This window comes from Solanum pennellii, chromosome 4 (assembly GCF_001406875.1).
Source record: "Solanum pennellii chromosome 4, SPENNV200".
Lineage (NCBI taxonomy): Eukaryota > Viridiplantae > Streptophyta > Magnoliopsida > Solanales > Solanaceae > Solanum > Solanum pennellii.
The window spans coordinates 6643311-6696151 of record NC_028640.1 but is presented as its reverse complement, the minus strand read 5'-3'; the positions used below and the strand labels follow the sequence as shown (position 1 = coordinate 6696151).

Here is a 52841-nt window from a genome sequence, read left to right as displayed (position 1 = left end):
TTCAGCACGTCAGATTTCAGGGTGAGCTATTATTCCTAGCTCGGGCTGGAGTCTCTTCTTCACGTCTTGATGTCTTTGAAGTTCGGACATGGACCATCTTTCTACTTGTTTTAGTTTTTGAATACTCTTAGACTTAGTAATTTGAGGATAGATGTTCTTGATGTGATGACTTCCAGATTTTGGGGATAATGAGTATTATACTTTAGAAGTTATTTAATTTATCTGTTAATGAGTTTGGATCTTCCGCATTTTATTTATTATTCAAAATTTATATACTGGTAAACGTTGGGGTTTAGATTTGTTGATTCGCTAATCTAGTAGGATAAGTGTGGGTGCCACTCGCGGCCCGTTTTGGGTCGTGACATGGAGCCAAGATTTAATTTTTTAAATATAAATATAGGGTCTAGGAAAAAACTATTGGATTAACTAAATTCAAGAATCCGTAGTTAGCTCAGCCCTAATTGGAATCTCATAAAATCTTGAAATATTCATAATTAAAGATATCAAGATATTAAATACTGTTTTTGCTAAAATCAACGTGTAACATGCCTAGCAATTAAATATATTACAAGGATATTCATGAATCGTACATTCAAAAAATACTTTATTAACAACCTTCAAATCACGTTGAAAATTGAAGGGGAAAAAAACAATAGAGGAACATAATTATACTTACAAATATACATTCATCAATAACAATTTTTTTTTCATATTTTATTTGTGATTTAGTTTATTTTTATTTTGTTGAAAGAAATTACTCGGTCCAAGCTACTAATGCACTTGCTCTTTAAAAGATAATCATTTTAAAAAGGAAAAATTACGCTGATAAGCAATATACTAGTAAATTAATTTGCATTACTACAATTTGCGTTAATTACAATTCACGACCTACCTTTAGCTATAACCACGCTGCTCAATTTTTTAGTTTTGTATAATTTGTACGTTTTGTATAATATAATATTATAACTTTTGTGTAATGTAATTTTGATAATATAATTTGTATAAAATGTTTAAAGTTCAGATGTTTATATTTGTATGAATTAGTTATTTCGAGTTGATAAAAAAATAACAATATTATCCAAATCTTGAATTATATAAACGAGGCAGCTTAAACTATACTACAACCCGTAAATATAAAAATAATAATTTAAGACATAATTAAATTTAGTATAATGACTATTTTCGAAATTCTTTTTTAAAAATATTTATTTCTCCATTGTATATAGAGATTAGCAAATTATATGAGCATATAATGAAACCTTCCAAAAGTTGTTGACATAATTAATTAGAGTGTCAATAGTTGGAGGTCATGATATTCTACTATTAAAATAATTTAAACTGTAAAATTAAATTGTTTACCTAACAAAAATTAAAGATTTCTTGTGCACTTTACCTAATTAATTAAATATTTTCGAATAATTAATATACTATCATATTAAAAATTCATTCCAACACAAGTATCACGTTATTGTGTATAATCAAAGTGATGGGACAAAGAGGATCCTTTAACAATAGATTTTCGTACAAGAATGTAGTGTAGTGAATTATGAGGCTGTTTTTCTTTAATTAGAATTTTAAATTTAAGTTTTGGGTATAATTGTTTTAGAAAAAGAAAGAGCGCCATCTCTAATGGAGTCTATTCGATGTAAATCAGAGTTCTGTATAAATATCATACATATGATGATTATTTTTTTTAATGTCTAGCCAAACTGATATATACTTATATTATTTCACAACCTATTTCTCAAATAAAAACTCATATAGTGTCTAACTTTTGAATCTATCATTCAATCAAATAATCTTTTTGATATATTGGTTAAAATAAATTTAACTGATATAACTATTCGAAATATGAAATTCACTAGTCCACTAATCCAAAGAGGGTCGTTTAACAATAGATTTACCTATATCAAAGGATGTGGTGAAGTGGATGCGTCTGTCTTCTCTTAATTAGAATCTCAAATTCAAGTTTTGGGTATAAAAATTTTTCTTAAAAAGGACCTCCCCGATATGAATCTAAATTAGTCGAACTCCAATGCATATATTTTTTTTGCATGGCTAGTCAAATTGATATACACTTATATTATTTCACAGCCTATTTTTCAAATTAAAAGTCATATACAATGTCTAACTTTTGAATATATCATTAAATAAAATAATATTTTTGATATATTAGTTAAATAAATTTATTTTATATAACTATTCGAAATATGAAATTTACAAGTCTACTAATCCAATCCATAGGGGTCATTAAAAAGAAAATCACTCCTTACTCAAGATTCCAATTCAAAAACTCGAGTAAAGAGGGTAATTAAGGATCGTGTTTATTCTTATAATAATATATATAACCACATACCCTTAATGTATCATCCAAAAAAATACCATTAATGTATTCATCCAAAAAAATACCCTTAAACACACTTCAATGTTTTGTTTGTAAACATACAAATAAAAAATATAATAGACATAATAAGACTTTATAGTTATAATTTTGATTATTGCGTTCTATACCTTTTTTCAGTTGCGATGGAGATTGTAATTTGTATATTTTTATTCTTTTGTATGTTTCGCTTGCGAATATACAAATAAAGTAAGTATATATAAATTTATGTATTTATACATTTAGAAATTTTTCAGTTGTCCGTTAATTTGTATATTTCACTTGCCTATGTACAAATAAGATAATTTATAGTATGATTTTTTCATAAATCGTATCCAAATAGCTAGAGTAAGCTAGCATATACAAAATTTTGAATTCATAAAATCAAGAATCGAATTATATAGATTCTGGATTATATAAAGTAGACGAATAACAAAAATTTAAAGAATTATTACCGCAAATTATAATTTTCTTAAACTTTACCTATAGTATGTATTACCTAGTATATGTTAAATGTTTTTCATTAAGCATATTTTCCCTTCTAAATAAGAAACTACCGTCCAAATAAAAACTCATAATTTTGAATTCATCATTAAAGACAAATGACCTTTTTTTTATAATACATCATCATTCAATATTTAAAATTTATTGATTCAATTAATACAAATATACATGATGCGTCTTATATAAGATTAATTAAAAAATAGTATCATTTTCAAGATTCAAATTGGAATCATTTATTAAGAATAGAATAACCTTGTCTCCACTAAATATATTCATATTCAGATAGGAATATATACAAAGTCCAATAGATTAAATTCCTCTTTCACACCTTACCTTGAAAGAAGGCATTTCATTCAAGTGTGAAAAGAGAAAATATATTATATTGTGGTTGGTGAAATAAAGAAAAAGCTACTTTTAGACAAAGAAATTAAATAACAAACATGTAGATAAATACAATATTACTAATATAGAAAAACAAATTAGTCTAGAACTAAATAAAGTGATGGGGTAGTGTGGTGGGGATGGGGGGTCAAGAAAATTCAGCTACCAAACCAAACTTTAGAAACTTTGAATACGCCCAAGTGCAATGAATCAACTTTTCAACCGTATAATATTCATTAATAAAAAATCGCTAATTTTCAACGGACGTTTTTATCAAAATATAGAAGAAATATAAAATTTTTGATAGAATATTCATTGGTATACTGATGAATGTAGAGTGTAACCACTAACCTATGGGTTGATTGAAAATTAATAGCTTTCTGTCGATATTTATAAATATTTGTCTTTCGATAGTTATTATGATATATAAATTAAACTTGAAGTCGTTATAAGGATTCATAAACTGTAGCCAATTGTCGATAGACCAAGTAAGAGATTTTGGTTGGAAATTAGTGTGTTTTAGTTATGTTTAAAATGTACTCTCTTTGTCTCATTTTATATGTCATTTTTCTTAATTGCACTTGCATTAAAAAAAGATGTAATTTTATTCTTTTATCCTTATTTAATATTTTCTTAAGTCAACTTTATAATAAAATTACATTGTCAAAATTAACTAACTACTCTATCATGAGTATAATAGACAAAATATAATAATTTATGCACAAATTTTATAAAATGACAAATATTATGATTTAACTATCTATAAAAAGAATGATATATAAAATGGGACCGAGAGAGTATATATTAATTAATCTAACTAAGGACATTGATAAATCATGATAACTATTCTTTTAGAGCAATATACGTATTAATATGTTTCTTTAATTTTATAGACATGCAAAATCTTTTAGTAGTTTTCCTTTTTATCTCATGTTTGTTGATTTAAACGTTATGTCATTTAGGTAGTTTAGAACTACTATTCTATCATATACTTGTTATTTCCACTCATATATATATAATAAAAAAAAAAATTGTCTCTTTTTGAAATTTTAAATATTTATTAATCGATCACTTCTAACTTCATTTCACCTTCATTGATGACTTATGACACGTGTTTATAAATATTTGACTTTTTTTTTTATAAAATGATTAGTTTATATTTAAAGAAATTTACATGGAGCATCTTTTTTTAAGGGAAAGTTTACATATAGCCACTTAAAAATAATTAATTACTCTTTATAGCTATATTTTGATAATTACAATTTGTAGTTACATGTTATTTGGAGGAGAGAGGCGAGCGAGACTGGGAGAGAGAGGAGATAGGTGAGAGAGAGGGGGAAAAGAGTGGGAGAAAGGTGAATTGTATATGTATATTGGTTAGATAATTATATATTACACATATGTAATTGTTTATATGGCAAGAGAGATTGGGAGAGGGAGGAGAGAGGCGAGCGAGACTGGAAGAGAGAGGAGAGAGGAGAGAGGCGAGCGAGAGAGGGCAGATAGTGGGAGAGAGGTGAATTGTATATGTATATAAGCTAAAAAATTATATATTATACATATTTATTTGTTTATCCTGACGAATTATACATATACAAACATGCCTAATTATACAAACTCGAAGTCAGCTCACGTAATTAATGTATAATGTTAGTCGTGAATGATAATTATAACAAACTATAGCTATGATGAATAATTAAATAATATAAATTTATTTATCCGCGTAATTTCCCTTTTTTTAACTACTCTACTGTAGATATTACGCCTTATAAAATCCATATAAATTGTTTATTAGATAGGAAAAACACAAAAGTCAATAAAGTATTTTTGTTTCTAACCAAAAATCCAAAAGAAAATGCAATTTGGACATTAGATACTTATTTTAATTAAATGTTATTGTTAAAATAAGGAATAAAGTAGTATATAATTTCAAGTTCCTCTAAGTTGAATGGAAATACAAGACAAACTTTGCAATAATATATTTTTTTGGAAGAAGACAAATATTATGACTTTGTCTTTATCCACATGGACACAAACAATTATATCATCTTAATTACTATTAAATTGCTTCCTAATACAATTGTGTGGTCAATATTGTTGCCAATATACTAAGGGTTAATATAGAGATTAGTAATGCAGGGATTAATATTATCAATTGTTTAATTTATTGTTTTTTAATTGGTTATGTGTGTGGTTTAAAATTCTACCAAAAAATTCTTTTCAACTATATTATTTTTTATAGCATTTTTAACTAGCTAAGAGAATAAAAACTTTATTGTCATGTTCACTATTTTCTCACTTAAATTATTTGAGAGTAAATAATTGTCATCTTAATAAATTAGAGTTGATATCTCAAAAGGTTACACAACTATAATAATTTATAGAGAAAATTTATTGAACTTTGTTTTGTATCGATAAATTAAAAAAAAATCTTTATCATAAAATAAAAATAAACAATAAATATATCAAAATTAATTAAACTACTTTTTATACTCGAGATGTTTTATATATATATATATATATATATATATATATATATATATATATATGCTCTTGTTTTAGACCACTTGTGTAATGTTTAAGGGACTTCTGTTAAGAGACAATATTTAACTTATGAATTGTTCTTAAATTCATACGTCAACATTAGCATATTAGTCGGATTATCATATTCTATATTAATAATAAGTAGATTAAATAACTCATGTTTTAGAAATAAAAAGTTATATCTAAATAATAAAATTTGCAAACTAATTTATTTAAATAAATTTATTAGTATAAATATAAAATATAAAATTAAGAAAATAAATAAAATGATTAAAAGGATTTGAGGGGATATTTTTGTCTTTACCTAGATTAGTCCCATATCATTAAACTAATACCATCAGATGGAAGGCATTAGTTATATACCCTCTAATACCATGTAGGGTTTATAACTAATCCATGGATTGATCCAAAATTCCTACCAAACATAGTATTAAATAATATCACACTTAATACTTAAACTATTTTCCCTAATACCCCCTACCAAATGACCCCTAACTTCATAAATTCAGTGGGGGTATTGTGGGTACATGATCCAGTTGGTTCAAAATTTTTAAATATCGAATTAAAATACTAATGTTAAACTTTTAAATGTTTAAGTCAAACAAAATTAAGAAACCTCGATTTTTTTTTGGATTTGTCTGGTAAAATATTCATACATATATATAATTAACTTGTACTCCTAATATTTCTTTGGTCCATCTAAAATATAATCATAAATATGTTTCTTAAGAAAATTATACAAAATATGAAATGAACGATGACACTAAAATATCCAACAAAAAATAGTAATAAAATCGCATAAAATGAATATTGCAAATTAATAAGTCATAGTAAAAATGGTCATAATTTTAAAATACTAAATCATACTAAAATAAGTCTAATAAGTATGGAGGTATTACATGATTAAACATTAAAGAAAAATTAAAATTTGATTATGGATTTTAAATATCTAAATCAATATAAAACTAAAAAATAAATATCAACATTATTATCATTCTTAGTTATTATTCTTTTTTATAATTAGTACTAATTTGATTTTGAATTGAGTTTTTTTAGAAACTAATATCTAGGACTATTCAAAATTTCAAGTCTAAGAAAACTTGAAAAAATATGTTAAAAAGATAAAAAAAATTATGAAAAAAGTATAACTAAAATTAAACAATTATATCAAAATAAATATTATTATGTATAAAATAGATTTTAAAAATTATATATATAAAGTCAAGTTGATTTGACTCGGGTTGATTCTTTTTTTTTTAATAGTTAAAATCAAACCAACCTAATATTGTCGAATTCTTTTTCAATACCAAATCAAAGTAAACCAAACCATTAATTAATTTTTTTTAATTTAACTCAATTTACAATTTGATTCTATTTTGTACACTCTTATTCATGACTATTTTTTTATTGTTCAAAAGCTAAAGCCGCTCATGTCTAATAGCTTAGGAAGTTCGATACAACAAACTCAATGAAAAATATATTAACTTTAATTTGAGAAAATCAATCATATACTTCTATTTAATATCATTTACTGCTCCAACTTAATAATCGTTACCTACTATCCATACAAACAAAAATTCTTTAGTCAATACTTTTGATCAGAAAAAAAGACGGTGTCCCTACAAACAATTACTACTAAATTATCGATATATATATTGATTGCCACTTGTACTGCTTATTTTCTCCTAACAAATCTAGAGTGATAGTTACTCAAATGGACTTTTTCTTTTAATTTGGTTTTGGTTTAATAACAATAGATTTCTTTCATCATCACAAAAATATTTAGTAAATAATTAAATTAGTGTCATTATATTTAGAGTCACTCAAATTACTAACAATATTTATATAAAGTACAACAACTACTATTATATATAAACAGTAAAATTTTATAAGTACAATCTTATCACTACTTTTCATAGAAATAAAGAAAATATTTTTCAAAAAATACTTATAAAAATTCTTGATTATTAATTATTGCTCTGCTAAATATTTATAGCAATAATTATATTACTGTTAAATAATTATTACAAAATTCTTTATTTATTATATACATTATTTATATATATATATATATATAAATATATATTAATTGATTAATTAATTAATTAATTACTATCAATCAACACATGTATCAGATAATTGAACAGTACATGAATGAAACATAATAAAACATAATATATTTTATTTCTACTACAGCACCAAATTTGAAACATTCTATTCCTAACTTTTTGAGAATTTTTTTGAGTTCTTAAAAATAATAATCTCAACCCAAGTGGGACCAAATTTTGAATAATTTTGTAAGTAACTACTTGTAGTTGTTTCCACATTAAATATATATTGAATAAGTAACATTTTTATGCTCACACGTTTGTATAGTCAAAAAAATACACGTAGCAATGAGGTATTTTACACAGAGAATGCAATATAATGATATAGTATCCAAATTATATTCAAACAAAGAGTTCAAGTCAAACAACTAAATAATTACATAATAATTTAGATCATATACAATGATATATTTATAATGCCTAAATAACTAACTTTACTCTATCAATAATGAAATTACTTTATTTTAGAGGCTACCTTAAATTTTAACTTGTTATTAAAAGTTTATTGTTATATATTAACTTTTAACATGATTGATTTTGGAGATAAAATTAACTATAATTAAAGGAAGGGATTTATTTGAATTCGTATGAAAATTATGCCATATAATAAATAAGGTAGAAGTAGTACTTTTCATTTGTTCGTATTAAAAACTTAGCAACAACATATATAATAATATATTCCGTGCAATAAATAGAATACAAATTTAATAATATAACTCTTACATCGTAAAAATAGAGATAATACTATCAATTTTTTTGAAGACTCTCTGCAGTCAAGTGCTTCAAATCGAAATATTTATAAAAAAGTGAAACAATAAAAAGAATATGTCAATTAATAAAAAAAGTAGTACATAGATTCAAAAGGACAATAACAAGAAATAATGTAGTAATTAAAATACAATAGACAATAAATAATTAAAAAATATTAAAAGTAAGAAACTACATATATAAAACTAATATATACTAGCTACAACATACACAATTAACTTTTTTTTGATAATTATCCAATAAATGAAGAAAATATTATAGAAAACAATTCCCCCTTATGGAATCTACGCGACACAATTCATATTTAAAAAATAATATATTCACATCTTATAGATTTTTTTATAAAATCAACTAGTTCAATTAGAGAATTTATCTGTTTCACCACGATCACAAATTTTATATATATATAATATATATATATATAAGACTTTCTCATTCTACTACTACTATATAAGAAGATGTAAGCACAATACAAAAGTTTCATTCTTTTGACACAAAAAAAAAATTCAAAAGAAAGAAAAAAAAAGTTATCTTTGCATTTCTCATGAACTTCGGTGTCGTGTTAGGTTTCTATTGTTGGGGTTGGGAGTTCTTAACTGCCCTTCTTCTTTTCTCCACTCTTTCTTCTATCTAACTAAATAATTTCAATAATTTTTACAAAAAAGAAATTCAAAAATCCCAAAAAGGGGTTGATCATTTTGTGTTTCTCTACTCATTTCACCAATTTTCTTGAAAAAAAAATTACAAAAAAAAGTTCATTTTTTGTGTGTTTAATTTCTTGTTTTTAACAATTTTCTAGGTTTTCAAAAACTCCAACAACAAAACAAACCAAAAGGGGTTGCTTATTTTGTGTTTCTCTACTCATTTTACCAATTTTCTTGGAAAAAAAATCTTTCTTTTTTTGTTATGGGGGTATTAGAAGAAGGTCAAGTAAGTGATGAAAAGAGTTTGTTAGAGTATGTTGTGATGAAGAAGTCATCACCATCACCATTTTTATTGAAAACCTACATGTTGGTGGAAGATCCGGCGACGGACGACGTCGTTTCTTGGAATTCCGATGGATCGGCGTTTGTTGTATGGCAGCCGGCGGAATTTGCAAGGGATTTGTTACCTACACTCTTCAAACATAGCAACTTTTCAAGCTTTGTTCGACAACTTAATACCTATGTAAGTTTTTAATATATTCGTCTTCAATATTTATATTAGATCAATGAATATAACATTAAGTGTTTCATATATTAATTTTGAATATTTACATCAAATCAATAAATATAATATAAATTTTTAATATATTTATCTTAAATATTTATATCAAATTAATAAATATAACAAAACATATAATATTAAGAAAGCCAGATTTTTTTTGATATTATTTACATTTTATATTTATATCAAATCAATAAATATAACATGATTTTCTCCAATGAAAGTTTCGTGATTTTCTCCGATGAAAGTTTCTTGGAAATGTGCTTATCGGAAACTTTTTCGATATAATATATATATATATAGTTGCCGACAAAAATATCCATTGAAAAAACGTGTTGCTAATAAAACAAACACGTGTTGAATTAATTTTTTATGTTTGTCCAAAAATTATTCCCTACTGAAAAGAGAAATCCTTTAAGAAAATAAATCGTTTTCTCATTTTAATTTGTGATTTATTAAAAATTAATTTTATTTTATTAAATTTTTTTTCAAAAAAATTGAATTTATTTTCCCACTGTCAACAAAATAAGTTATTTTTTTATTAAATACACAGAAAATAAATTAGTAATCTATATATATGTAATATTGAAAAAGTATTTAACTAGCTAGTGAATGTAATGATAATCACATGTAGTTTGAGGAGTTGATTCTTTTGATTATATATTAAAGTTAATTGTTGGTATCTTAGAGTGTGTTTGGTACGAAGGAAAATATTTTCTGGTTCTTTTGATTATATAATTAAAGTTAAATGTTGGTATCTTAGAGTGTGTTTAGTACGAAGGAAAACATTTTCTGGAAAATGTTTTTCAATTTTCTCATGTTTGGTTGGGACAAAAGTTTTGAAAAATGTTTTTTAAATCAATTTATTTTTCTTAAAATTAAGGAAAATGTAAAAAATTAAGGAAAACATTTTTCAAAACTCTCCTCTAATGTCAAGTTACATTTTTTTTTGGGAAAAACATCAATTTTAAAAAATATTTTCAATTTCAAAATTTTATTTTTTCACCCGATCCTTAACCCCCCCTCCATCCACCCACCACCAGCCAACCCCTCTTCCAAAAAGATTAATTTTGTTTTTTAAAAATATTTTCAATTTTCAATTTTTATTTTTAAACTCCTACCGCCAGCCCCTTACCCACCCCACCCACCCCCCAAAAAATTGTTTTTTTAAAAATATTATCAAGTTCAATTTTTTATTTTTTCACTCCTATCCCCCTGCCCCCCACCCCAAAAAAATAATAATTTTGTTTTTAAAAAATATTTTAAATTTCAGAAATTATTTTCTACTCTAGTAAAAATAAAAGATGTTTCTCTAAAAATATTTTTAATTCATAAATCAAACACTAAAAATCAATTCCGAAAAATATTTTCCACTCATCAACCAAACATAAGAAAATAAGTCCAAAATCTACTTGCTTTTCAGGAAAACATTTTTACATGGAAAACATTTTCCTTCGTACCAAACGCACCCTTAAAGTAAAAAGGATTTAAAGAACACAACTTAATTCTTGTTACTCCCTCTGTCTCAATTATATGAGATCTTTTATGCTTTGAAAGTCAATCAGTTTAAGCTTGATCGGAAATTTGAGCATATAATTTTTAATTTTTTTGAAATAAAATTTATATATTTGTAAACTACGTTAAAAGTATTACACGAGTCACAATAATTGATAATTCAAATTGTTTAAAGAATCTATGAAAATTTACCTTCAAAGATAAACTTATTTAACTCTTAAAACCCGAAAGGTGACATATAAAATGAGCCTGAGAGAGTATTCTTAATACAAATTAAGATTACAAAGGATTTTTTTGTGGGCTCAACTAATAGAATTACATATCATGATTATGGAGTAGACATTAAAATAATGATTATATTATTGACATTAATCATACTAGCTAAGAGCTTAGGTTAATAATTATGATTATTATAGGTTATCAAGATAAGATGCATGTATTGCTAGTTGTCAAAAGTACTCACAAAATCACTTTGGATTAAGTTTGTCTATTTGTATACTTTTCAATTAACATGCGTAATAATAGTGTTTTCACTAATTAAATGGAAAGGTTAGTGGAGATTAAAAAAGTGCACTATTTTTCGTGGATTAATTAAGAAGCTTCTCTTTTTTTTAGGCAATTATTGTTTAAGTTTGAGATGAGTTTTCATTTATTTTTTTTGGATGGAATGTTTATTTTTCATATGATTGTTTTGAAATTTATTCTAACCATCCATTTTGCATAAATAACATTAGGGTTTTCGTAAAATTACAACAAGTCGATGGGAGTTCAGCAACGATAAGTTTAAAAAGGGCGAAAAGAATTTACTCCGTGAAATTCGTCGAAGAAAAGCATGGACAAATAGGCAACAACCAAACAACAAGAAAGACAATATTATAGAAGAAGATCAAAGATCATCATCATCAGCTTCATCATCATCTGAGTATATAAATCTTGTCGACGAAAATAAAAGGTTGAAAATGGAAAATGGAGTCCTTAGCTCTGAGCTTTTACTCATGAAAAACAAGTGCAAAGAATTAATGAATATTGTTACAATATTTGCTAAAAATCCAGAGAAAGAAGAAGATGAAAAAAAACCAATGTTATTTGGAGTAAGATTAGAAGTTAAAGAAGAAATGGAGAGGAAGAGAAAAAGAGTTGAACTTAATGAAATGGCTAGTGTTTTTCTCTCTCAATTATGCAAATAAAGTAGAAATTTAGAGAGAAAAAATCTATATGTAATAGTTGTACTATGCTATTTTGTATTATTTCATCCAAAATTAATGGTCTTAATTAGAATGTAATGACTACTAATTAAGTGGAGATATATACCTAAGTTGTATAAATTATGCAAGTTTTATTTTCACGTGAAATGTTAATAAAAAATTTCAATTTATCATTTGCTTTTCTAAACTATGAATTCCAAGTTAATTTGCTTTATTAAGCTTTTTAGCCATAGTTAGCAATTTAGCATATATATATATATATATATATATATATGTATATATATATATGTATGTATATATATATATATATTGACTGTTAGAACATGTTACAATGATATGTCGATCAATATCATGGCTTAAATATTGCAAAGAGTGAACAAAGCTTTAATATGTATGAAAAGTAATACTTGATTTATATATACACATAGTTTTCCGATGAAGAGTGTTCAAATATAATCACCTTCGCTAGCTATAGCTTCGTCTTTGATATTAATATTTTGTACTTTGATATACTCTCCGCTTATTTTTACTTGTTCATTATACTAAAAGTTGATGTCCACTTTTATTTGTCAGTTTGAAAAATTAAGAAATAATTTACTATTACATATCTAGTTTATTCTTATTATTAAACATTATTTATAATTAAGAATAATATAGTAAAATTTACATTTTATTTATTATTTTTTGGTGAATTTTGTCAAGTTAAATATAAATCAAATAGATATGAACAAATGAAGTAACATTCAAACTTCTTCAAAACATCAAAATAAACGTGGCATTGCATGAAAAAATGGAAATATAGAGATGGTCAAAATCATAGAGATTTTATACTGTAATTGATCAGAGATTCAAAATTCAACTTTTATGTGGGACATGAAAAAGAAGAAAATGACAAAACAATGTTCAATGAAATTGAAATACATAACACAAATAGGATATTGTCTTCTTTATACATTATCATTAACATTTTTTTGAAATCATTTAAATTAAAGTTGACTTCAAAAAAGAAGACTTGACTATTTTGATCACACAAAAAAAGAAGAAAGAGGTGATTTATAGACCAATATAAGATAAACTTTTGAAGAATTTGAAAGTAAGGATAAGAGTTTTCAAAGTTTGACTAAATATTAAAATTATTAGCAAAGTTGGAAATTAAAATTTATAAATATTAACTTGTTATCGAATTCATAACTCATTTATTCAGTCATTGTTTCCAATATTAAACACACACACATATATTATTTTTGATGAACTTTTTAATACAAATTTTAAGAAAAAAGTATTTTATTTATCACAAGTCATACCTAATATTATAGCTCCACCAAATCATAATAATCTCTCAAATCATAACAAAATAATTTTACTTAGGATGACAACACATTTATGCGATAGACGTTTTTTTCTTGTCCTCTCCCCTCCAAAGGCCAAGGGAGAAACTGTATTTCCTCCGTCACTTTTTTACGAGTTTCATATTAGAATTATTAAGTGCAATTGTATTTTCTACTTGAGCTATTACAAACTATTTATCAAAATCACTAGATCAAGTGTTTGAATTATACAATCGCTAAAAAGCGCATGGCACCTTAAGTTGCCTATAAATTCTATCCACGGCTCATTAATTTTTAGGTGCGTTATGATAAATAGTTAGTAATAGTTGATTATTAATAGTATTTTTAGTAATTCTATTCTTCGATTTTACTATTACATGTTTCTTTCTTTACTAAATTTATCATATTATATTTATGTTAGCTATTGTTCTTTTCAAAGTCCATCTTGTTGCAATAGGAATGAACAAAAGCAAATAAATTTTGGCTAATTTGATAAAGGTACCAATTAATTTCCATTATTTGTTATATGTTTCACTTGAGTCGAGGGTTTAGACATCAGAAACAACGTACTTCTATACCTTCACAAGCTAGAGGTAAGTTTGTATATACATTACCGTTTCCGGTCCCCACTCGTCGGATGTGTATGTTGTAGTTTAGGTAGAAAACTCGCAAAAGTGATAGTTCAGATGTGTTTTCGACCATTATCTGTCGTTGAAATCGAAGAAATTGACTAGTACTAGTATGTTGTAATAACTTGAATATATATAAACATGTTACATGATTGAGAATTCATCATGAAGTCCATCTAATTCTCCTTTAAGACTGTGTTGTTGAATGATCAAAACAGATGCAGTTACTGAGAAATCAGAAGCTGAAAGAATATCACCAATAGGACCTAACTCAGGACATTCTTCCCAATCACTCATCCCTACTGTTAACACTGAATTAACCCGCCCTCCCCGTCCCACGATAAACAAACCATATTGCCCTTCTAACGACCTTAATGTCGAAAATGTCTGTCCAGAATTTACTAGGTATTTCTCAACGTAAGCAACACGTCCACCAGCAACATGTTTGTCGTAAAACTCAGCAAAACACTCATCATCTATCTTCATTTCTTCTAAATGTTCACTAGTATTCACTTTTGCTTTACTAATTCTTGATGATACACTATCTCCCGCGGCTTCTAACAAGAATCTAATTACAGTTAGCTTTACTCCAGGATGTCGTGCTACACGTCCTGCATACACAAGTGCTTCTCTGTCATCCTTTCCACCGATGAATATCACTGCTGCATTGAGGGAAATGGATGATCTCGAGATCACTGTTTTACCAAGTCCTCTGTCTACTAGTATCCCTACCGAACAAGGTGCATTTCGAAGAACCTAAGATAGATCACAAGTTACAAAATGGTCCACTACAGAATGTACTAAAATGAGAATTTTGCTTGACATACCTTACGATTGATATGACGAAAGCCTGTATGACCGACCTGAAGTCGTCCATCTTCCTCTTGATTCTTATGAAAAGGAAGTATAATAAGATGTATCATAAGGTCCTCAGCAAGGATACTTATGTCTTGATGCATGTTATTGATGGTAGAAAGTGCCATCATTCGTCGTAAGCTAACACCTTGACAGTTGTCGTTTAAATAAGCGTTGACATCTTGAGTGATTTTCTCTCTCATTTCAACTACAGTAGGGTCAGTCACAGTTATAGCATCAATTCCCTCGCCTTGTGTTATCAATGTTGCTGCAATTTGATCTGTTAAATCGATCATATCAGTTAAGAAGACCATTATCCCTGGATTTACTGGCCCTCGCGAAATTTCCATGAAGTTTATTGCTGAGTTAACATCTTGAGGACTGCGAATGCAGAGCAATATTCGTAGCTCATTCACCGGATTGACACATTGTAATGCCATTTTCTGTGTTGGTGAACGTCTCCTCGCACGTTCAATAATTTTTGCCACAACTACCGGGGTGTATATTATGGTTAGAAACGTTACAAACACCAATGCTATACTTGTTGACATACTTATGACATTCATCTGCATCCACAAGCCGTAAATCAAATCACACGAACAAACAAAAACAATCACCATCAAAAAAGAGAAAACTAAAGAAATAGACATAATACATAACACAAACACTCAAACTTGACCACAACTAACAAGCAAACACTCTAAACTTCGAGAGTACACATCGATCTAGATTCTAGACACCTTACCTCTGTCTCAACCAACACAGTGCAGACAAGTTGAGTTGTCTTGATGTATGTATACTCAAAGTTGGAGCGTTTACTTACCAGCTGACGTCAAGTTTAAGTGTTTTTTTATGTATAATGTCATGAGACATACCCTATATGCATTAATAGCCAAGTAGACTTGAAAATGGCCCTTGATATTGAGTAACAATCCAGTAGCAACTGATTCAGGCCAGTGAAATCCAAGCAACAATCCAGAAACAACAGAACCAACAACTTTACCACTTGTTGCGATTATAAATGGAATGATAATTTTACCCCATGAAGCAATTTTAGCAGCCTCAAATTCAGAAAGTTTAGCCTCAGTACCAACCCAAAAGAAAAACAATGGATAAAAAATTGTTCTAAAAATATAATTCACTTTCCCAATCATCATTTTTGATATTCTTCCTTCTCTTGGCATAAACAAACCAACCAAAAATGCACTCAAAACTTTGCTATAACCAACAACAGGTGACATACTACATATTAAGATTATAAATGCTAATGCAACAACTAAATGTGATCCTTTCATAGGTTTCCCTTCTGGATTTTCATCATTCACCCAATTCATAACAGATGGTACTACTTTCGATGCTAACAACGTCTGGAACACCAAAATCGCCATCATCTTCAACATCATTATCACACTACGATTCTGAAAGTTCTTATCAGGATCGAATATGAGATATCCAATAGCAATCAACAGGATAGATACAACATCAGAGTGTATCCCCGCGTCAACAATAAATCTACCAATGTCTGATTTACCAATCTTCAGATCAGTTATCAATCGAGTTAACAGAGGTGAATCTGTTCCAGCTAGCACAATCGCGAGGCATGAACTGAATACAGCATTTGATTGTTTAGATATATTGAGAAGTGGAGTGATCAGACATGCTAAAACAAAAGTTGAAAGTACCCCTGAATACGCGACTTTCGCCTCTGGTAAAGTTAATTGGAGGAATATATTTGGATCAATCTCTAATCCAACCACAAACATGTGACACACCATAATAGCATCCACAATGTTATTCAATGTCTGTTGAACTTCACTGTCGTTTAAGAACCTTGAACGAACGAATTCAAGATTGCTAAGTAGCAATCCCACCTGTATATATATATATATGTACATGCATCATCATCATGTATATCTATTAGAACTAACTTCTGTTAGTAAAACAAAGACGTCTCAATAAAATTAGTGACCTAAAGCCAAATTATAATAAGACGTCTAACGTTACTACACTTACCATGGATTCTGCAATGATACGAGGCTGGGAGATAGGACGAAGGAGGAGGTGGACACAGTTACATAAGAACATGGCGAAGAAGAAACCTAAGAGGTAAATAGACATTGATGCAATTCTTATAGTAATTTGATTTCGACATTCTACTTTCGTATCGTTCTGTTTCAAGAAATCCATTTCTTCTTCTTCAGATCAATTAGCAGAAAGAGAAAAATGAATGAAATGAATCCATTGTTATTTGGAATTATTTCCTCAAGAAATGGGGATCCTTTTACTCTTGCTCATATGTCTCCTACTAACTAGCTAATAATATTATTATTCGACGTGTTATAAAGAAATTTGATTGTATAACTACATGTTTAGTTTGTGTAATAAAAAATATTTCTTTCTTTTATAAACTTACGCCTCGTCATATAAAATGTAACAAATGATGTTGAACCCTCATTTTTTATAAAAGAAAGGTAGCGGAAGGAGATTGTAAATTTAATTGACTCCATTTTTCTAGGCTGAACCCATCGATGACCCCTAAAATTAATATCAACTGAGTTTTGTTCATTTTAGACATCTTATAACATGTCCCACTGTGTCATTTTGACACTTCTTTAACAATCAATAAAAGTTAAAAATGTGTAATCCACTCACGAATGACATGAAATAATGATAAATTATGAGAAGACATGTGTCAATTTTGTTTTAAAAAATAAGAATAATTATAAGAAGAAGAAAGAAAAACCATTTAGACTTATATTTTAAAAAAATTTCAATAACAATAGACTTCATTTTCTAGGAAGTCATTTCAATGACTCATATCTAATTTTTTTGCCGGAAATTAGAATTCCACCGGAAAATTGAGGAGATTTAGATCCAATTTTTTTCCCCAATGATGCCTCCTATTTTCTTTTATACTAATAATTCTAATTCTAAATAAAATATATTTTGGTGGAAGAGAGGGAGAGAGAGAAAGATAGTAATAGAAATGGTGGATCTCCATCTTTTCTGGTGACGTAGTAATGTTATTTTTTAAATCTGATTCTTTTTAATCTTATTTAATGAGTATATGATTCTTTTTGTTTTACTCCTATTCAAAACATAATGGTGATGAAGGGTGAAGGAGAAAGAGGGAATAAGATGAAGTGAAAAAATATATTTTTTTTAATAAAAATAATGATTTCCACGCGCTTAAAATCAGTGCAACACACGCACTTCGTCAATTCAGTAGAAAGTGTTAAAATGACATAGTGAGGCATGACATGAGGTGTACTATATAAACAAAGCTTAGTTAAAATATCTAAGCGAAAGTTTGTGCCAACTTTAAGGGGCCACCTATGGATTCAACCTTTATTTTAATTAGTCAAGAAATAGGAGTCAATATTTGAAGTAAACTATCAACAAAAAGCGGGTTGAGTTATAATCTGCCTAAATTTACTTTGGACTCAAATGGCCGTTGGGTCATGGCCCGCTTAATCTAAGCAAATTCTTAGGGTAATACAACACACTATTAGTAGCAAGTAGAAATACAACATGATATTAAAAAATAATATAACACGACATTAAAAAGCAATACAACACGACATTAAGTAACAATAATAATACGATATAAGTAGCAATACAATATAGGATATTAAGTAGAAACACTAACAAGATACTAAATAGCAAACAACATTTGTGTTTGTATATGTGACAGTAACAAAACTTCCAAATAAAATCTATCAAAATCTGCAATTGGATCAGTGGTAGCAGTTCTCCATAGCAAGATTGCACACAGTGTTCTTCGAGCTCAAAACTTTAGTTTAGTTCCGTTAGGAACATCCTAATTATACATATTTACAAGACGAAACGAAACACATTCACCATGATAAGGCTGGACACAGTGAAGAACACAACTGAACTAATTAAATGGTATAACAAGAACAATTCTTTGATCCATCATGCTCCTTTTCAATGTATCAATATTTGCAATTCTTAGCAATATATCAACACACTCCTTTTTAGTTGAACCAGTGATAGCAAAACCTAGGGGTGTCAAAAATGAATCCACATAGGTAATCCGCCCAAATCGTCCAGAATTTAAAGGGTTGGGCTCAATATAATTTGAATTGAATTCAATCTCAATCCGTTCAAGCTTAATCCATTTGAAGAAAGTTCTCAATTGAGTCTAATTCAATTTCCAATTTCAACCCGTTTTAAAACTTTTTATTAAGATATGTTCCTATATTGAAGGTACGAATTATTATCTATTTAACATCCTTTAGGATTTATCTATCAATTTGTTACTTTTTTAACAAAAAATTATTGAGCGGAAATTGAAATTGAAGGTACGAATTATTATCTATTTAACATCCTTTAGGAGGGTCAAGACTCAACTCGTTTTTAGCCCATTTGAGCCCAAAGTAAACTTGGGCGGGTAAAACCCAACCTGATTTCTATTCAACCCATTGAAATATTTTCAATTTCAACTCAACCCACCCATTTGACACCCCTAGCAGAACCTATTACCAAAAGTAGTTCATGATGAACAATAGCTATATAGGCAAAGCTCGTGACCACCTCCCTTCGGTTTAGAGTCTTTAGGCTCCGACATAGTGGCTCTTTAATGCATTCCCTAGAAAATAAAGTGTTGGTCTTATTAGCATTTTAACATTAATATTTGTAATATTAAAATTGATTGCCAAAGGTTATCAAGTGCGTGGACGGTCCATTCCTAATTACCGTTTGTGGCTTAATTGCCATTTGCCGAAAAAGGGCCTAAAATACCCTTGAAGTATCAGAAATGGTAAAATTATCCTCCATCCACCTATTGGCTCCAAAATACCCTTCTCATCCACCTACTGGCTCCAAAATACCCTTCTCATCCACCTATGGGTTCAAAATTAACCACTTGTTTAACGATTTTAAATTAAACTATTTAAATATTTTTTTAATACACGACGCTCAACTATTTGTTATAATTTAACTTATTAATATAATTTATTAACCAATCTATTACCCACCCATTACTAATTGAACCACACTCAATTAATAAATCCGCTCCATTACTCATGCACAACAGAAAAACTACTACCAATGAATGTTTATAAAAATTTGAGGCGAAAATGCCTATAAAAGTACATTATCATACATTCAAGTCCTCAATCAAAAACATATTATAATTCAAGTGTCTAAACAAAAATTACCGATAAACTTAAAAGTCTAACTATGTTCATCTTAATTATTTATTCACCTCAATTATGTGATGTTACTTAATAGATAATTTTTTTTTAAAAAAATAATATATTAAATTTTTAATATTTAAAATAAAAAAATAAATATCTATAAAATTATATTTAAAAAAGTGCATGAATTAATTCGAGAGGTGCTACTTCTTTACCTTTAATTATAAATTTCGAATTCAAGCTTGAAAAAGAATCCTATCGGAAGTGTCCTAAATAAACGGCTCAATCTAAATTTAATTGAGGTTTCAATTCGGACTCAAATAATTTTGAATGTCATTTTCAGAAATCGATAATTTCTTTGTGCTTTAGTAGTGTTTAAGACGATTTTGATATTAGAAATGATATATTAATTGGGTGGAGCTTAATTAGTAATAGGTGGGTAGTGAGTTGGTTTATAAATTATATTAATAAATTAAATTTTATCCAATAGTTGAGCGCCAAGTATTTTTAAAATATTTAAACAGTTTAAATTTGAAACCGTTAAATAAATGGTATATTTTGAACCCAAAGATGTATGACAAGGTATTACGGAGCCAATAGTTGGGTGAAAAGGATATTTTGGAGCCAATAGGTGGATGGAAGGTAATTTTGTACCATTTTCAATACTTTGAGAGTATTTTAGGCCCTTTTCCGTTATTAATTTGGTGTCAACGTTCTAGAGAATCAATAATCGGAAAGTGTTGAATAAAACAAATTAAAATTTATTTTTTAATTTCTTCTTAAATTTTCAAGCAATATAACAAACATATTAAAGTAGAATATACCAAGTTATCAACTTCTTGAATCAATTTTTATGATTTTAACTCTTGTTTTTATTTAAAGTTTGTCAGTTTATTACTAGAAATTATGTTAACAATTCATATTGTAATGGCCCCAATAAAAAAAAAGTGGTTTCTAATGTTAAATTGATAAAGTCTTACCTAAAACTAATAATAATACTAGTACTAATAATAATAATAAATAATAATAATAATAATAATAAATAATAATTAAAAAAAAGTTAGTTGAAAAAAACATCTATTATGAAATTTTAAGCAAAAAATTACCTCCAATAAGCTCGAAAAATAATTTTTAAATAAATACTCCCCCCGTTTGGTATTGTTTGTCATAATTCTATTTATAGAGTCAAATTTTAAGAATTTTGACTAATATTTTAAGATGTATTTTCATCATATTGATATGCAAAAAATTGTAATTTGTAGTACTTTTCATATAGTTTTTGAATATCTAAATTTTTTGTTTGAAATAATAAATTAATATAATCTAATTTAACTTTAAAAATTAGTCAAATTGACTTTTAAAAAGTATAACATGACAAATAAGAGTGAACGGAAGGAATATATATGAAGTTTATTAGATCTTAGGCCTCTTATTGAAATCTAAAAGTTCGAAAAATAATTTTTAAATAAATATATATGAAATTTATTCAGATTTTAAACATTTATTTAAAATTTCACTTTAAGCCTCTAATTATTTTAAGCCATCCCCGTAAACATGGTTTTTCTTCACGTGATTTGTACAGATCCTCTATTAAAATAGTAACTCTGCCTTTGCTTTTGAAACCTTGAAGCAAGAAAGTGGGAAAAGAAGATAGAGACGTGTATTCAATTTTCTAGAACTTGCACGAAAATGATGGCATTAAGCATGTCAATGGAAAAACATTGGACAGATGCTTTCTTAGCTTTTTTTTTTAACCGGAAAATTACAGAAATCTCGTATTTTTAAGGTAGAATTATAATCTATTCCTTAAAAATTTATAATTACAGAAATTTCTCAAAATATATATAGTAATATAAGTGGTGATACATTAAAAAGAAGGTTACATACATTAATGATCAAAAAACCAAAGCTCTGATACATTAAAAAGAGGATCGGACATGTTGACACCAAATTTTAGTATGATAGTTTTAAAATTAATACATGTTGGGAATTTTATTTTAAATAGTTCAAAATACATGTTTTTATCATAATGAAATTTGTTGATAATCATTATCTTTCTCAAAGTATTTTATCAATTGTTATGTTTAAATTATTTTGTCACAACCAGACGTTCAAATATTTATTCATTTTTTATAAAATCATTATTTCTGCTAAATTGCATTTTTTTCATGCAATTTATTACGTTTATTACATTTTTTCATATTCATTTTTTTATCTGTTACATTGTTAATATTTATTTTGATATTTTGCGCAATCTAAGAATTCATTCAAATTCGAATACAATTTACATACACAGATATTGTATCAATCAACAATTTTTGGGTCCATCACCTCAAGCTCATAACTTGAGCCCATGATTTTCAACTTCCTATATATAGAATAATTGGTCCATTAGATTTTTTTTGGGGTGGATAAGATTTTTAGGAGTTATTTTTCAATTTATTTTATTTTTATTGTTTTATTATTTTCGAGTGAAAAATTCAGCGAAGTTTTGTCAAAATTCGGCAAATTCACCCCAGAATACTCTAACCCATTCCTTTCTCCATTTTTTCCGATTTCAAAAAACTTCCCCACCACCAAACTAGCCACCAGCACTCTAAATTAGACCCAAAAGACCACGATTTCCGACCTCTGCAACCTCGAGAAAAACATGATAAAACTAGCTTAATTGTTAGTTAGTTACTAGTTAGTTAGTTAGTACTATTCATTCAAGTAGTTAGTTATAGTTAGTTATAGTTAGTTAAGCATTCACATTTTTTGTATTTTGTTGAGTTGTTAAATCTGTTAGTTAGTTTTTCATTGATGTGTATATATACATCTACATTACATTGATCAATACAAGTATTTTTTATCAATCTAAAAAGGCATCTTCTTCCCTCGTTTGTTGCTGAAAGCTCAACCTCCATTAATGGAGGAATGAGATAGTTTCCAGCTCACATAGCTGGTTTTATCATGGTATCAGAGCAAGGATGCTCACACTAGATCTCTTGATCTAATTGTTAATCGATCCATCGATTTCTCTTATTCAAATCGATCCATCGATTTTTTTTGTTCTCTTCTCTGTTTTGCTTACTTGTTGCTGATTCATCAATCTCTCATTGTTGCATTCTGGTTTTTTTGTCAATTTGTTCTCCATGGGTGATGCTTCAGCTGATGTGAATGCCAATAATTCTTCAAAACGACCAGATTTCAATAGTCCTTTCTATCTACATCCATCTGAGAATGCTGCTTCTACTTTGCTTCGTGTTGTGTTTGATGGAATTAGCTATAGGTCATGGAGACGAGCAGTTCTTAGGGCATTGTCTGTTAAGAATAAAACTAGATTCATTAATGGTAAGATTGTGAAACCAAGCTTTATAGATTCATCATTCATGCAGTGGGAAAGATGTGATGATATGGTGACATCTTGGATCCTAAACTCCCTCTCCCCAGAACTGCGAGATAGCCTACAGTATGTTAACAATGCTAAGGAACTGTGGGAGGAATTGGAAGATCGATATGATCAGACTAATGGATGCAAACTATATCAATTGCAGAAGGAAATAAATGATTTGGTACAAGGTACTTTGGATGTTACTGGTTACTATACTAAAATGAAGAAACTATGGGAGGAAATGAATACTATTGATGTTAATTCACAGTGTAGTTGTGTGTGTACTTGTGGAGGAAAAGTAAAAATGTATAAGGCTGAGCAAGACAGAAGACTCATACATTTTCTAATGGGTCTAAACGAGATGTATACTGCTGTGCAAGGGAACATTCTCATGATTTCTACTTTGCCTACAATGGCACAGGCATTTGCCATTCTATCACAGGAGGAAAGGCAGAGGGAAATGAAGCCCCTAAATCATATGGTTTTGGAGTCTACCTCACTGAATGCTTCTATGTCATCTCAAAATAATGCAGGGCTCAACACTAATTCTAGCTCTCATAGAGGAAGCACAAGTAGAGGTAATGGGAGCTATAACAACACTGGTAATTACAACAACACTAATACTTTTAGGGGGAACTCTAGTACTGGAAATAGATCAAATATGTTTTGTGAATATTGCAAACGAACTGGACATATCAAAGACAGGTGCTACAAACTCCATGGTTACCCAACCAACACAAGAAATCCAAGAGGAAGAGGCAAAGGATCTGCAGCAAATGTACATGCTTCTGAAGGTGATGGAAGTCAATGTGAAGAAAATTTTGAGCAGGGAAAACAAGTGCCAGTAAATCTGTCAAAGGGCCAATATGAACAACTACTCAATCTACTTGGAACCCTGCAGGTTGGAAATGAAGTTGATTACTCAAACAATATGTCAAGTGGAGTTGCAAGCCTAGCAGGTATACTTGCTTGCTATTCTTCCATTAGTAAGATAGGTGATTTGTCATGTAAATGTAATAAATTGACTGCTGGCTCTTGGATCATTGAGTCAGGGGCATCTCACCATATGACCTACACAAAAGACAACCTCACAAACCTTAAGACTCTGCCTTATCCTTTCTTAATCACTTTACCAAATGGATACAAAGTTAAAGTGACTGAAATTGGTGATGTTTGTTTGAATTCAACATTAACTCTGTATAAAGTATTGTACATACCTAGCTTCAAGTTCAACTTAATATCAGTTTATTGCTTAGCTATTCAACTCAAAGGAATAGTTAGTTTTAACAGTGGTTCTTGCTTACTGCAGGGCCCTTCTCTGAAGAGCCCTCTGGCACTTGGTAAGGCAAAGAATGGTTTGTATTTATTTTGTCCAAAGTGTCACATTCCATCTATAAATGATAATGTTGTTTCTCATCAAAAGTGTCAACCTGTTTCTCTTCTCAACTACTGTAAAAGGTTTTCACCACCATGTGTAAGACATTCTCATATACTCAATAAAGAAGCCTGTTCCACTGATCATATTTCAAATTCAGCTGCTAATTTTTCTCTCAGTCAAGACAATGAATTCTTGTGGCATGCTAGATTAGGACATGTGCCTTTTGTGAAAATGAAAGGTATATCTACTATTCCTTTAAAGTTTTCTAACAAACAACCTTTCACTTGCACAATTTGTCCAATGGCTAGACAAACTAGAATGCCATTCCCAGAAAGTGTCACTGCAACTAGTTCAATATTTGAATTGTTGCATATTGATTTATGGGGACCATATAATGTACCAACACATGATGGATATCACTATTTCTTAACCATGGTGGATGATTACAGTAGAGCTACTTGGACACAACTTCTTAGGTGTAAAAATAATGCACTTCATACTATAAAAGCCTTCATATCTCTAATAGAAAACCAATTTCACACCAGACTGAAGACCATCAGGTTTGATAATGGCCTGGAATTCTCAAGTACTGAAGCAACCTGTTTCTTTCAAGAAAAAGGCATAATACATCAAAAATCATGTCCTTACACACCACAACAAAATGGGGGTAGTGGAAAGGAAACACAAGTACCTTCTTGATACAGCAAGGACACTATTGTTTCAATCAAAGATGCCTATGAGATATTGGGGAGAATGTGTTCTAACTGCCACTTATTTGATTAATAGATTGCCTACAAAACTTATTCAAGGCAAATCCCCATATGAGCTGTTATATCAAAAGAAACCAGTTTATTCTCATCTTAGAAATTTTGGATGTCTTTGTTTTCCAACTACTTTAAAAACTCATAAAGACAAATTTGAACCAAGAACTATGCCTCACATTTTTATTGGATATCCCTTTAATACAAAAGGGTACAAGGTCTTAAATTTGGCTACCAAAAGAATTCATGTGTCTAGAGATGTTCTTTTCTATGAAACTGTTCTTCCTTTTGTTATTGCTCCTGCTGGTTCCAATTTTAACTCTGTGTTACAATTCCTTGTCCATCATTCTGATAAGTTGCCTTGCATGTCTAGTAAAACAAATACTTTTATTAATGATGAAATGTTGAATTCTCACACACTGGATGAAGTCACTTGTGATCAAGTTCCCATATCTGAAAATATACCTATCACTGAACCTACAACATCTCAAAGTATTGAACATACAACTATCACTGAACCTACAGCATCTTCTACTGAACCAAATGTACCTGTCCTTGATGATGTATCCTTTACACCTAGAAGAACAACTAGGTCTTGTCACCCTCCAAGCTACTTAAAAGACTACAATTATTCATTACCTAAGCTACATCCCTCTCCACCTATAAATGATGTTGCTGATTCTCAACATTCACTCACATCATTCACAAATCACCCTGATCATGTATGTTTTTTGTACACTATGTTCTGAGAGTCAGCAGTTAATTCATAATGTTTCACATGATATTGAACCCACATCTTATGAAGAGGCAATCCTGAATCCAGCCTGGCAAGCAGCAATGAAACAAGAATTTGATGCATTGCATGCTAATAATACTTGGGAGTTGGTTAAGATGCCAAAAGAAAAGAATGCTATTGGATGTAAATGGGTGTATAAGATTAAACACAAGGCAGATGGGAGCATAGAAAGGTTCAAAGCTAGACTGGTGGTGAAAGGATACACTCAACAAGCTGGAATAGATTACAATGAAACCTTTTCACCTGTGGTCAAAATGACTACAGTCAGAACTCTAATTTCATTGGTAGTTAAGAAGGGTTTGAACTTGTATCAATTGGATGTCTATAATGCTTTCCTACATGGTGATTTGAATGAAGAGGTGTATATGAAATTACCCCCAGGACTGGTAGTGGACAGTAGTGATATGGTCTGCAAGTTGAAGAAGTCTTTATATGGTTTAAAACAAGCCAGTAGACAATGGTATGAAAAACTGGCCAATAGTCTTTGTTCAAAGGGTTACATTCATTCAGAGAGTGATTATTCACTGTTTTACAAGAAAAATGGAAAATCTTTAGTGTTTGTGGCTGTATATGTTGATGACATTATCTTAACTGGTACTGATATAAAGGAGATTGAGTCTTTGAAAGTCTTCTTGCATGAGAAATTCAGAATAAAAGACTTAGGAAGACTACATTATTTTCTTGGCTTAGAGATATTGTACAGACAGGATGGTGTTCTCATTTCACAGAGAAAGTTTACTCTTGATCTTTTGAAGGAATTTGATTCTATGCATTACAAGCCTACCACCTCACCATTGGACCCTACTGAGAAACTGAGACTCACAGAAGGCACACTGTTATCAGATCCTACTTACTACAGAAAACTTGTAGGCAAGCTTAATTTTCTTGCTAACACAAGGATGGATATAGCATACAGTGTCCAGCATCTTAGTCAATTCATTCAATCTCCTAGAGAGCCTCATCTAAAGGCAGCTTATCATGTACTCAGATACCTACAACATGATCCTACTTTGGGAGTTTTTATCAATAATAAATCTGATATCACCATCAGTGCTTATTGTGACTCAGATTGGGCTTCTTGTCCTGATTCAAGGAAGTCTGTGAGTGGTTATTTGGTTTTCATGGGAGATAGTCCTATCAGTTGGAAGTCTAAGAAGCAACCCACAGTGTCACTATCATCAGCAGAAGCAGAATACAGAGCTATGAGACAAGTAGTAGGAGAAGTAGTGTGGCTGGAAAGGTAACTTGGTGAACTCTCAGTGACAGTTTCTTTACCTATACATGTATTTTGTGACAGCCAAGCAGCAGTACACATTGCTAAGAATCCAGTATTTCATGAACAAACTAAACACATAGAGGTTGATTGTCATTTTGTCAGGACAAAGCTACAACAAGGACTGATTACACTTCAATATATTCCAACAGATTCTCAGCTGGCTGATGTTTTCACTAAGGCATTAACTGGAGTTAAACATACTAGTTTATTGAACAAGTTGTCTGTAAGTAGCTCACTTCCAACTTGAGGGGGGGTGATAAAACTAGCTTAATTGTTAGTTAGTTACTAGTTAGTTAGTTAGTACTATTCATTCAAGTAGTTAGTTATAGTTAGTTAAGCATTCACATTTTTTGTATTTTGTTGAGTTGTTAAATCTTTTAGTTAGTTTTTCATTGATGTGTATACATACATCTACATTACATTGATCAATACAAGTATTTTTTCTCAATCTAAAAAGGCATCTTCTTCTTCCCTCGTTTGTTGCTGAAAGCTCAACCTCCATTAATGGAGGAATGAGATAGTTTCCAGCTCACATAGCTGGTTTTATCACAGTTGTTGTTGCCCTTTTCGTTTCAATTTTTATGTTATTGTTTGATTGTTCTTGTTACTTACTAATATATGCTTTTCTATTCTTAGTTTATTAGCATTTAATTATCTCTTTTCTTTTCTTAAACTTGAACTTTTATGTGTTTTTGAGAAGTTTCTGTTATTATGAATAGGCTTTATGATTTTGTATTTTTGGTTAATTGTTATAAATTTTTGTAGTTATATGTGACTCTGATTATTTATTTTCTCGGTTCATTTTGCTAAAAAAATTCTTACTTGTCGTTATTGCTATTGGGTCGTTTCTCCACTATTAGTTATTTTTTTAGTTACTTTCCTTTGGTTTAGCTACTCATTTGATTTTATTTATATTTTACTCGGTGAAGCGAGTTAAAATGGCCTTGGAGAAAATCTCTCCGTTGATTTTGGAGGCCTCCATTCTAAAAGACGAAAATTTAGTTAAGTTCATATTATTTGTTTTGTTAAAATTGGCCGATGAAGAAATTATCGTCGATTTCAAAGGCCTCCCATGTTCATAAGACGAATTTTATTTATTAAATTATTATTTGATTAATTCATTTTTATTTATATTTATTTATTACTAAAACTTTTACTAAGTGTCTTTATAGGTATCTCGAAGTTGCTTCCATCGAAGTTATTCGGACAAAGTTCAAATTGTATTATTTATTATTTTGTATATATTGACTTTAGGCAAATCTTAGGTCGATATTATTATTTAATCATATTACTCGTGTATATTGTATGATTACTATACTCGTACATTAATTTTGTCTCCTCCTCAATTTGAAAAATGAACCCAGTCGGGAACCACAATTGTGGATTTCGAAGGATGCCTAACCCCTTCCCTTCGAAATAATTTGAACCCCTTACCTAGATCAATTGGTTTCATAGACTATCTTTTAAGTTAATTTGTTAATTGGTTTCCTAGTTTTCCTAAAAATTAGGTGGCGACTCCTTTTTTCCTTTAACCCCCTTTTACCCGTTTTAAAATTTTTTAAACTAATTCTTTTTTTAATTGAGTCACCGCAACGTTACTCCCATTCAAAGGATGCAAACAGGATACATGCGCTGATAGCCTGATACATTAAAAAGAAGGTCGGGTACATTAATCGCCAAAAAATCAAATCCCTTAAAAAAATCAAAACGCTGATACATTATAAAGAGGGTCGAATACATTAATGACATTTTTGACTTAAGAGAAAAATGATAAATTTTAAAGATTTGTAAAACTTATAGGAGATAATGGTAATAAGTAAACTAAAAGGTGAGATCTCCGTAACTAATCCCTTTTAAAATTATTTTGGGCTTCTTACTTTATAACTAAAATAAATATGTTATAACATGACAACCAATAATTTACATAAGGGAAAAGGGTCTGATATACCCCTCAACTTTGTCATTTGGAGCTGATATACCCCTCGTTATAAAAGTGGCCCATATATGCCCTTACCGTTATACAAACGGCTCACATATACCCCTGCTGTTACAAAATGGCTCACATATACCCTTCATTTAACGAAAGTTAAAAAATTAGTTTTAAATTTATATTTATTACTTCTAATTTTTTTATAAAAATTATTTAGGGGTATACATATGATTCTTCTATCAAAGTTCAAGGTATATTTTAATTTTTCATACATAAATTATTTTTTGACTTCTTTTATTATAATTATTTGAATTTCTTATTCTTATTTTATTTTTTTCTTTCATTCCTTAGTTTAAAGAATAAAAAAATTAAACTATTTTTTTTGTGTGTATTGTAATTTAATTTCGTATTCGAAGAAAAAATTTGGTCATCTACAATAAGTTTTACAAGAATATTAGTGAAACATAAATAAATTTGTTATCAAAATAATAATTACAAAATAGTCATTGAAACAAAAAAAAAGTCAAAATAAATATGTTTGACGAGGATTAAATTTACTCATATGGGATTAAATTTTTTAGAAAAAAATAATAAAAATTTAGATTAAAATTATTATTTTTTCATTTCCGTTAGAGGAAAAGGGTATATGTGAGCCATTTATTTACAAGTAGGGGTATATATGAGCCACTTTCATAACAAGGGGTGTATCAGCTCTAAATGATAAAGTTGAGGGGTATATCAGACCCTTTTTCCTTTACATAATAAAAAAATATCAATGTTCCAACTTTATAAATATAGAGAGAAATTATTGACTTATATAATTAATTTAATAAAATATGAAACTTGAAATAAACTGACGACAATCGATAAAAGAAGTATAAAAAGTAATATTAGTCATTTCGATAATAAAACGTATAATTTTAATAGATAAACAATCGTAATAGTAAAAATAGTTGTGAAACAAAATTATTTTATACGTTATTTAATTAGAAGCTCGAAAATGACGAATAAGAAGAAAAGAGGATCAAAATTGGGTGTCAACACTCTTCATTTAGTTTAGGACACAAGAAAAAAATATAGAGTGAAAGAGTTTGTCAAAAAGAGAGTTCTTATCAATTGAAGGGAGGTGTTTTTTTTTGTGGGCTTTAGACTCGAATCTTGTCCAGAGCTGTTGAATTATACTTTGTGAAGACTGTGTATCCTGTAGGGAACAAGTCAAGAGAACTACTGCTGGGCCGGTGTAAAACATTTGTTGCAGTGAGCTTGAATCTTCTTAAAGAGAGTGAAATATCCGCACTTAGCCTGAAAAAATTTATTTCTTCATTTTATTTTCAATTATAATCGTATACTTTTGTTATATTTTAAGTTTTTCACTAACAATTTTAAGGAGACTCATGATGACTACAATTGAAAAAATCGCGGATGTCAAGATAAGAGACCTTAACAAGTCATTTTGGTTCAATGATAACCATTTCAAGAAATGAAAAGGTAAAGTACTTTTCGACTTAAGTCTTCTCAATGTTTCTTATGTGTTAACAGAGAAAAATCCTAATAAAGAAGAAATCATCTCTATGAATGATGATGAAACTATTTCTCATTATGAGAACATGAAAAAGTACGATGGTGAAGAAGCAAGGGGCCAAGATGCACTTTTACAAACAGATAAATTATTAGTTTGACAAACTTAGTCCAACTATAACTCATGATATTGACTTGGGCAATGACATATTTGACGGGGATGATGGGGTGATTTTATCATGTGTAAAATTATTAGTTTTAATGGTAAAATTGATTGCGTAATTTTATAAAAGATAAGTTCAAAGTTAAGTGATTTTATTGATATAAAACAAAATTGAATGACTTTACAAAATAATGTTTTAAAGTTGGGTGATGTTTTGAAATACTTACTCATTTGTACTTGACTAATTAATTAATGATATCCATAAACTTATATTGCAATATCATCTCTAGTTGGCCAACTTTATAAAGACAAACACAAGAAAAATCGGTCAACTTGGATTACTAACAAAGAAATAAAATATATGTTTATATTATATGGTCAGTCATTTACTTGCATTATTTGGAAATAGATAAAAAAACATATAGATTTGTGGCTGAGAGTTTGGAGGTTGCTTAAAATTAATTACCCAAAAATATTCTAAGAATAAGGAGAAAGGAGGAAAAAGCTTCAAAGAGAAGATCAAGTGAATTCTTAAGAAACGTATGTAAAATCTTAATGACATTAAAAGTCATTACATCACACTTCAATAAAAATGTAATTTGGAACGATAGGTAATTTATTCCTTGTAACGTAATATTTTGTATACTTAATTAATATTATAAAATTAATATTACAAAAATAAAATATTAGGACACCTCTCTTAAGTTTCATTTTAGGTCCCGAATGTTGTTGTGTCGGCCCTGTCCATCAATCATCATGATTGTACATAATCTATAGCAACTACTTTGCAACCATAAAGAATAGTACCATTTTGCAATGAGAGAATTAATTTTTTTTTTTCATATTCACTCATCACATTCAAAAAACAAAATAGTGCAGCTAAACATCTTTAAGTAGATCATAGAGTAAAATAGGTCCAAAACCACTCAAATGAAATTAAAAACAATATACATTAACTTTATTAAAGAAACAAAAAGCATCACATTGATTTGCAGCTCACAAAACAACACCATGACTTCTATGTTTCCAAAAATGTGTTGTTGATTTTAGTAAGCCTCTTGACGACATCCTTCATAGTTATTCTTGATTCTGGCGTTTCCTTTGTGCAATCTAAAGCCAATTCTATCATGGACGCTATGCACATTTCACTTTTACTAGTGATTTGTTCTTCCTCGGAAAAGAGATTTGCATCCACAACTTCCATCATACTCCCTGACAATGATTGTGTGATCCATTTCCTCAAGTCAAGATTTCCATTGCATATCTCTTCATCTGTTGGCCTTCTTTTCATCAAAACCTCCATCAACATGATGCCGTAGCTATAAACATCACCACTAGCAGACACTATTCCCTCCGAGCCATATTCTTAGAAAAGGATTGAATAAAAGTTACTCAATTGAAACACAAAAACAATTCTCTTTTTACTTGTACAACTTGGAGAGGATCAATATAATTATGATAAGAGAAAAATCAATGAGAGTAGATTTTTTATACCTGATGCAATGTATCCAAGAGTGCCCAATGTCTCTGTATGTGCCACGGACTTGCTGACAGCTAAAATTTTAGAGATTCCAAAATCACCAACATGAGCCACCATATCTTCATCCAAAAGAACGTTGGCTGGCTTTAAGTCGCAATGAACTATTGGAGAGACATGACCATGATGTAGATATTCAATTGCCATAGCTGCATCAAGCATTACAATGACTCTTTGATGAAGGTTCAAGTGACGAGCTTCATTGTACAGCCAATTCTCAAGACTTCCATTGGGCATAAATTGCAGAACAAAGGCTCTTATATAGTCGCTGGAACATGTAGTGATCACTGGAACAAGATTTCTGTGTCTAACATTTCTCATCACTTCACATTCGGTATCAAACCTCTTGCATACTTGCTCATTTTCCAAATCGAGAACCTTTATGGCCACTGCAGTTCCACAAGATAATGTGCCTTTGTACACAGAGCCAGAGCTTCCCTCACCAATTAAATTGGATTCATCAAAATTATTTGTTGCTCGTTGAATCTCGTGATAAGAAACTAATTGATGAGTCTTGATCTTCTGTACCTTCTCCACATCTTTGGACTTCCCTTTCTTCTGTCGTTTCATTATCCAAATTGAAACGAACAAGAATATCATAAAGAATGCAATAATCACTGGTGTAACAATTTTTATTACAACCTCCATAAGCTTTGATTGTTTTCCATGATTAGTGATAGCACAAGCAGGAATGTCCAATATGTGCATTCCACAAAGACCTTTGTTCCCAAGAAATGATTGCAGAGTGGAATTTGCGAACACACCACCACTCGGTATTTCACCTTCTAAATCATTAAATGAAACATTAATGCTTTTAAGGTATGAGAGTTTTTCCAAAGACTGAGGAATAGTACCTGACAATGCATTTATAGACAAATTCAAGAATTCCAAGTTTATCAAGTTGGCAAATGATAATGGAATTCGGCCAAAAAATGAATTGTTCGATAGATCAAGATACTGCAGGGTTTGGAGTTCCCCCAATCTGGTTGGTATCATTCCTGAAAAGTGGTTACTGTAAAGATGTAGTTCTACAATGGCTTTCAGTCCTCCAATATCCTGGGGAACTTCTCCCTCAATCGAATTTTGTGACACGTCTAGATAGAGAAGACCACTCATCTTCCAAAGGCTCAAAGGAAATTTTGATGAAAATTTATTAGAACCCAAATAAAGATGTTGTAGCATGCTAAGGTTTCCGAAGCATTCTGGAATTAATCCAGAGAGCTCATTAACATCCAGAAATAATTGAACCAAATTAGATAAATGGCATACCGCCTCTGGAATATGTCCGTGCAATTTATTGATAGATAGAGACAGCCCTTGGAGTTGTTTAAGCCTACCAACATCAGAAGGAATACTCCCTGTCAAGTTGTTTGTGCTAAGACTTAGGGATGTAAGACCGGTTATGTTGCCTATACTTGTGGGGATGAGGCCATTGATGTGTGCATTTCCTATTAAAAAGTCTTCAATAGTAGATGAAAGATTCCCAATAGAATTGGGAAGAACGCCAGTCAACGGATTGTCGCCCACTGACAGATATCGCAACATCCTACAATAGGCCAAAGAATCAAAGAATCTCAACTCACGCTCTCTTGGTTCATTGGTAAGTTGATTACCTTGTAGGAGCAGTTCTCGCAGCTCACGAAGGTTCCCCAAATTGTTAGGAATAGTTCCTGTGATAGAGTTATCATTTAGTTCCAATATCTGAAGCTTGGAAGCATTTGTTATGAACAATGGAATTTCCCCTTCCAGCTGATTTACTCCCAAGTTAAAGTATTTAAGGTTCGGAAGATGAAGACCTGTAGAAGCTGGAATTCTACCCGAAAGGTTGTTAATATTTAAAGCGATCACTTCCAAAGAAGATAGGTTGAAAATAGCCTCTGGAATTTCACCCATTAGATTAAAATTACGGGCAAAGTTCAATTCCCTCAAATATGATAGCTTCCCAAATTCCGTAGGGATTTTCCCCTCCATCCAATTGTCGATACACTCAAGATATTGCAGAGTGGAAATATTTCCCAATGAAGTGGGAATAGTCCCTTTTATTAGATTATCACCAATATAAAACGTTTCGAGTTTGGATAAACAATCAATATTTCTGGGTATTTCTCCAATTATGTTGTTGTAAGACATGGACAAAACTTTGAGCTGCGTGAGTTGGCATATGTTGGAAGGAATGCGACCAGAAATTTGGTTTCTATATATGCTTAGAAAGTAGAGATTCGACTCAATATTGCCTTCATCTAGCAACAGAGGACCAGAAAGGCTATTGAATGTCAGAGAGACGCCAAGTAGTGACGAGATATTAAACAGTGATGCGGGAATGGAACCTGTTAATTGATTATCGACCAAGGATAAAAATACAAGCTGGCTCAGATTACCGACCTCCTTTGGAATGTTGCCGCTGACTCTATTCCCATACAAACTGAAGTTCATCATTTTTGTGGCATTTCCAATAGAAGGAGGGATTATACCGGTGAGGCTATTGTTCCTGAGATTTAAGACTCTGAGTTGGGGTACATACCATGGCCCTCTCCACATTTCGCCACTGAGTTCATTGAAAGCCAATGAAATTACTTCAACTCTCCGGTTTTGAAATAGACTTGTTGGTATACTTCCGTTGAGCTGATTGTTTTGAATATCAATAACTCGCAAGCGAGGCAAGTGGCCAAGTTCATAAGGGATGCCACCGCGGATGCTGTTGTTGTGGAGATTGAGAATACTGAGCAAGGACAGATTGGCCAAAGACGGGGAAATTGTGCCTTGAAGTTGCAAATCAGGAAGTGTCAAGGCCACAACCCTTTGCCTTTTTGGACTACAAGTGACACCAAACCAAGAGCAAAAAGAAGTATCTTTGGTCCAATTATTGACCCAAAAATGATTAGGACTTGTAATAAGATTTTGAAAAGCTAGTAGAGCTTGTTGGTCAGTCTCATTTGAGAAAGAAAGTGATACAGAAAATTGAATTACAAAGAGAAGAATCAATAAGAGAATGTTCTTCTTCATGATTGATTCAGAGCTTGATTTGTTTTTTAATTATATTATATTGTTCAGTTGACAGAGCAATTCACTCTTCATTTAATTTGTGGGTGTGTTTGTTGTTTATATGAAGACACACTGAAATTTTTAGTCTTAAATATGTCATTATATTTATATGACTATAATTTATTTATTTTCTCATTATAGATAAAATGAAAAATAATAATGATGAGAATTAAAGGTATGGCCAACTCTATTATATTATTTCAGGCACAATTTTATTCCTATTATATATTAAAGGCAGAGAGACAATTTCAAAACATTCGGCTCAAGTAAGATATATCTAAATCAGTAAAAAATTAAAATATAGAAGTGAGGAACCATATAATTATTTTCAATTTATTTAGTTACAAGTAGTTTTCTATTGTTGAGGAAATTTCCATTCTTATCGAAAGATATCACATTGCGGTAAAACATTTCTTAACGAAGACGACTCTATATTATTCAATTATATCGTACCACTTTAAGTGTTGATTTAACAGAGCAATAACAAAAATAGTTCTGTTTCCTTTTCCAAAAATATTTTATATTTAGCCTTAGTGCTAGCTTTTGATTATTTCATTCAAAGTTTCTGTTTTTTAAAAGGTAAGAATTTCATCCCACTTGTACTCATAAAGAGTATCAATTGATTTGAGGATTCCCACTAACTTTTATTGCAAATTATAAAGGCAAAAGCATATGGACACGAAACTATAACTTTAAATACATGTTGTTTATAACTTCATAACTTTAACCAAGTCAATGGGAGTCTCCACAGTCTAAGATAAGTTTAGAAAATTTCATGTTATTGACCTTCTGTTATTGGGACAGTACAAAATTTATGTGTGAAATTTTACTAATGGTAATAAATAATGTACACGAACCTATAACTCTAAATATATGATGTATTTAATGCTTATAATTAATAAATCTTACAGGTAAATTATCTGTCTTTGATATCGCTATCAATAATTGAATAGTCTATAATTTGTTGTTGCAACAAACACATTTTGTAGAAATAAAGTAAATTGAATTTGAACAGACTAATAAAGGCGAGTGATTGTGATTTCATGAGATTTTTCTTTGGAACTGACAAAAAAGATATTAATGGTAAATTTTGTTAGTATTAAGACCCAATAGCTGAGGTCATTATAACACCCCCCCCAGAATCCCAAAAAGGTGTGTAAGCCGATAGAAATACACATAAGAGACTCCTAAAGGAGAGTCACACCACAAACGATAAAAAGCAACAAAGAATATCCCCAAAACCTGGTAGCATAAGTATAATTTATAAAGAACATCTAATATATTTTTAGAATGTGAAATACATCTCAAGTCTTCAAAAAGAAAGTTAAAGACTTTAAATGATAGAAGGAGACTAATGGTGATCTGGAAAACAGGGTCTCGCCGCAACTCCGAAAGAGAGAACTTCACTAGATCCAATCAACTGATACGATGCACACCCTGACTAGGATTTGCATCAAAGGGATAACAGAAGCAGGGACGAGTCAGTGGCGGAGCCAGAAATTTCGCTAAGGGTGTTCAACCTTTAAAGAGTCGATAATTTTTTTTTAGCGGAGTGAGTACATAAAACTATTTTTTTACCATGAGAAGGTGCACAATAATTAAAAATTTTGTGTGATTATGTTCAAAAAGAGATTTGTTTTTAAAAAATACAGCTAGTGAGGCTCAAACCGCCGACATCTATGAGGTAAATGAGTGTGCCTACCGCTAGACCATCTACCTTTGTTGTGTGAAGAGTGTTCAATTTATAATATACCCAGATATTAGACTATATTTTACCTATATACCCGATATAATTTTATCTGACCACCCTTACTAGGTTGTAGCTTCGTCCCTGGGGCGAGTACAATCCACAAGTACTTAGGCAGGCTTGGCCGACTGAGCAATAGAAAGTAATCAACTTATAAAAGATACTAAAGAACGCTTCCACCTATATACATAAAAGTCTCATTTCGACATCGCTGCCACCAATTTCTAATGAACGGCGCGAATAAAATAAACACATAAGGTCACACCAATTCTCATATTACACACAAATCAATCAATTCAAATGATTAACACAATGCAATGAGATGATGCAATGATGTTGTAGTATAGTGGAATCAAGGTTGTCGCGCAACCTATCATACACACCATGTGAAGCTAAGGCTCCCAGAAAAGGACCCCCGGGGGATTTACAATCTATATACCAAATCACAATCTCAATATCTCATCGACTTGCCACCTCAGTGTGGTCACAGAGATAAAAAAAAGAAGGGTGTCTCATTTTTTTTTTATCAAAAGGAATCTCCACATTTTCCTCAATTTTCTAAGAACATAATATGATGAATGAGGATAGATGCATCACAACACATATATAACATGGAGGCAATAATCAACTCAACATGTATGAATAGTCTGAATTTCTGAAAACTAAGTCGAATCATGATTTACACCCTCATATAAAAAATAGTGGGAATTCCATTTAGAAATAAGTGAATTCCATTTAGAAAACCTTTCGTTTACTCAAAGCATTATTAAGTTTCCAACTCAACCCCTAATCGGGTATTACAAGTCAAATTGAATTACAAGCCTCTCTCACAAGCAACTTATGAATCATATGCTTTCAAAGCAAAATAAAAATAAAAATTAAGGCCTCAACACAAGCTAAAAATACATGAACAACACAATATAATCAAGCCCCGGTCGAACAACACAATCCCTAAATCACATACCACTACTCTTTTTGATGGAATCGTTCTTACGCCCACTTCTCAACCCGAATCCCAAATTAGCCTAGCCTTATTGCTTATTCTCGGCCCAATAGCTCTTTTCATACCAATAACGACCTTGGAATCAATATTGGGTTGGACTTGGTTCATAACATATTCAAAACAAATAGCATAGTGTCATGTCCCGCCACATCATAGTTAAATTTTGCATCCGGATAGAGGCAGAAGGGTCTAGAGTTGTGGAGAGGTTTGCGAAGAACTCTAGAACCTTCTAGATTAATCAAGAAGACTAGAGAGTTCCTTAGAATTCTCTAGAATAATTTAGATATTTCTTGAAAAGGTTTAGCATATTCTAGAAAGTGTAGACTTTCTAAAATAGGGACCAAAGTGTAATTATTAGAAGAACTTGTAAAGTAATTTTTATTTACACTTTAGCCCCAAGATAGTAGTATAAATAGGGGGGCTCTCATTTGTAAATTAACCAAAAAAGTTGTAAGAAATCTTCCAAAGTAATACAAGTCTTCTTCCAAAATTTTCTAAGTCTTCCTTTCATTCTTTTAGTGATCTTAGTATAAAAGGGCTTACTTGAGCTTACAAGATCGTGAAAGATTCATGAGTAAGTTGTCAAGTGCCGCACGGAGTCTTAGTAAATACTCTAAGTCCATGACAATATGAATTGTTTTGCAATTTGCATTATCAAATAAATTGTAAGAAAGTGAAACAAGTTCACACTATCTGGTTCCATCACATTCTGGTTTATTCAAGCACTCAAAACATAGCTACAAATAAAGAAAGTGAAACAGGTTCAAACTAATCATATCGGAAATCACAAAATGCAACACTCTCAAGTTCAAATAGTACGAATGACTAAAAAAACTAGGTAAACAAAAAACAACATGTCAACTTACAGCTTAGAAAGAACACAACGGAAGAGATGCTAACTTGTATGATTCTTGAAATGTGTTGTTGATTTTGTTTAGCCTCTTCACTACTTCTTTCATGCTTATTCTTGATTATGCAGATTTTACTTTATACTAGTAATTTGTTCTTCCGCAAAAATTTTTTTGGCATTCACAACCTCCATCGTAGTCCCTGAAAATGATTGTTTTATCAATTTTCTTAAGTCAAGATTTTCATTGCATATCTCTTTATCTATTGACCTTTTTTTCGTCAAAACCTCCATCAACATGATGTTGTAGCTATAAACATCACTTTTTTCATTTATCTACTTTCTTTTATCAACTTCAGCAAATTTAAGATATCAAAAAATAAAGTTTCAAACAACTTCAAGCTAAACAAAGATTCAAATTTAACGGTTAAGGTATGACATAAAAGAGGACCAAAAGTCAATCTCTAACACTTCTATGTCAATATATCAGTTTGATTTTAAATCATAAACGTGAATATAAGAAAAATTGATAATTTATAAAACTTAAAACTCATAAAATATTATATAAACAAGAATAACTTATTTTTACGAGTACATTCATAGAAAATAACAAAGCCGAAAAATGAACTTATTGTTTAAAATCTTTCCTCTACTACTTCCCCTAATGGAGAGAGTTGTACATATTCCTAATTTATGAATTCAGAGCATAATTTAATGGAACAGATAAGATCATTCATCATCAATCAAGTTAGATAACTAAAGAAAATCAAAAGTTTTATTTTTGGAGACTTAAACTATGATACGATGTTCTTTCCAATTTCCAAACAACAGCTATGTAAAATCATTGTTATGAGATTTATAAATTGCAAGTACAAAAAAATTAATAAAAAAGTGAACAAAAACTACACAAGAAAATATTTTGTTGAGAAAACATTGTATTCTAAATTACTACTGAAAGATATTAATCCCTTGATTCATTTCCTTAGAATCATCCGTTTATATACAATAAATACAAGAGTATAATTAGGCGATAATTAAGGAAACTAACTAGCTATAAGTAGGAACTTAATGTTCACTTAACAGAGATGATATATACAATGAGTCAGCATATGTTTATCATATACTCTAACACACCCCCGCAGTCAAAGCGGGAGGTCGTTGAATGTTAAGACTGTCCTGAAAATCCTCAAATAACACCCACGAAGACCCTTGGTGAATATGTCTGCAATCTGATAACGTGAGGGGACATGCAACACTCAAACTTGGCCACGAGCCACCTTTTCCCGTACAAAATGTATATCCATCTCAATATGCTTTGTGCATTGATGTTGAACAAGATTACCAACAAGATATATGACACTAACATTATCACAATACACCAATGTAGCCTGACGAATAGGACAATGAAGTTCCAAAAGTAGGTTTAGCAACCAATATGACTCAGAAACCACATTGGCAATCCCTCGGTATTCTGCCTCTGCACTAGAACGGGATAAAGTAGCATGATGTTTAGCGGACCAAGAGATCAAGTTATCACCCAAAAAAATACAATAACCCAATGTTGCACATCGTTTATTTGGGCATCCACCCCAATCAACATCAATATATGAAATAAGTGTGGATGTGGAAGATGGATAAAGGTGAAGGCAAAAATCTATAGTACCCTATATGTAGCTGTTATATTCTAGGTGCTTTGATGATCCTCACAAATGCGGGGACCTGGTTCCTGGCAGAGTGCTCTCGTCCAGATACAAATGAGGTACAGTCATAAAAGCTATCATGTCAGGTGGTAGGTGAAAAGTGCAGTATCCTACACCAATAAGAAGAACGGACGAGCTTGTATGTTTCAGTATCTCACGAATGCAGGGACCTGGTACCAGGCAGAGTTTCCTCCATCAGATACATAATTGGTTACAGCTGTAAAGCTGTCACGTCAGAGGTTGGTAAGGTGTCAGTGTACTACACCAATAAGAATGGAGGAGGGTGTTTGTCCAACGGATAATAACTCTTTATGTTTGATACTTTTAGAATGACAAACACCATATTATATTCATTCATCCAAAGAAGGAAGTCAGCCAACAAGCCTTTTCAAGAACTCATATAGAAGTTTGCAAGGGACCTGGTTCCCGCAAGCAAGGGACCTGGTACCTGCAAGACTGCGACATGAAAAGGACGAAAAGACAGCTGTCAGAAAAGCTGTCATCTCTGATGCGGTAGGTGCACAACTTTTCCAACAGCAGGCCTTCAGCCAATGGGATGTCTTCAACGAATTTGTGGGAAATTATATTATCTCTTTCCAACAATCACAAATTCAAGACTTGGCAAATTAAATTTGGATTTTCTCTGAAAATTCACAAGCTTGAACAGAAGGCCATCTTCAAGGAAGAACATTGCTCAACTCAACAGAAGGACCTGATAGAGTAAAGAAGAATCTTTGTTGTATTTAGAGCTTTGTGTCTATGTACTTACATTGTAAATCTGTTCCTAATCTATAAAGGATTCAGATATTTATTTTGGGTTTGTAAAAGTCTAAATCAGTTAAGGTTAACTGATTTAGTGGGCAACATTGGTTTGTTGCTTAGTCAAATTCTAAGTCATCTAGAGTTAGGTGGTTTAGTGGGCGGTGTTGTATCCGCTTAGGCTCTTCAAGTAATAGGTAGATTACTTGATCGTGAGATTAATAACTTTTTCTCACATTGATTGTAACCGGGTTTCACTTTTGCTTGAGAAGATTAGTGAAGACGGTTGTAAATCCTGTGCAACAGGTCGTGGTTTTACTCCCTTGAGCAAGGGGGTTTCCACGTAAATTGCTTGTGTTGTGTTCTTCATATTGTTTAATCTTCTGCACTGTTTTTACTGTGTCAAGGGACCTGGTCCATTGACTGGTACTGGATGCACATATTCCAACAAGTGGTATCAGAGCAGGTGCTCTCTATCTGGTTAACACCAAGAGAGAAGTTCCTGCGAGAAATGGCGTCACTACTAAATAAGCAAAGAAATAAGTCTCCCACAAGACCTCCACTGTTTGATAGTAAGCTCTATAAATATTGGAAGATTCGGATGAGAGACTATCTCATGGCTGAGGCCAGTGAAGTATGGGACGTCATATGTAAAGGTCCTTATGTGCCAACTATAGAGGTTAAAGAAGGAGAGGTCACAAGAGTCATTCCCAAAACTAGAAAACAATTTAATGACTCTGACAGACTATTAGTCCAGAAAAATCATAAAGCAAGGAAGCTATTGATGTGTGGCCTTAGTATAATTGAATACGATCTGATTTCATCTTGTGAATCAGCCAAGGAAATTTGGGATCTGTTAAAAACAACTTATGAGGGCACTGAGGAAATAAGGAAATCTAAGCTAGATCTATTTTCTACTCAGTTTGAAGATTTCACCATGAATGATGGTGAACTCATTCATGAAGTGCGCACCAGATTCTCCAACATCACAGATGAGCTCATGTTCCTTGAAGAACCTGTTCCTATTGTCATGTCTGCAGAAGGTAAAGACAAAGAAGGGGACCAGGTCTGTCCCAAGAAAAGTAGAAGATAAGTTTTCTTCGGGGCAGTAAAAAGAGAAATGGCTGCATGGGAAAAATCCTCAAGTGATTCAGATGATTATGAAAACACAGATAATGGTTTTATGGCAAAGTCAGACGAGGAAGATTCTAATGAAAAGGTAACTCTATCTTATTTCAAGCAAAACTTGAATACCTTTTCTACTAGTATGTAGAGAAAGTTGGTTGTTGTATTACTTGATTTGATAAGTGAGATAAAAGATGAGAAGGATCTCGTAAACAACAACCTAGACATCTTTCAAGATAGAAAAATTGCTTTAGTTGCCCAAATAGCTTATATTGAAAGTCAAATGGTTGTTCTAGAAACAGAAAATCTAGAAGTAAAGGAAAAGATAAAAGGGGCGACTACTACAATTTTTAAAGGAAAGAATGAGGCTAGCAGATTGCAGCTGGACATTGAAAATAAGCTGCATACTGCTGAAATGAAGATTAAAGTGGCTTTCGAGAGAAATCATGCATTGGAGAAGGACCTGGTCCGTGTAAAAGAGGAACTTGAAAATTCCCTCAAGTGGACTAATTCCTCTAAGATCCTTACAAATATACTCGGTCAAGGAAACAACATAAAAGGAGTTCTGAGCTGCAAAAGAGACTGTCCTGTGTTTAAAGATTGTGGAGAAAGTTCATCAACTATTCCAAACCACGGAATAGACTGAAGAAGGGACCTGGTCCTGTGTATGGCCAACAGAAGAACTTGCAGAAGAAGGGACGTGGTCTTGCTTCTGTTCCTAAGTTGAAAAATATCAATCTGCCTCACTGGACAAAGAATTCTCTTATAACTCCTTTATCGGCTTACTGGGAACTTCAACTGAAGTGGGTTCCCAAGGCTAACACGTGATATGACATTCTTGTGAGAGGAAGTGGCAACAATAGTGTCGATTCATGAACGGTGGATGCTAAAAGCATTGTACTTCCTCTCTCTCAAGGCACTTCAAGGTGGAGGTGTCGTATTTGGTGATGGCAAGAAAAGGTATGTTTTTTAAAAGACATGTTTGGAAATTCTATGGAATACACCATTGAGGATGTGTACTATGTCAATAATTAAAGTACAATCTTTCAAGTGTTTCATAGATTTGTGAAGAATGAAATTATGTGAAGTTCTTATTAGAAAGAATGTGTCGTCACAAACTTGCACTCTCGGGAGACGATCTTGATAGATGAGAGATGCAAGAACATGTGTATTGCTGATCTGTTTACAGCTCATTGTGAAAGTCTCACTGAACTTAATGCTCGAGGTAAGAATGTTGAGGTATGACACAGAGACGTGCTCATGTGTGTGTTGCTTTGCTTCACAAACCTGTGTCAGGGGACCTGGTTCCAGTCTGCATAAAATGATTTTTGCAAATGACAAAGGTTGTGACGATGATGTTAAGGAGAAACAGATCAGACCTCCTTCAGGTGAAATATGCAGACTTTGAATCTTTCAAGAAACTTTCGACTGAAGTGATAAATGGTACATGTTTGTGACAAAAATGATGATAATGAGAAGTTTGATCTCAACATTGATAAAAGAATAATTGTGGTACACTCTTCCTCCAGCAAGGCTTATCGGGGGTATATACTAAAAATGGTCATGTGTTTATTGATGAGTCTAGAAGATTTTAGAAGTTGCAAGGAAAGAAGTTTCTAAGATAGAAGAGTTGCTTCAAAATCAGAGAGATGGTTTAAATAGTGAGTTTGTTGAAGAACATCCTCTTCATGAATCCAACAATCTCAAAGAAGATGATGCAGATGATGAACCTGATGAGGGACCTGGTACTCTAGACAGTGCTGAACAAAGATGATGCAGTTCAAACTGATAATGTGAATTTTGAAGGTGAGAATGAAGAAGCTAATCAAGCTCAGTTTGAAAGAAGAAAACTCTGATAGTCGGTTGTCCAACAAGCTGATCGGTTGTCCAAGTTGCTCCTCAACAATGTCTTCAAGAGAGGTAAAATTGTCAAAAACTCTTCTCTTTGAATTCAATATGCAAGGAACTGCTGATCATTCAGGTACATATTGATGATGTCATTTTTGAGGCAATCTTTGAGGTGTTGTGTGAAGAGCTTATTTTTATTTCACTCGTTGAAAGTGAGTGTTGAAATAAGCATAATGGAAGAATTAAATTTCTTCTTAGAGCTACAGATTTAGCACACCTTGAAAGGTACCCTCGGTTGTCCAGAAAAGCACATTAATGAGCTATTCAAATGGCATAAAATATTTGAAGTTAAGACAATGATAAAGAGGGATAATGTCATCATGAAGCTTTGTAAGAAGGAAGATCAAGTGGATGACATCTTCACTGAAGCTCTAAGCACGGACCAGTCGAATACTCTCATAGGAGCTTAGCTACATAGAAAAAGATAGCACAACATTCAGGGGTCATTGATGTCTGATCAAAGAAAGAACCTGGTACCAGTTCAAAGAAGCTGCTGAAAGAGTTTCACATTTTGGATGTATAGACAATTCATACTTTCTTGGGCACTAACTAGAAGCTGGATGCTGATCAATCGGGTTCAAAGACTCTACTCATGTACAAAGGAAAATATTTTGAAGGCTGCTGAGAAAATCTTAAGTCATCTGAAGAAGATAGAGGACCTGGTTCTATTCTGTCCATCGGGAGACATTTTGATATATAGTACATGGTGTTGTTGATTATGCTAAGTATCAAGCTGATAGATTGAGTACCTCAGGAGTGGATTATGTTATGCGCTGATCTTTCACTCATGTGGAATTCAAAGGCAAGATTCATTTGCTCTTTCATCAACTGAGGTAATAAATGTAGCAAGTGCAGATTGATAGGGTCAACTCTTGTGGATCATGAAACATCTTGAATCTAATAAAAATCTGGCTGAATTAATCAAGATGATGATGGAAATGCTAAAACCTTCTTGAATGGATCCTACATGAAGTAATCAACTCTTTTAATGACTATGAAAAGGGAGCAGGTATCCTTGCTTTTCGGTTATGTATGTTTTAGCAAATTCAGTTTCATACCTTTTGTAGGCATACACACATGGAAAAGGGGATGAAGAAAAAGAGAGGTCGGGATAGATCTAGGCAATGACATTCAAACTACAGAGAGGGACCTGGTCCTTTCTCGAAGGTTAGTAATCTTAACATTGCAGTTTGAATTATGCATGAGAACCAATGAAATTGCCACATGTCTGTACTTCAGGAATCTTACTGTTGTCTCATCTTTTGGGTGCCAAAATGATACCTTATTTTCTCTTTCTTTATATTCCTTATTTCTTTCCGTTTCCCTAGAAAAATTGAGTTGCCTTCCAAATATCAAGGTGCTTCAAAATTTTCTTTTCTCTTCTCTTCAAACACACTTCAAATTGTTAACCCCTTTATTCTTTCTAGATAATTCTCTGATGAAAATGTTAATCTGTGAAGAGGGATCTGGTCCTCCATGAAAAATGAAGAAGTGAAAAAGATGATGCTCAAAAAGGGAGAAGTTGACATTCTGAGAAATCAAAGTTTTCTGAAGAGGAAGGTGTTAAAAAAAATTAAAGAAAAGGGAAAATCTTCTTGGTTCCTCAATTTTTGATCTATTCATCTCGGAGGCCTTGAGTTTTTTGTGTTACCAATCTTTCTGTTATGAAAAACTCAGGCTGGTGTTGGAAGCTATGACAATTGCTCGTGTTAACTGGAATACTGAAATGGGTTGTTTAAAAGTCCCGCTTCTGAAACAACACTATAAGAGGGACCAGGTGCCAACAAAAAAAAAAGTAAAATAAAAAGAATAAAAATTGGTAGCCCTGAAGGTTAAAAATACAGGTAAGGCTGCACATCATGTTGTACGCTAAGAGAAGATTCTTGAAATCTTATGCTAGGGATATGCTCTACTAATTATATTCTTTCAATCCCTTGCCTCTAAATCATCCCTTCTCTTCCTACCTCTCTATGTCAGTCCTCATTTATCTCTTGGGCATTGTTCTGGTTTTCATCAATAATCATACATGCAATGCTTTGATGACTGATCTTTTGTTTATGGATGTTAAATATCTTATTTCTACTGACTTGTCTCATTACTTTATGCCTTTTTTCTCATGCTCTGTGTTGCCCAAGTGGCCATGAATTTGCAAGAACTATATTTCTGTCAACTTGGTTTACTGCTTTAACCCTTTTTTATGATGTCAAAAGGGGGAAAGTTGTTAAGGTAAGGTATGAGATCAATAGTGTTATAACTGCTTGAAGAAGACATGGTCACATCGATAGGAGGAATCAATGGTAGCTACTTGAAGAGATATGGTCATGCTGATAGGGGGAATAAATGCTTGCTACCTGACGAGGACCTGGTCCTGTCGATAGGGGGAAGAAGATGTTTGTCATCATCAAAAAGGGGGAAGATGATATGTTGATGTTTTGATGATTTGACAAACTTTAGGGATGATTAAACTCCAGCTACCCCAAGAATTCTTTTTGATAGGGGGAACTGATGAATAAGTATGTCATCATCAAAAAGGAGGAAAATGCTATGTTGATATTTTGATGAGTTGACAAACTTTGAGATAATGAAACTCAAGTTACCCCAAGAATTCTTTTTGATAGGGGGAACTGATGAACAAGTATGTCATCATCAAAAAGGAGGAAAATGCTATGTTGATATTTTGATGAGTTGACAAACTTCGAGATGATGAAACTCAAGTTACCCTAAGAATTCTTTTTGATATGGGGAACTGGTGAATAAGTATGTTATCATCAAAAAGAGGGAAAATGTTAGTTCGAAGCAGAATTAAGATGATAGCTCGAACTTGATATGAAGTTTTGATGATTTAACAAACTTATCGATCTAACAAGGAACCAAATCCTTGTTATTGGAACTGCTGACACTATGATGAATGATAAACTCAGTGTGAAATATATTTGTGTGATATTATCAAAAAGGGGGAAAATGTTATATTCTAGGTGTTTTGATGATCCTCACAAATGTGGGGACCTGGTTCCTGGCAGAGTGCTCTCGTCCAGATACAAATGGGGTACAGTCATAAAAGCTGTCATGTCAGGTGGTAGGTGAAAAGTGCAGTATCCTACACCAATAAGAAGAGCGAACGAGATTGTATGTTTCAGTATCTCGCAAATGCAGGGACCTGGTACCAGACAGAGTTTCCTCCATCAGATACATAATTGGTTACAGCTGTAAAGCTGTCACGTCAGAGGTTGGTAAGGCGTCAGTGTACTACACCAATCAGAATGGAGGAGGGTGTTTGTCCAACGGATAATAACTCTTTATGTTTGATACTTTTAGCATGACAAACACCATATTATATTCATTCATCCAAAGAAGGAAGTCAGCCAGCAAGCCTTTTCAAGAACTCATATAGAAGTTTGCAAGGGACCTGGTTCCCGCAAGCAAGGGACCTGGTACCCGCAAGACTGCGACATGAAAAGGACGAAAAGACAGCTGTCAGAAAAGCTGTCATCTCTGATGCGGTAGGTTCACAGCTTTTCCAACAGCAGGCCTTCAGCCAATGGGATGACTTCAACGAATTTGTGGGAAATTATATTATCTCTTTCCAACAATCAAAAATTCAAGACTTGGCAAATTAAATTTGGATCTTCTCTGAAAATTCACAAGCTTGAACAGAAGTCCATCTTCAAGGAAGAACATTGCTCAACTCAACAGAAGGACCTGATAGAGTAAACAAGAATCTTTGTTGTATTTAGAGCTTTGTGTCTATGTACTTACATTGTAAATCTGTTCCTAATCTATAAAGGATTCAGATATTTATTTTGGGTTTGTAAAAGTCTAAATCAGTTAAGGTTAACTGATTTAGTGGGCAACATTGTTTTGTTGCTTAGTCAAATTCTAAGTCATCTAGAGTTAGGTGGTTTAGTGGGCGGTGTGGTATCCGCTTAGGCTCTTCAAGTAATAGGTAGATTACTTGATTGTGAGATTAATAACTTTTTCTCACATTGATTGTAACTGGGTTTCACTTTTGCTTGAGAAGATTAGTGAAGACGGTTGTAAATCCTGTGCAACAGGTCGTGGTTTTACTCCCTTGAGCAAGGAGGTTTCCATGTAAACTGCTTGTGTTGTGTTCTTCATATTGTTTAATCTTCTGCACTATTTTTGCTGTGTCAAGGGGCCTGGTCCATTGACTGGTAGTGGACGCACATATTCCAACAGTAGCGCAAAATGCGCTTAAGAGTGTGCATGTGATCCTCCCTCGGTTCATGCATGAATAAGAATACATGTTTCACAACATCAGTAATATCAAGTCTCGTGAATGTAAGGTATTGAAGTGCCCCTACGAGACTTATAAAAGATGGATCTTCAAAAGGTTTGCTCGTTGTCGCACCGAGCTTTGGTTTTGTATCAATCGGAGTAGGAGATGGCTTAGACGATGACATGCCAGCTCGTTAAATAAACTTAGCAGCATATTTCTTTTGAGATAAAAATGAACCATTTCATGACAAGTGACTGCAATTCCCAGGAAATAGCTTAAAAGGCCCAAGTCCTTCATAGCAAATTCCGAGCTAAGAAGGGATATGATAGACTGACGAAGCTCATTAGAGGAAGCAGTCATAATGATATCATCTACATACAATAAAAGATAGGCCATAGAAGTACCTCGACAATAAATGAACAAAGAATGATCCGTAGTACTTTGAGAAAATCCAAAAGTACATACATAGTCAGCAAATCCCTTATACCAAGCCCTTGGAAACTGTTTAAGCCCATAAAGAGATTTCTTCAGAAAACACACATGATTAGGTCAATCAGGATCCTTGTACCCCAAAGGTTGATACATGTAAACAGTCTCCTTGAGTTCACCATGTAAGAAAGTATTTTGACGTCAAAATTGATGAATCTGCCTAGCCTTAGAAAGAGACAAAATGAGAACCATGCGAGTAGTCGCCTGTTTGATTACCGGACTAAATGTCTCACCAAAATCCATGCCGACCTATTGAGTTTTACCATCACCTATAAGACGGACTTTATGCTTCTCAATGAACCATCTGATTTTTCTTTATGAGCAAAAAATCAACATAGACCGAATTACATTAACATTTGGAGGACGGGGCACCAACTCCCACGTTTTATTTTCAATAAGAGCATTATATTCATTATCCATGACCATTTTCCAATCTGGTTCACAAAGAGAAGACACAAGGTTACGAGGTAGAGGCGATTTAAACACTGATGTAAGAAGGTTGAAAGACTTCTTAGGCTTAGAAATCCCATGTTGACTCCTAGTAACATGACTTGTAGGTAGACTAGAGTGAGAGATTGTAGTTAGGCGAGGAAGAGCTAGGTGGTAGAGTAGAAGGAGAAGACGGGCTTGGCCCAGTAGGTTGGGGAACGCCATGCTACTCGCTGGGCAAGCTGGATCCACTTGCTAGGTTGGACGAGGTGGGCACATGTGCGTTAGAAAGGGGTGAAACCTGTGGGTTTGGTGAGGTAGTGAATGATGGACTAGGTAGGGAGATGTCCCATCGTGTAGAAACTTTTAAGTGTGATTTTGAGAAGTACGTAACTTTACAAAGGGAAAGTGCATCTCATCAAATATTACATGACGACTAAAAATGATTTTTTAACATGACAATCCAAGAATTTATACTCACGATGATTTGGAGGATACCTCAAAAAAACACAAGGAGTTGACCGGGGTTGAAGTTTGTTTATGATTGTATATGGAATAAGAGGATAACATAAACACCCAAACACCCGAAGATGAGAATAAGACGGATCCTTTTGATAAAGAATGTGGAGAAGAGATTTATAGTTTAATAGCTTATGAGGAATGATATTGAGAAGGTAAGTTGCCATTTGCAAAGCATGATGCCAATAGGAAGGAGGAAGGGAAGCATGGGCCAATAAGGTACGAACAATGTTGTTGATCGTGCGGATTTGTCTTTCAACTTTCCCATTTTGAGGGACTTATGAGGATATGAAAGACAAAACTAAAGACCATTTACTTTACAAAATTACCAAAAAGGGTCATTATCAAATTCTATGACATTATCACATTATATATTCTTTATGACCCTCTCATGTTGGGTTCGAATAAAGGTCTTGAAATTCAAAAATCTGGCAAAAGTTTGTGATTTTTGCTATTAAGGAAATTTCCACAAAAAATTGGAGTAATCATCCACGAACAAGACATAATATTGATGACCCGATGAACTCAAAACAAGGTGACGTCCAAAGATCACTATGTATAATATCAAATGGCATAATAGTGCTAGAATTTGAAACATAAAACGACTACTTAACATGTTTTTCAAGAGGATAAGATAGACAAATACGAGTCTTTAATTTGATTGCATTCAATCAATTTATTCTTCCTAAGGGAGTTCACAACAGGTGCTCATGGGTGACCCAAACAATCATGCCAAAGCAGCAAAAGTAGATGGAGAAGTGACTGAACTTGTGATGGGATAAAGCTCATCCCAACTTTCATACCTCATTACCGGCCTCCTCGTATGAAAATCCTTCATAGAAATCCAAAGGGATCGAATTCAACAGAGAGAGATAGAGTTATCTGTTGTAAATTTTCGAACTAACACCAAATTTTTAACAAGGTGAGGGGCATGAAGGACATAGTTTAATTGTAAGGGAGGACACGGGGAAGACAATTTAGTATCACCATAGCCATGAATTGAAATAGATTGACCATTTCCAACCATTATACCATCATATGAGGATGTCATGTGAGAAGTGGCACCGGTGTTCATGTACCAATTCACATCTGGAGGAGTAATACCAAGATATGCATTGCAACTTCAATGTCGGTTGGAGTTAGAGCTGCCTCTTAGGCTTGCTGGGGGTCTGGGCCCAAGTATACCAATGTGCGGTTTCGGATGCTTCCCATAATTGGTCCTAACTTATGAATTTGAAGGATGTGGACAAAGAGGTATATCCCAAGGAGCCCAAAGTGCCATCCAGGGCCACGAACGTTGATACGCTAAAATTTACTTCTCAAATAAGAAGTAAAGCGGTCGTGTCAAGTAAATAACCCAACTAGTGAGGTTGGGATCGTTCCCACGAGGAAAATAGTCTAGACTTAACTTCAACCTGTTATTACTATTGTTTGGTCAATGACTTCCTTGGAAAGTAAAAACAATAAAGGGGGGTTTCTATTTCTAAATGAGTAAAATTAATTAACAAACTTGACAGAGACACTTAACAACTTTGAATGTTGGATTTTAATCAATTAATCAAAGTAACTAGGGTTTACGTGTTCCCCACAGGTTCATAACTTGATAACTCTAACTATAACAATTCTTTCCTAGTATCTTGCATGCAAAGTGATAAGTTATGTATTTCTAAATCCTTGGTCCGGCATCTAGAAAATCTCACTCCGCACCTTGGTCCGGCT

At 31.9% G+C, this 52841-nt stretch overlaps 3 protein-coding genes across 3 annotated transcripts; 1 reads left to right on the top strand and 2 right to left on the bottom strand.

The window, feature by feature from the left end:
• Positions 1-9144: 9144 nt before the first annotated feature.
• LOC107017220 (heat stress transcription factor B-3) lies at positions 9145-12751 on the top strand. The gene is made up of 2 exons (XM_015217490.2): positions 9145-9852; positions 12141-12751. The coding sequence occupies exons 1-2, from the start codon at positions 9592-9594 to the stop codon at positions 12591-12593; spliced, it is 714 nt and encodes a 237-aa protein (XP_015072976.1). The 5' UTR covers positions 9145-9591; the 3' UTR covers positions 12594-12751.
• A 1961-nt stretch (positions 12752-14712) lies between these two features.
• Positions 14713-17610, bottom strand: LOC114076824 (cation/H(+) antiporter 28). Its single transcript, XM_027916384.1, has 4 exons — positions 17437-17610; positions 16299-17294; positions 15396-15989; positions 14713-15324 (listed from the first exon to the last, which is right to left on the bottom strand). The coding sequence occupies exons 1-4, from the start codon at positions 17608-17610 to the stop codon at positions 14713-14715; spliced, it is 2376 nt and encodes a 791-aa protein (XP_027772185.1).
• A 15044-nt stretch (positions 17611-32654) lies between these two features.
• Positions 32655-36415, bottom strand: LOC107016239 (receptor kinase-like protein Xa21). The gene is made up of 2 exons (XM_027916194.1): positions 33275-36415; positions 32655-33145 (listed from the first exon to the last, which is right to left on the bottom strand). Exons 1-2 carry the CDS (start codon positions 36318-36320, stop codon positions 32799-32801), a joined length of 3393 nt encoding a protein of 1130 aa, XP_027771995.1. The 5' UTR covers positions 36321-36415; the 3' UTR covers positions 32655-32798.
• Positions 36416-52841: the final 16426 nt, after the last annotated feature.

What these genes read in the sequence shown, in the direction of transcription:
- LOC107017220 (XM_015217490.2), top strand. Translation starts at nt 9,592, where the DNA reads ATGGGGGTATTAGAAGAAGGTCAAGTAAGTGATGAAAAGAGTTTGTTA. An exon ending in TTCGACAACTTAATACCTAT is followed by an intron (nt 9,853 to 12,140) that starts GTAAGTTTTTAA and finishes AAATAACATTAG; the next exon opens with GGTTTTCGTAAAATTACAAC.
- LOC114076824 (XM_027916384.1), bottom strand. Translation starts at nt 17,610, where the DNA reads ATGGATTTCTTGAAACAGAACGATACGAAAGTAGAATGTCGAAATCAA. An exon ending in TGGCTATTAATGCATATAGG is followed by an intron (nt 15,990 to 16,298) that starts GTATGTCTCATG and finishes TTGTGGATGCAG; the next exon opens with ATGAATGTCATAAGTATGTC. An exon ending in TTCGTCATATCAATCGTAAG is followed by an intron (nt 15,325 to 15,395) that starts GTATGTCAAGCA and finishes GATCTATCTTAG; the next exon opens with GTTCTTCGAAATGCACCTTG.
- LOC107016239 (XM_027916194.1), bottom strand. Translation starts at nt 36,320, where the DNA reads ATGAAGAAGAACATTCTCTTATTGATTCTTCTCTTTGTAATTCAATTT. An exon ending in TCTTGGATACATTGCATCAG is followed by an intron (nt 33,146 to 33,274) that starts GTATAAAAAATC and finishes TCCTTTTCTAAG; the next exon opens with AATATGGCTCGGAGGGAATA.